The following is a 72,089-nucleotide window of genomic DNA, read 5'->3' on the forward strand; positions in this document are numbered from 1 at the left end:
CCTGCTGATAGCTTGTAAATCATCCTGTAAGCTTGCTGACAGCTATGATCATGCTAACATCCTGAAATGCTGTTAGTTCACATAAACACCCTTTGATAGTATGCTAACACATATCAGTTTCATGTTATTAGCTTGCTGTTAGTGTCATCATCAAAACCTTGAGAGTATCAATCTCCCCCTTTTTGATGATTACACTATATTAGGAAAAGTAATAAACTCCCCCTAAATATAGCAATCTAATATCACTAAACTTTCACAATTATCACAGAGAATAAAATCTAACAAATATATCACAATTATCACAGATATGCAAAATTTAACACAGAAACAATTTAATCAAAGCAAATTGCATAGATATTTCAAATAATCCTAACCAGGATAAACCACCTGGTATCCAAAATATTATCCAAACAACTCAAACAAATTAACTCAGGATAAACCACCTGAGATCACCAAATTCAAATCCAACCAGCACAGAACAACTTAGTCTTAAAGCAAATAAAAACTTAGAAAAGTAAACTTAGAAAAGTAAAAGTCTTATTTTCCTAATTTCCTCCCCCTTAATCATTAAAAAGATGAGAAAATCAAGATCCAGCCTTGTCCTGTTCATTCTTCTCCAGTCCAAACTTCTTGACAAGCTCTGCAGCAATAATATTCCCAGCCAGCACTGCGTTCCCAGCTTCAGCATACTTCGAGTCAGTTCCAGCAGCCTCCTTCAGCGCATCCATAGCTGTTCTAGGCCTTGGACTGTCTGTAGCATCATCTTCTGAAGTAAAAGCAGCTTTCACATCTGATGAACCTCCAGAGCCATACATACGCTTGCAAAGTTCATAGGCAAAACTCCCAGAACTGCATTTTTCAGAAGCAGTGGAAGTCCTTGCCCCAAACATCATATCCTTCCAGAAGGCAAACTGAGAATTCAACTCACCCATTTTCTCAGATAACTGCTTCTGGCCATCAACCAGCTGCCTGTGATGTGAACGAAGCTCTTCCATATAGTCATGAATCTCTTGAGCAGAGATTCCCAAATCAACAACATTTACAGATTGTGCAGAAGGTGGAGGTGGAGGAACTTCCACAACAACCAAATGCCCATCTGTGTCCAGTTTCAAGTTGGACTGAGCCAAAAACTTCACATCAAGAAACTCTTTAGCAGACACACTTTCTTCACCAGCAAATGAAACCCCAAACCATTCAAAAACTCTTGTCAACAACAAACCATAAGGCAAGCCACCAGAAGACTTACCTTCCACAGAATCCATCATATTTTTAAGAATCAAATCAGGCAGATCAAATTTTCGCCCAGCAAGAATCATGGAAACAACAACAATATCCTGTGACGACAGATTTGACCGAGTACCTAGCCTAGGACTCACATTTTCAATAGACAATTTGAACAGTGCTTGTGCCAGTGGAACTAACTGTGTAGTAGATGGAAAAACACCCTCAGAAACCGTCTCAAGACCAGTGATGAGTTTCAACTGATCCTGATGAGAAAATCCCTCAACACTCTTTGGACCCCGTTTAGTGTGAATTGATACAGTGGATGGAGGAATTTTGAGAATAGCCCCCAAAAACATCGATGATAAACAGATCTTAACATCCGAAACAAACGACACATACTGATCCGACCCAGTCAATTGTAAATTCGCATAAAACTCTCTAACTAACGCAGGGTAACAAGTTTTAGGCAAATCCACTAAGAAAGACTGAAACCCTAAATCCTCAAAAAGCTTAACAACACCACAAGAATAAAAAGCTTTTCCAGAGAGAGGCTTACCCAAGATGACCTTTCGGCCAGCAAGCCCTCGAACAGCCAACATCTCAGATTTGGGCTTCTTCTGAGTAGATTCAGTCCCAACCTCATCTCGATTAACCCCAGAAATCTCATCACCGCTTTCAACTGTCACAAACTCGTCATCGTCCTCGTCGATTAACTTGCGCTTCTGAGAGATAGAAGATGGCTGAGGAGTGTGAGCCTTCACGTTCGCCCTTGTCTTCTTCCTCATCGCGAGCCGTAAGCCGATAGATGCTATTGTGAATACAAAGAGCTTTCGGAGTAGGTGAGATAAAACCCTACTGTCTCGAGGTGGAGTGTATATGTAGCCGAAGAGTCGTGGTGATAGGATTTGTTTCAAAATCCTTTTAATAATTATCAGGGGAGTGGTTTTAGGAATAAAATTAAACGAAGTGATATTCCTAAAATAATTCATGTTTATCGACTAGATACCGAATAACGTAAAATTGTTAGACGCACTTATCACGTATCACATATATATTTCGCTAGAAACTGAGATTTGAATTTTAAACTTATCATTAATTACACTGATAATCACATAATCACGTATCAAAATTCAACATAAAAATTTATCAGTCTAAGCACACAACGGTAATGTCATTTAAGTTCACATATTTCAAATAAACACTTAAACTGACCGGCATGCAAAATAAACAAAAATTATGTAGAATGCTAGGAGTAAGCTGATAGTACCCGGACCATGCTTAAGAGCCTGCTGACTGCACATCACACATACCCAATTCCCTTCTCAGCACGACATAACGTTCTTCAGGAAGAGGTTTTGTGAAGATGTCAGCTAGCTGATCTGCTGTCGCCACAAATATTAACTTGACAGCACCCTTTGCAACATTGTCTCTCAGAAAATGATGTCGAACATCAATATGCTTTGTCCTTGAATGATTGACTGGATTTTCTGAAATGTTGATTGTACTTGTGTTGTCACAAAAGATAGGAGTTTGCTTGCATTTGATCCCAAAGTCCTTCAATTGTTGTCTCATCCATAGCATTTGAGAGCAACAGCTACCAGCTGCTAAATACTCCCCCTCAGCCGTAGATAGAGCAACTGAAGTTTGCTTCTTGCTTAGCCAAGAAACTAAGCTTTGACCCAAAAATGCACAAACACCACTTGTACTTTTTCTATCAGTTTGACTACCTGCATAATCTGCATCACTATACCCAACAAGATCAAAAGCATTTGTGATAGGATAGAATAAGCCCAAAGTAATAGTTCCACTTAAATATTTAAATATTCTTTTAACAGCTTGTAAGTGAGAATCCTTTGGTTTTGCTTGAAATCTAGCACAAACACAAACACTATACATAATATCAGGTCTAGAGGCTGTAAGATAAAGTAAACTACCAATCATACCTCTATACATTCGAATATCAACATCTTTACCATTTTCATCTGCTGTCAGCTTGCTGACAACGCTCATCGGTGTTGATTTCGCCTTGATATTCTCATATCCAAATCTTTTGAGTAGATTCTTGATATACTTGGATTGATGCACATAAATTCCTTCTGGAGTTTGCTTAATTTGGAGCCCCAAGAAATAGTTGAGCTCTCCCATCATGCTCATGTCAAACTCACTATGCATGCACTTTGAAAACCACTTACACAAAGAATCATTAGTAGATCCAAATATAATATCATCTACATATATTTGAACAACTAATATATCTTGACCTTTAAAGATAGTAAACAAAGTAGGATCAATTTTACCTCTAATGAAACCATTTTTGATCAAAAACTCACTTAACCTTTCATACCATGATCGAGGTGCTTGCCTTAATCCATATAGTGCCTTCTTGAGCTTGTAGACATGGTTGGGATATTTTTCATCCTCGAATCCTGGTGGTTGCTTGACATAGACTTCTTCCTTTAGATATCCATTTAAGAATGCACTTTTGACGTCCATTTGATGTAGCTTGAACTTCTTGTAGCATGCAAATGATAAGAGCATCCTAATAGATTCCAATCTTGCAACCGGAGCATATGTTTGATCAAAATCAATCCCTTCTTGTTGATTGTATCCTTGTGCAACAAGTCTAGCTTTGTTCCGAGTGATTGTACCAAATTCATCAACTTTATTCTTGAATACCCATTTGGTTCCAACAATTGAAGCATCCTCTGGTGGATCTACAAGTTCCCAAACATCACATCTTTCGAATTGGTTGAGTTCTTCTTGCATTGCCATGATCCAATTTTCATCTTGTAAAGCTTCTTGAACATTCTTTGGTTCCTCTTGAGCTATGAAGGCAGCATAAGCACAAATGTTGGCTTGAGCTTTCCTTGTCTTGATTCCAGCTGATTTATCTCCAATGATCAACTGAGGTGGATGATTCTTCACTGTTCTAGTTGATTTTGGTAGATTATGTTGAGCTATGACTTCTTCATTCCTTGTAGTCTGCCTAGGAGGAGTCTGATCAACAACATTTTGGCTTGCTGATGAAGTTTGACCTCTGGATTCATCCAATGTGAGCTTAGACATCTTATCCAAAGTTTCTTCAAGAGATGGAGTGGATTCAGTAGCTTTGTTGCTTTCTGAAGTTGTGGCAGTTGACTTGTCAGCTTGCTGATTTCCAGTTTCCTGCACTGTCAGCTTGCTGCCAGTACCTGTACCTGCACATTCTTCCTCATCCCTTGCAAGATCATCAGTAGACTCTTGAAATGAAACATCAATAGACTCTTCAACAGTATGTTTAGCAAGATTATATACTCTATAAGCACGACTTGTTAAAGAATAACCCAAAAATATAGCTTCATAAGATTTAGAGTCGAATTTACCATCCCTATCAATGGTTTTGAGTACGAAGCACTTAGATCCAAAGACTTTGAAGTAGCTGATATTAGGCTTCTTTTTCCTTAGCAATTCATAAGGAGTCTTGTTGAGAATTGGCCTGATAAGCACTCTGTTAAGAACATAGCATGCTGTGTTGACAGCTTCTGCCCAAAAACTTCTTGGCAGCTTGCTCTCCTGCAGCAATGTCCTAGCTGTTTCTTGTAAGGACCTGTTCTTACGCTCTACAACTCCATTTTGCTGAGGTGTACGAGGTGCTGAGAACCCATGTGAGATTCCTCTTTCTTCACAATAAGTAATGAAGTCTTTTTGGAATTCCCCACCATGATCACTTCGAATACCTACAAGTCTTGTATCTAGTTTGTTCTCAAGCAACTTGATTAGCTTCTCAAATTCACTAAAAGCACAATCTTTAGTACGCAAGAATAATACCCAAGTGAATCTAGAATAATCATCAACAATAACAAAGGCATATTGTTTACCTCCAATACTCTTATAAGCTTCGGGACCAAAAATATCCAAGTGAAGAAGCTCTAAAGGTTTAGAAGTAGATACCATTTTCTTTGCCTTATGTGGAGTCCTTGTTTGCTTTCCCAATTGACAAGCAGAACATGTCTCCATTTTGACATACTTAAGCTTTGGTAGTCCTCGAACAAGCTTCTTTGCTGACAGCTTGCTGAGATGATCCATATGAGCATGTCCAAGCCTTCTATGCCAAATTTCTGGATTATTATCCACAGCTGCTAAACAAACACCTGCCTCCTGTTCTTCAAAGTTCAAAACATATATATTTCCTTCTCGTTTTGCAACTAGAGGAGTTTTGTTAGCACCAACAAGTATAGTACATTCATCCTTACCAAAGTTAACAATATGACCATCATCAAATAACTGACTTATACTAAGCAAGTTATAAGTAAGACCTTTAACATATTGTACCTTGTTAATAGAAATGATACTATTACCTATAGTTCCTTTGCCAAGAATAGGAAGAGTTTTGCTATCACCAATTGTGACACGACCACCCTTCTTCATCTTCAAGCTTAGAAACTGAGATTTGTCTCCACTCATGTGCCTAGTGCATCCACTATCCAATATCCATTGATTTGGCTTTACTTTAGACACGAGACAAACCTACAAAACAAACACAAACAACTCAACGTTTTGGTACCCAAATTTTGTTGGGTCCAGCAGTGTTAGTTGATAAAACATATAGAACATTAAGATCAGATTTCTTGATCCACATTTGGACCACTTTAGAACTCTTCTTCCATGTTCTGCTGGTCTTATCAGCATACTGTCCCGGAGCTGTCTTCTGTCTGTTTCTGTTGTCAGCATACTGCCAGTGAGCTGACTTCCTTCCCCAGCTTGCTGATTGAGAATTCTTCATTGGACAATTATTAGCAAGATGGCCCTTCTTTCCACACTTGTGACAAGTCACCCAAGGCATGGCATAATTATATGGAATGCCATTTTTCCCTTCATATCTCATTGAAGATGTGGATGTAGAAGCTGCACCAATGCCTCCTTTGTCATGAGAACCTTTAGCTTGTTTCATTATAGATTTGAGACTTTCTTCTCCTTGAACAAACTTTCCCATGGCTTTCTGAAGATCTTTGACTTCTTGCTCCAATGACTTGATCTTTTCAGCTTGAATAGAGATTTCGGCTAAGCTTTGGGATTTGCTTAACTCGAATGCCTCCAAGCTAGCATCCTTAGCTTTAAGATCTGCTCTCAGCGAGCTGAGTTCCTTCATGAGTGTATCATTCCTTCTTTGGATTTGCATGTTGTTCCCTTCAAGTTGTGAGATCTGTTCCTTGAGAGTAGCAATGATTCCACTACTAGCTTTGGCACTCTTTTCATTTAAGAAATCACCTATGACTTTCTTTAAATGAACATTTTCTTTCTCGAGCTCATAGTTCTCATTCTTTAGATCAATGAGTTCCATAATTGATAGACAACTCTTATCCTGCATGGTTAGTTCACAAGATGTTGTATCAATAGAATGTAATTCAGAATTAATAGAATGTACCTCACTATTAGTCTCTGAATCCGAATCGGTTGTCTCTATTGAGCCATCGAGACCAACAAGAGCCAAGTTAACCATCTCATCACTTGAAACATCAGAAGCTGACTCATCTTCATCATCACTCCAAGTTAGAAGTGCCTTGGATTTCTTTTTGTTCTTAAAATCAGCTTGCTGTCTAGGCGGCTTTGACTTGTTCTTTAGCTTGTAGCAATCCCTTTTGAAATGCCCTTTCTTGCCACATTCAAAACATGCATCATCCTTTGGATCTTTCTTTGCACCAAAAGCTTTGCCCTTTTCACGCTTCATTTTGTTTTTCTTTTCAATCATTCTCTTGATTTTCCTGGACATAAGAGCTAGATCCTCATCTGATTCTGTTTCCTCATCTGATTCCAGCCTGCTGGCAGTAGAGTGAAGTGCAAGATTCTTCATTTTCTCTGTTGGCAGCTTGCTGCTTTCTGAGCTGTTAGCTTCAATCTTAGCTTCAAACTGTTCCAACTCAGCAAATATAGCCAGGTGATCCATAGTATCAATGTTGAGAGCTGATTCTAACGCAGTGACCTTGGCACCATATTCGAACGGAACTGCATTTAGAATATTCATGTTGATTTCCGATTGAGGAATCTTTTTGCCAAGTCTTTCAAGGCTGTTAAGAGTGACTTGGAATCTAGCTTGGCTTTCACGAATGGATTCTCCCTTCTTGATAGCGAAGCTTCCAAATTCTTTCATAAGCTTTCCAAGCTTGACCTTCTTTAACGCCTGTGAGCCTTCGTGATATGTCTCCAATGCATCCCAAATTTCCTTTGCTGTTTTGAGAGATGAGACCTTGTCATATTCAGCTTGATTCAACCCATTGATCAATGTACTCCTTGCTTTTCCATTGGCAGCAACCTTTGATAGCTCGTCCGCTGTGAGAACATCAACGTCCTTGACTTTGTCATCTTTATCAAGATATTCATAAGGACCTCTTTGCACAACTCTTTGCATTAGGGGATCTCTGGATAGATGAGCCTCCATTTGGCCTTTCCACCAATTGTAGTTGTCAGAACCCGTGAGGAGAGGAGCTCTAAAATCGGACTTTCCCTGAAAGTTATCAGCCATATCGATCGATACTATTCCTGTTACAGAAGTATTAGTACAAACACAGCTCTGATACCAATTGAAATTACACACCTAGAGGGGGGGTGAATAGGTGTTATGGCTAATATACCCGATTTTTATAAGTTACCGAATAATTAATCTGTCAATGACAGCCTGCTGTTAATTTTCAGAGTAAACTGTTAGCCTGCTAATAAGATAAATGCAATGCAGATAATGTAAAGCAGTATGCTAGCAACACCAAGAATTTTAGCCAGGTTCGACCCCTAACCCTAATGGTCTACGTCCTGGTCCCCTACCAACTGGTAAGAGATTATATTATTAATCAATAATGTCAACGATTACAAGATTCAATAATATAACTCCCTTTCTCCCTTGTTCCTGTTATCAGCCTGCTGAAACCCCTGAACCACGAACCAAAAGCCTACCAAGACCTATACTTCCCAAGTATATTCTCCAAGCTAACTAGTTCCCTTGTTCCCTTGTTTCACAAGCTGGATACACAGCAACAAAACATTACACCTTGAACAATACAATGAATAAGTGTAATACAACCGAAACTATGAACTCTCAATATAGATATATATGCAAATATAAGTACTAGAGCTCAATAAAAGATTTAGCAATGTAAAGAGTTGTATTTCAGAAAGCTTGGTGTGTTCTCCTTGTTCTCTACTGAAAATGAAAGCACACACAAATTTATATACATCATACCAACGGTCATACTCCAACAAATTTCCCAACGATCTTGGTAACAACCTCACGTTTAAATTTGAATTGAATGATGAACGTTTGAATGAAGTAAGATTACTGAGTAAAGGATAAAATCGTTTGAAATCATCTCAGTAATACATTTAAATAAAATCCGTTTGAAACTAAATAGGAGTTTGTTAAAAGATAAGATTCTTTGAGATAAAATCTCCTATTTGTTAGGAAAACGTTTTTGAATGAAAACTCTTTATAAAACCGAGCTCTAATATTTATATAAGATATATACAAATATTAGAATCCTTACAAAGTCGTTTCCTATTAAATCTCCTTGAAAATAGACTTTGATCTTTATCCGATTGTTTCTCTGTTCACGCTGTAAGCCTGCTGATAGCTTGTAAATCATCCTGTAAGCTTGCTGACAGCTATGATCATGCTAACATCCTGAAATGCTGTTAGTTCACATAAACACCCTTTGATAGTATGCTAACACATATCAGTTTCATGTTATTAGCTTGCTGTTAGTGTCATCATCAAAACCTTGAGAGTATCAATTTTTATTAAAAAAAAAGTTCAAAAAAATTAAGTCACTGGAAAGAGTACCCCAAACTAACTTCTGACTTTAAGTCAACTTCGGGATTATTTCTGACTTTAAGCCGGCTTTTGACAACAAGACATTATTCATCTTAAAGTTGGAAAAGCGGGGGCTTAAAGGGGCAGGCTCTAATACATTTTTTCTTCCAATATAGCAATCTTAAACGAACGTTCTTTGTTCTTTGAATCCTCCATACCAGTAATTACTTATGTGGCTCTATTAGAATACACAGAATTATAAGCCGCAATAGTTTTCTTTCACCTTATCAAAACTGGCAACAAAAAATTAAACCATATGAAAAGAAGATAAAGAGATAGAGAAAAAATTGATGTGAAAATAGAAGTAAGAATGCGATCCATCTATGAATTTTAATTACCGTTCTACTAGATTTTGATTGGATGCCATTTTTAATTTTTGCCTTAGCTTTTTGAATTTTGATTTTTGGTAGATTTTTCAATTTTTTGTGAGTTTTATTTCCTATCAATTTTGACAAGTTTTGATTCACCCTAATTTGAAATTCATTTATAGTCATTTCAAATCTTTTATTTTGGGCGGATTTTTAATATTGGTAGGTTTTGATCCGGCCACATATTTAATTTTTTCATAAATTTTTTAGGAGTTTGTAAAAAAATTAATCAACAAAGTCAACCAAAAAATATGATGAAATTTTTTTATTTCTTATATTTTATTAGTATCGGTTAGAAATGCCTACATGATATGTGGATTAATAATATATATATATATATATATATATATATATATATATATATATATATATATATATATATATATATATATATATATATATATATATATATATATATATATATATATATATATATATATATATATATATATATATATATATATATATATATATATATATGCCAATGATCAAATAGAAACCTTTTTTAAAATAAAAACTAGAAACCAATCTTGTCCATCTATTTAATATAAGGTAGTTTCAATCACAGCCGTTAAAACAATAAAATTAAAAAATATATAAAAAAGCAAAGATTATGTTTTATTAGTTACCATAATTGCTTTTGGTTTCTCTCTCCTCCCTTCATAATTTCAGCACCTCTACGGAGGACTTTCTCTCTCTAAAACATCACTTACGCCATGCTCTGTGTTTATACTCGATTTCTCTCTGAATATACTCGATTTCCCTTTATTCCTCTGTAGCTTTCTCTCGATTTCTCTTCGCCATAATCCGTGTTTAGTTCGACGCTGTGCTTTCTTCGAACAATCTAGATTAAAAGTTAATTCAGCTCGAGGAAGTGTTATTGAAGCTCAAGGACGCTATGTTGAAGATGATAATATCCGATTTAACGAAGATTAGTCATAATCAAGGTAAAAATTTAGATTTTCCTAGGTTCGTTTTTGTTGTTGATATAATTTGATGATTATATCAGATTACAATTATGTTATGCTCATATTATTTTTGTAGATTAGGTATTTTTGTTGTTAATTGTATAATGTTGATGATTTGTGTGATTTATGTTATTTTTTTGATATTTATTGTTTTTATAGTTGTATATTGTTGTATTGGTGCGGTAATTAGTAGTTCATAAATCATAAGTTTGTTATGATTCAATTTATGATTTAATGTATGATTGATTTTATGCAGAAATGAGTAGAGTTTTTGTTTTTGTTAGAGTTTAGATCCACGCCTTGTGCGATACTTGTAAAGATCTGGAGGAGCTGCGATGATGTTAATAGTACATCTTGAAACAAGGAGAAAACTTGTGGATATGTTTGGAGTTTAGCAGTAGCTGACAGGCTAATAATATTAGCTGTTGGGTGATGATGTTGTTTGTTTAGGCTAATTGTAAGTGTCATCAAAGCCATTTACCAATATAAACTCAGTTTATATTAGTGATACTTTCAATATATATTAGTGATGTCTACAGTATATTATAGTAGCATATGTTAGTTATTATGGTTTTTAATCTGTTTTATGTTTGTTCAGGTATAATATGATTTTTACACCTTTCACTGGTGTTGAAAAACATCTATGATAGATGTGTTACATTTGTTGCTTGTTTGTTATCGAAAGAAAATGTTGCTCATTATAACTAGGCTTTTAAACATTTTGTCAAGGACATGGGATGCAATCCAGTTGTCTTTATAACTGATCAGTGCCCTGCAATGAAGGTATCTGTGCCAGCTTCATTTTGTGGTGAGAATGATTTGGTTGCTAGCAAGCATCGCCTTTGTATGTGGCATATCATGCAGAAATTCCAGATGCTGTTGATTTTACTAAGAAGGTTCATATGGCAGCTATGGTAGGTGAACAGCCGGTTGAAGAGGTCACCATTCTTGCACCAAATGTTTCCAGGAACAAGGGAAACTATTTCAAGCGGCTTGTCAGTGATAGACATAAATCAATGGCAAAAACAAATAAAAGAGTTCGAAGATGTAAATAATGCTCGGCAACCACTCATGACTCGAGAACTTGTCCAAAGAAAAAGAAGGGAGGAGAAACTATAGTTTCGAATATCTTGTATATATGATTTTAATTTTCATTTTCAAAAGACCATGTGTAGTTGTCTTTATAAAATGTTTAATACATTTCAATTTTATATTTTCTGAGGTGTAGATCAAAGCATATTAGAACTGATACATTGTGAGTGACTGCTATTTGTGTTTTTATATTGAATATGTAAACAGGATTTTTTAAATTTAGCACAAAAAATGAGTTGATTTTTAGTGATATAGCTAGTATAACTTTGTGGTGTTAGAAGTGTAATTTAGTAGTATACATTGCAGCTTTTAGCGATATGTGTGGTTTTAGTGGTATTCTACTTTACTGTGTTATGAAAACAATGAAAAATGATAAAAGTTAAATGAATCAATTATAAAACATAAGTAACCAAGCCAAATATTAATATTGCATTTGGAATATTATCATTTTTAATTGCTCAAAATACTTGTCCAAAATAAGCATATCCATACTAAAATAATGCAGTAAATCACTTTCTAGTGTATCATAACAATGTTGCCATCTAATATACTTTGTAGGCTATTAAATCACTTTCTAGTGTAATACAATCCATACTCTATGTAGCATAGTAAAGTAGTTCATGACAAATAGTTCATTGCTCATTTGGTTGATTATTTTTCGATGGTCCTTCTTGAGAATTGGCTCTTAATACTTCAAGGAATGAACTTATGAGGTTCACTGCAAATCTCACCCACTTTCCAGATTTCTTTTTGTCACGTTTCAAAAACTTCTCTGCAGCTTTTCCAGATAGGACGATGTTGATTATATTGTGATTTTCTGCTGTATTGTACAAAGCTGTAGCTTCTGCGATGATAGCTCTCTGAATTCGTTTAGTTGTGAAGAGAGAATTGTTGTGTTGTATTTGAACCTGAGCCTACTAATTTGTTTATCCTGTGTTGCCTGCATAATATGTTAAATTAGTCGGATAGAAAATATAAGTATACATAATAGATGGGGAAGTATTATAATATAGTAATAACAAGAATGTATCTAAATGCTTAATATGTATCAGTGAGATGGTAATATAAGTAGGGTAGCACTCCATAGCATACCCTCTTATATGGAGTTACGTAGCACACCATTATAAATATATACATAATATATATTAATATATATTTTAATGAAATATAATTGCAAATTTTGATTATTAAACCAAAAACGAAGTTATACAATTTTTTTTTATTCCAAAGATCATCTGAAATTATGCAATATCTCAACATGATTCTATAGCAGAATAATAATCATCCAGAATTATTCTGTACCCTCTTATATGGAGTTACGTAGCACACCATTATAAATATATACATAATATATATTAATATATATTTTAATGAAATATAATTGCAAATTTTGATTATTAAACCAAAAACGAAGTTATACAATTTTTTTTTATTCCAAAGATCATCTGAAATTATGCAATATCTCAACATGATTCTATAGCAGAATAATAATCATCCAGAATTATTCTGTTGTAGAATCAGTTTCGAAAATATACTTTTTTTCATCAAATTTTAAGTGTTAAATTACTTAAAATAGACATATTTTATAGTATTCTATATTAGAATCACGTTTTATATGTATTCTATAACAGAATTTATAATAAAATTGATGATTTATAGTGGCGCGCTATGTAACTCCATATAAGGAGTTCCTCTTTGGAATGTTAGCCAATATAAGTATGCATGATATGATTAGTGAAACTAGTCTCACCCCTTCTCCTACTAACTCAGTATTCCAATTTTTGGTATCTCCTTTGAAAGTTTTCATATGGCGCATGAGGAAAATACCACAATCAGTAGAATATTTAGTAGTTTGCCATGGCATACTCAAATAACTAGGCTTCAATCTCCGCACTCTCTTTGCCAAACCAGGATTTCCTTTATCACTTATATAATGGCAAAAGTGAGAATGCTGTAAAAAAAATGCAATTTATTAGTATAGTGGAATGAAAATAGTGCTTGATTAATTATATTTAAAATGAATGACAAAATTACATATTACCAAGACATCTGGTACCCTGCCATATTATAAAAATTTTATAATGGCAAAATTTTTATATTTCTTCCAACAGTAGATTTGGTTTTGTTATTTGGACGTAGATAGACTTTTACAAGTGGACTTTTCTCTGGTATGCTATTGGTAGTCATGTTTTCTTCAGCATTGAACTATGTAACCTGCAAAATCATAAAACTAGCAAATCCATGTAAAATATACTATTTAACAAGAAGTATAGTCACAATTCTATACCATAGCAGTTGTATTTATAAAACTTTAATGGGTGATATAGCTAATATACTTTAGTGATACACCTTGTATATTCTAGTGATAGGGGAAACATATTTTAGTGATATTGAAGAACAGGACTACTATCTTGACTACTTCTAGAGATATATTAATATAGTACATTCATATTAAGAAACATATTAAGTTTTATCTCAACAATCACTAATTAAGAAACATATTAAATTAAACAATATCACTAATTAGCTATATATCTTGGAAAAGATGTTGTTATGATCAACTAATAGTTTGATGCATAAATTACACTATTCATGTGAAATTTTTCCTAGTGCCTCCTTTTTGGGAAGCTACTCTGTTTTCACTCTCACTACAACGTTTTGTACGGACAATTCACTAGCAACATTACTAGTTATTTTATATAGTACATGAAGGTTGCAGATTATCCTATTTCTAGCTTTAACTTGTTTAGGTATGAACAGTTCACTCATTCAATTAGTTCACTACTTCACTCATTTAAACCAAGAGAAATCACCTATCCTATCAACTAGAGAGTATCTATAGAGCACATCTATTCATCTGTAGGCGTATCAACATTTGGCTCATACACCTTAAATTGCATCTCAAATTCAACTATGCTATCAACATTTATATCATACACTAGATATTTATCGTCAATATGCATATTAAACAATATCACTAACTAAACAGCAATATGACTACTCTCAACATACATCCAGAACATCTCAAAAACTTAAAAATAACCAAACTATATTCATGGAACTACCGATATCAACAATCAAACAAGTCATCAACATTTTATTCCACAAAATCAACAGATGAACACAACTAAAAACACTACAAGAAAAACCGGGTATTTTTGACCGGCTTATTTTTGACCGCTAGCAGTCAAATTTAAGGTCAACTTCATATGATATCAAGTCAAGGTTAAAATTGACCGACTATTTTTGACCGCTTTCATATGTGACCAAAACCGGTCAAATTTAGCACCGGTCAAATTTATCCGGTCAAATTTAGTATGCGGGTCCCCAAAAAAATAGGAGGGAAAATTCCCTCCAAAAAAAATTAGGGCTGACGTCATTAATTTTGACCGCCTTCGGTCAAAAATGAAGTCGGTCAAATTTAACTTTGGGCGGCAAAATTTCCCGCTTGAAGTGGTGGAAATTTTTTAAATAATAATTGACTAGTTTCGGTCAAATTTATAAATTTGACCGCTGGCGGTCAAATTTATCCTTCCCAGATCTAATTACTTTCATTACATGTTAAAATTTAATTAGTTTAAATTTTAAATATATGTAAATTTTTAAATATGAATAAAAATATATTTATTTTAGGCGTGTGAAATAATTTAAAAAATTTAAAATTTAATTTGCATGACTTTGTAAGAAATATTCAATAAGAAGTACTACTCCTTAAAATGCGATTCATTCCTAATTAATATAATAATTTTTTGAAATAATTTAATCAACGATCCAACCGTACGGATTTTTACATATGTTGATTTTATTCATGTGAAAAAATAATTAAAAGATTTGAAATTTGACTTGCATGACCTTAGAAGAAAAATCCAGTAAGAAGTCATACTCCTTAAAATGAGATTGATTCCGGATTAACAAAATAAATTATTAAAATGATTTTTTGAACGATCCAACCGTACGGATATTGAGATATATTGATTTCAGTTATGTGAAAAAATAATTAAAAGATTTGAAATTTGAATTGGATGACTTTATAAGAAAAATCCAGTATGAAGTAATACCCCTTAAAATGAGATTTATTCCTGATTAATAAAAGAAAAATTCTTTCAACGATCCAACCATAGGGATGTTAAAGATACATTTATTATTGTCATGTAAAAAAATAATTAATATATTTGAAATTTAACTTGCATGACTTTATAAGAAAATCTTGTAAGAAGTGCTACTTCTTGAAATAAGATTCATTCCCGTTTAACAAAATTAATTATTAAAATGTTTTTTTCAACGATCCAACCGTACGGATGTTCAGATATATTAATTATAGTCATGTGAAAAAATAATTAAAAGATTTGAAATTTGACTTGCATGACTTTATAAGAAAAATCCAGTAAGAAGTACTATTCCTTATAATGAGATTCGTTCCTGATTAACGAAATAAATTATTAAAATTACTTTTTCAATGATCCAACTATACGGATGTTATGATATATTAATTTTAGTCATGTGAAAAACAATTTAAAAGATTTGAATTTGACTTGCATGACTTTGTAAGAAAAATATATTAAGAGAAGTAGTAATCCTAATATAACATTCATTCCCGATTAACAAAATAAATTATTAAAATTATTTTTTGAACGATCCAACCGTACGGATGTTCAAATATATTGATTTTAATCACGTGAAAAAATAATTAAAAGATTTGAAATTTGACTTGCATGACTTTATAAGAAAAATATATTAAGAAGTACTACTCCTTAAAATGAGATTCATTTCTGATTAACAAAATAAATTTTTTAAATGATATTTTCAACAGTCCAAACATATAGATGTTAAGATAATACTATTTGAATTTAGCACCTTTTTTTTAGTAATTTAATTAAATGATTATATATTTATTTTGCTTTTTTTGAAATTAATCTATGAAATTTTTTTGACCGAAATCGGTCAAATTTACATTTTCGACCAGCGATGGTCAAATTTGCATTCAAATAATTCGAATTATTTTGTGAGGGAAATTTGCCGCCCAAAGTTAAATTTGACCGCCAGCGGTCAAATTTATTGCCATGTCAGCAATCCGCGTGAAACACATCTAATGGTCCTTATTTAACATACCAACACAACAATCCAACGGTCTAAAATCATCACAACATATCCTTATCCTATATATACATACAAACACACATTATAACCTAAATACACTCTCCATTCTCCAAATCTCTCTCTCTCTCCCCCCTCCCCATCTTCATCTCCATGACTCCATCTCCCCCTCCCCATCTCCATGACTCCATGACTCCATCTTCCCCTCTTCCCCTCTTTTACATACACATTCATAACCATATATATTTATACATACACAATCTCTATCTACAATAACATTATTTGTACAAGAATATCACCAAGAAAATTAACTCGTGGAATGGTAATTTGGGAGGAATTCCGGCAACTCAAGCAACTCCGGCGTCCGAGAAACAACTCCGTCGACCAAAAATCTCAAGTCACAATTTCCGTCCAAATTGATAAGGAACAAAGTGGAACTACAAAATCCAATTAGGAACTTATATTAAATTTGTAACATTTCTTTTGTAAATAGAAAAATTCTTAATGTACATGAATTTCATTACGATTTTTTTTGTTAATAAGGTATATAATTTTAAGAATTATGTGATATATATGTTGATTAGTAAGATAATATTATGTGAATTTACTAAATAAAGTATTAAAATTCGCACACAAGAATATACCACAAAGTAGCAAAATACATTCTGTCCAGGTTTAAATTTATAAATTTGACCGAATGCGGTCAAATTTAATAAATTGTAGGCGGCAAATTGAAAAAAATTCAAATTTCAAATTTTCAAGCGGTAAATTGAAAAAAATTCAAATTTTAAAATTTTCAAAATTTCGGTCAAATTTAAGCGGTCAAATTTAGTCGGTCAAAAATATTCGGTCAAATTTAGCTAATTTTGACCGATTTTGCTAAATTCGACGACGTTATGACTGACCGACATGAATCGGTCAAATTTAGCTAAATTTGACCGCGGGCGGTCAAATTTAACTAAATTTGACCGATTTTTTCGGTCAAATTTACCCGTTTTTCTTGTAGTGAAACTATAAATCAAAAATCATTAAAAAAATAATGATAAAACCCTTATTTAACATACCTCTTCTAGTTCTAGCCAGATTTAGGTAATTTTGACAGTGAATAAAGGTAATTAATAGCTGCTACGGAAGAACATTAGTAGTTCAATGTCAGTTTTCACAATATTATATATACAATCAAACCCTTGAAATTCAAAAAAATGAACATACACTACAAAAACGAGATGATTAACATGATTAACTAACTAGAAATACTACTAAACTACATTAAAGTACCTATTAAACGAATTTCCGAGTGATTTAGCTCTATGCTTGAAGTTGCGTTTACGAGATGCGATTTTCGCCTCTAACTTCTTCCGAAAAGCTGTAAAATCGTTGATTAGTGCCGTAATGTTACTTAAAATCTGAAGAAACTGCCATTGAAGAGAGCTCGGCAAAGTGGTGGAGAGGAACAGTAAAATGGTGGGGAGAGACGTTACTGGCTTCGTGTGTATCGTGTGTATATTTTTAATTTTTGAAAACCCGTGTTATTGTTGTATTATTCTGGGCTGGGCTTCTAAATTACTGTACCCGATGGGCTGGGCTCTTAGTTTCTAGTTTTTATTTTAATTTGGTTTCTTACTACTCTCTCTATATATATATATATACAATAAAAAAGGTAGGTGGGTCTTTGAAAACATTAGTCCTAATCATCTCTATATATTGATCATCGGAAGTAATTTTTATTTAATTCAAAATATGTAATTCCAAAATGAATAATAAATTTGATTAGCAAATCAATATCGTTTTAACATCTATATTTAAATCATATAAAAGTCCTCCTATCATAAAATCTTAAAACTTGCATGAATCTTTAATAATGTAAAACGATGAATATTGACATAAATTTTAATTAATTATTAAGATACCAATTTAATATTGTGTAATTTCAGAATATTTCGAAAAAATTCTAACAAAATATCTTTTATTGTTAGAATTAAAAAAAAATCAATATGAATTATTTCTTCATATCTAATTCAACGAATCTAACTAAGAGATCATTTGTTTTAGTCAATGAGTAAAATTTTGATCTAGTGATAAATTTAAATGTCCAACAGATGATTTTGTTTGTTAAAATAATTTTTTTAAATGACACAATTTATTGTTTTTCAAGATTAATTATTATTAGTTCAAAATATTGGAGAAAAATATCATTACTTATTTTAACATGACACATTATTTGATTAGTTCATATGTCTTTTAGAATATCGGCGCATAATTTTTAGTTATATTAGTTCATTTATTAATAGTAATCTCATGTTATTTTGATGTAAAATTAATAATCATTTTAATAACCATGTGTAATTTATGAAAAATGATATAGATATTATTAATAAAAAATTATTTAGTTAGTTTTAAATATAGATAATTCTCATAATGTAGATATTCACATAAGTAAAAATGAGTATAAAAGTATGATCGTTACTACTTGTAATTCTATTACTATTCAATTCAATAATAGTAGTGTGGACAAAAAGAAGTTACCAAACACTTTTTATTCACTTCTGTGGGCTTGTTCATTATTCAACAAATGGGCCCTAAAACAATAAAAAAAATTATATGAAAATCTCTCTTCCAACTTATTCACTCCACTCGTTTACCCATAAACAAATGGGCCTAAATAAAAATCAAACTATATATAAGTCCATCTTCCTGCTGTATAAATTGTCTAGTTTCTAGGGTTACACATATGGTTTTTATCACAGGTTGCGGCGCACCAATTGTTGATGAGTCTCTAGACAAGGAGTTAAAAGAGTCTGATGATAAAGAACCGGAAGACCGGAAATGTGATATCTATAGATCTATATTCTATATACATCTCTATAAAATTTTTAAAATTTTGTTGTTGCTTTTAAATTTTTTTTGGGTTAATCTTTTTTTTTTGTTCCTAGAAGGCCTAGCTAAATCGCTATTATGTTTAGGATTTTCTTATCCAAATTTTTAATTAATTTTTTTAGAAAAGTCGGTATCACATTTTTTCAGTATATTTATGTTTGTAACTACATGGAAAATGTAACTGTAATATGATCGTTAAGTTCCATTTTTTGTTTGAAAACAATTCAACATAAATGATAGTTTTTGATTTTTGATTATAATTTATTTTACGATGAGTATTGAATTGATAATTTTCTGTTTGTGGACATTATTTCAGATTTTTGGCATGTGGGTTGTTTAGGGTGCATCAAATGGAGGCTGATTCCATCAAATGAAAGTTACGAGGATATAAATGAATACATACCGGAGCAACATATGAAATATTGTGTGTTGTGTTGTTTTTGTAAGTATAATTTAGTCTTAGTAATCTTTTTTCTAAAAAATCAATTTAATGTATTTCTAATCAATGATAAAACTTAATATCGCTACCAATTACATATTAATATAGTTGCTTGCATGGTATGATTGGTTTTTGTAGTCATATATACCCCTCATTCTTGTAAATATGAAATTTTTTGTAGTATTATTTTGAAAGTGAATAATTTAGTAGTTGTGCACCTTCATAAATGGATAGTCGATTTTGATTTCATAAATCTTCTTATTAGTCCCAATTATAGTAGATGCCATGAATTTTAAGGACAAATACCCTTTGATTGTAACTAGGTCACATTTCATGTACTCTTGCTCAGTTTTATTTTTTTATTTGTGGCTTGTGACCGATCTTTTCTATTTGTGTTCGTAGGGTGGCTAGCAAGCTGGACGGAAGACGAGGATTTCGAAAAGAAAGAGGAAATCAAAATTTTTGTAATGGTAAAATCTTGAATCTACTTATTGTCATTTTATACATACATAAAATCTAGGAAACTTTTCTTCAATGATCAGCTCACAATTTATTGTGGCACACATTGAATTTTCTCTCTAAAATTCCCACATCAAGTATATCTAATATCTTCAAATAAATTTATGATGGATATTTTTAGCATAACTCACCTATCATATTCTTTTGTGTTCAGGTAACATCTATAAATGAAATACTTGAAACAAATACTGAAGTTAATCAATCCATTGTTAATCAATCCATTGTTGTTTGAGAAATCATGTTGTTCTGAAAGGAACCGAAAACTTCAGTTATATATCTGTTACTGACATCAAGGTTGGGGATCTTCATATGATATATCTAGTTTTAGTGTTTTAACAAAAACAAAGAAGCTTGGACTAACTATTAGTGCATTTCACATTTCACAGTAACCATATTGTAAAATCAATTTAATTTTGAAAAACAAAAAAGTTAAATCAACCATTAGTGCATTTCACATTTCACATTAACCATATCGTATTATGTTACTGAAATTAATGAACACAACTAATTAATTCTGTACTGTAACCAATATATTAATTGTCCAGTTAAATGCAGAGTATTACAGTAGTATTTAAGCTCAATATGACAAAGTAAACTTGCATATCTGAATACTCATCAAAGTAATTGACTACTTGAGAACAACTCTCCAGTCATGGCCAACTCTTCCTTGTATTTTCTAGGTTTCCTCGCGTGCCTCTTTCTTTGCTCTTCCTGTCAGGCCTCCGTTTCCAATGGGCGAAAACTACAGGCAAGTTCATTAATCCTTGATTTCATCCGGGTGTTTAAGTTAATTCGTTATAATGCTGTAATCTTTTTTGTATTGAGCTAGCAAATACACAATGTTTTACACACATAGTTTATGCATGATGCAGGGGAAGACATGGTGCGTGGCTCAGACAGCAGCCCCGGATGATAAACTTCAAGCATTTTTGATAGCGACTTGTGAAAGGTACAATTGTAAGGCTATAATGCCAGGAGGCCCCTGCTATCAACCCGCGAATATACATAACCATGCTTCTTATGCTCTTGACATCGCTTATAGAGGCACTGGGGTTTGCAATCCTGATGTTGGCACCCCAACCATCACCGATCCTTCTTTCGGTAGCTGCCATTACCCATGACCACTTATTCATGTATAGATCACAGCTAATTGGCCTTATCTATAAATGACTGGAAGAGTGAATGCTTATTCCTTAATAATATATTTCATTTCTTAACATTTACTACTTTGCATTTATAATGAAAAAGTGTGTTCCAATCTAGAGCTCACAACAGAACCTAATACTACTTTAATAGCCTCCCAGACACCTCTACTAAGAATGCCGACTTCTTTCTCGGAGAGACTAATGGGTCAGAGAACACATTAAGGAGAAACAATATTAGACTGAAAAGAGAATTTTACGCATCAAGTTATAGGATGATGTAAATATAAAACATGGGTTCATATTAAAAATTAGCATCCAAAAAATTAAATAATGCAATTTGACGCCACCAGTTTTAAACATCTGAAGTGTCTCTGAGAATCTTTCTCTTTGGTTTTGTGCAATTACGCCTTCTAGAGAAATTCAATGGCAATGGTTGATGGTTCCTGTAGGAAAACAGAGGCGCTGTTTTTCAACACTTGGTATCAGAGCTGATTATGTGGATGCCCATGTTTACAGCAAAGATACTGGATACAACCAAGACAAAGGATTGAGCAAGTGCTCCAACCTTTCCCTTGTATCCATTATCTTTGTTGTAAAATCCGCTCAGGTACCAAGGGTAGAAAAACAACACCTCTGTTTATGTGTTTATATATCTAATGCTGAACACTATCTGTGAGCAAAGCTAATTTTATATATTGAAACAAAGAGAAAAATGACGTTTAGAGTACTGTTAATCTAAAACGTCTTAAGATAATTTATATACTACTAGAACAATGAAGGAGATAACTAAAAACTAGGATCGTCTCCTACTTTACAGGAAACTAATTACCCAACAATCATGTACATAGAGAGATTGTAGGCAATTCTACGCTAATCAATAACTAATCATTTACAAAATATATTCTATATCTAACACTCCCCGCAGTCAAAGCAGGAGGTTTGCCGACGCTGAGACTGTTCCAAAATTCTTCAAACAAGACCCGTGGCAACCTCTTAGTAAAGATATCGGCTACTTGATACCGGGATGGAACATGTAGAACCCGAACTTGCCCACGTGCAACCTTTTCACGAACAAAGTGAATATCCATCTCTATATGCTTTGTACGTTGGTGTTGAACAGGATTACCCGACAAATAAACAGCACTTACATTGTCACAATATACCAATGTTGCCTTCTGTACTGGACAATGCAACTCGAGAAGAAGATTACGTCGCCAACATGATTCTGAAACTAGATAAAGACAGCGTGGGCTGTCGCTTTGAGGACCAAGATAATAAGTTGTCCCCGAGAAAAACACAGTAACCAGATGTAGATCTCCTTGTATCAGGACACCCACCCCAATCCGCATCAGTGTAAGAGACCAGAGATGAGACAGATGATGGGTATAAATGCAAGCCCTGGTCTAAAGTACCTTGGACATAGCGAATGATACGTTTGAGACCAGACATATGATCCGTCCTTGGATCATGCATGTGAAGACAAATTTGTTGGACGGCGTAAGAAATGTCCGGCCGTGTAATGGTAAGGTACTGTAACGCCCCTGCAAGTCGCCGATAGCGAGCAGGATCATCAACTGGAGTACCAGAAGTGGCACTAATTTTTGATTTTGTGTCAACTGGAGTAGCTGATGGTTTACAAGATGCCATGCCAGCACGCTCAACAATTTTCTCAGCATATTTGCGTTGAGAGAGAAACAAACCACCCTTGTGGCGAGTGACTGCAATGCCCAAAAAATGATTTAAAGGACCAAGATCCTTCATAGCAAACTCAGAACTGAGACTAGCCATAATATAATGCCGGAGAGCATGAGAAGAAGCAGTAAGTATAATGTCATCAACATATACCAAAATGTATGCCATATCTGTCCCCTGTTTGTAGATGAATAAGGAGGTGTCACATCGACTATTAGTGAAGCCGAGAGATAAGACATAGTCAATCGTAAACAATCTCAACACGGCCGAAAATTTCAGAATGGTCGTGGTGGTGGCCGAAATACCAAGGGAGGTAATGGCAGGGGCAACAAGGCTAGCCCACCAGGACAACAACAACAGATGCCATTTTGGGGTTGGGATCCGTATGCAAATTATGGATGGTCTCAATGGGCTACTCCACCATGCCCTATGCCTACCCAAGGATGGGCTCGACCTCCCCCTTCTAATAACAAACCTGGTGTAGAGATGACAAACAACTACAAAATTCAAAATATTTACCATTATATCTATAATAGATAAAAAGTACAGTGGTGGTAGTATACTAGTGCTTTATATTCACCCATGATTAATATGCAGTGGGAAAAGGAGACATATAAAAGAGTTCTAATAAAGATACCTTAGTTTTTGAAGCATATGCCGTGAAGTAATTAATATACTTTACCCATGCATGTTAGCCCTGAAAACCAACAAAATCAGAAAGTTTATCAGCTTCCAATCATTTATAAAACTAAGTCTTCTTTATTTACAGCTTAACAATAATAAAAGGCTATCCATATATAACAACTAAATCCTACTTATAATAAATTTTAATATTATACCAATAGATTATGTTGGGTGCACATCAAGGATATACTACAAGAAAACTGAACATGCTAAAAAATTACATTTTGTTCAGCAGTTTTTAAAATCCTAAATTATATCCTATATATGAAGAAGCAGCAGTTTTTAAAATCCTAAATTATGTCCCAGAGCTTATGAATCTATCAGATTAATATATGCGCGTCCAGGATGTGATTAGTTTAATATTGTGGAAATTAATTTGCTGTCCTGTAATCCTGTGAGTAGTTGAAATGAGAAAGAAACTTATGCATTAATGAAATTTAAGCTGAGTTGCATTTTTTGAGAGAACAATCTGTCCTTTGCGACTCTATATGGGTGATTTTTCATCCATTGTTAATCAATTCATAACAGCAAAGCTCTGTTTCTATTTTGTAGAAGCAGTATACACTGAGGGAGTTGTACTATAATAAATAACAAAGGATAATCAATCCTGTGGGCTTTGTTATCTGGACTCAGCTTGTAGCCTTAACCAACCAACTGCAAACACAGTTTGTTATTAAAAAATGGCACAACTTAGATGTGTTGTTGAAGAGAATGGCATCATGCCATTATCAGTGAGAGCCAAGACGTATTGAGAAAAGATTAGAATCAGTGAGATGCCTCGGGACATAGAGGAAACTGTCCAAGGTTTTTTTGCCAATTCGAGATGTTGTGTGAATTAGTGTCTTGTGTTAAAGGAACTAGAGACGTTGTTGGACTATGACACATCGATTTGCAGTGAGCAACAGGATCTTGTCAGTAGACTGGAGCCTCTGCCAGACAATGGTTCCAAATCTGATCTGTAATTCTCAGTTTCTTGGTTGATAAGGGACTAAATTAACTCAGTATTATGACCTAAGAAAGTGAAAGCGCATAAATTAGTTAGTGTGATAAATAAATCTCTGTTACTTCACGATGGTCCAATCCCCCAAACTTTTCTAATGTTTCCTCCAGACTATTATGATGCTGAAGTAGAGCACATTGCTGCTCTACAGAACTCTAGTTTCGATGAAATCAGCTATTGGAGGATTTACTTCTGATTCTAACAAACCACATGGTGCTTGACAATGAAAGAACATACAGGAGTAGAAAGAGACATGTACTAGTTCATGCTGCTATAGCCTATAAGATTGTTTACTTATTTGTATATACTCCCTCCGTCCCCCCTGAGTAGTATACATTGGGGAACGGGGACGCGGCACGGACTTTAATGCTCCTGTAAAGTGTAGTTGCGTAATTTATTTTTGAATTTTTTTTTTTTTGAATTAAAGTTTGGATGTTATATTTTTATTCAGAAAAAGAAAATCTCAAAAATAAATTACGGAACTATATTTTATAAGAGCATTGAAATGCGTGTCGAGCAGTTGAAAAGAAACATATACAATCAAATGGGACAGAGGGAGTAACATATAAGTAGCATAGTGCAGTACATAGAATCTAAACCGACAAGGCCAAAACCTAAATCAAAACAAGTATAGAATGAGCTTCATATGTGAAACAAATCCAATTAAGATAGAACCCAAATCAAAACCTAAATTTAAAAACCTAGAAAGTTAGGAGAATTCAATTGACAACCTAAATTATAAAATCCCAAACTAAGAGATACAAAGAATTAAGAGATACAAAGATACATACTAATTGAACTGAAGCTTCTGACGACAGCCTCCAATAGCTTCCGATTTGTACCCTGAGATGAATCTTTTAACCTTTGGTTGATTTATCCTATGGTATATTGAATTGATTAATTTCTATGCATGTGCAGACATTATTTGGGATTTTTGCCTGGGGTTGTTCTTGATACATTATAACGACTGGTATGTGTCCTTGATCTCAGCAGCTACATTAATATCAGCTTCTAGTTTGTTATGTAATTATTCCCTTTTATGGTTCAGTGTGCAAAATGTTTCAAATGGAGACTGATGCCGTCATAGGAAAAAATACATCCTAACTAACCATCATAAAAACTTTTCACTAAATATCATAAAAACTGGTATGTTTTATGATCGAAGGTGTACTACTACAAGTTACTGAACTTTTAACTAAATATTATTTTCTTACTTTTTTCATTTCACATTATACTAGAAATCTAGTATAAAGTTGTTAAGAAATTGAGATTGACCTTTTGGTGCCCACTTTCCAGAATATTAATTGTCCCAGCCTTGAGTGCAACAGCCAAGGTAAAAAAGTATCAAACAAGATTGTAATCAGGACTTCTCCACTAACTAACCATCGTTTCCATAAGCAAGAGTCCTTGATCCAGGGCTGATGATCTGTAGTGCTCTGTGAAATCCATCCCCAGGTTCTGCAGAAACTGAACTCACTTCTGTTAGATGTCAAACTCTCTGGAAGGTAAATAATATCAGCAAATCTTGAAAACAGATGTAGTAGCATGAAAGGCAGAAAAATAAAAGACGCAGCAGTGAAGTCGAAGCCGGTGGACAACTCTGAAGGATTTTTATTTAGTCCATGTTATTAACTATAACAGCTTGCTTTGTGTAAACTCAAAATCAAGACTACCTGCATGCATGAACCAGCTTGGATTCCTTAAAACAAGGTAGGCTACACACGGCTTGAATAAATGGAAGGTTGAAAAATAAAGATAAGGAGAGCAGCTGCATAAATGTGTATTCAATATATATCCTAAAATTATGGTGGGCTGTAGAAATATGAAGCAGGTTTATTAATTGTAAACATACATAAGTGAATAGGTGTGCAGGTGTTAGACAGGCTTATTATGGTACTGCATGCATGCATAGTAAGATATACAAGTTTGTAAAACACAGAAGTGATGAGAAGAGCTGAAGCTCTTTGCATGCTGTAGCGTGAATTTGTTATAAAGAATAAGCCGTAGCTTTATCTACTAAGAAAAAGTGTGATGTTGAGTTTATTTTCTTGTTAAATCATTACTATACTATTTATATATTTAGTGTGTGAAGCTTATCACGTTTCCAACAACACCTAGCTCATGTAGCAGATTGTATTTTTCCTTGATTTTCAGGACCCAGGAATCACCTTGAATAATTGTGAGATTCTACTTAGTTTCTCATCAAACTAACAAATAAAATATCCCATTAATTTAAGGATATTAGACAACAGGTATCTCAAAATATTCTATAATTTGTGAGAATTGATGCCTAATGGTCCAGAGAATAACTTATGCATGTGAAAGACAAGATAGGGACATATTTAGACTTCATATAGCCATCTCTTGTTTTTCATTTATTCCAACTAACACATTTTTTCTTTCAGTATAGCAATCTTCAATGACTGTTCTTTGTTCTTTGAAGCAATATTTTTCTTTCACCTTATCAAACGGGAAACCAAAAACTGAACCCTATGAAAAGAAGATAAAGATATAGAGAAAAAATAATGTCAAAATAGAAGTAAGAATGTGACCCATTTATAAATTTTAATTACCGTCCTATTCCTAGGGCATGAGTAGGTTTTGATTGGACGCCAATTTTAATTTTCAGTGTAGCAGTCATTTTTGAATTTTGAATTTTTGGTGGATTTTTCAATTTTTTATGAGTTTTATTTCCTAACAATTTCGGAAAGATTTGATTCACCCTAATATTGGACTAATTTATAATCATTTCAAATCTTTTACTTTGGACGGATATTTGATATTGGTAAGTTTTGATCGGGCCACATATTTAATTTTTTCATATAATTTTAAGGAATATGTAAACAAAATATAGTCAACATAGTCAACCAAAAAATATAATGAAATTATTTGATTTCTTATATTTTATTAATATCTAATTTAATGAATTTCACTATGCAAAAGCAGACCCTGTGTTGGGCCATCTGGAGGGCTCGCAAGGATCTAGTTTGGAATCAGAAATTCTCATCTGTTAACAAGATAGTGGCAGCAGCGAAACACAGGCTTACACAATTTACAATCGCCCTGAGCAGGTCTTCTAGCATTCTTCTTGAACCACATGCTAATAGAGATGGAGTTACTAGCTTCCTGGGTAAATCCCCAACCAAACACAGTTAAGGTGTCCGTTGATGCAACTATTTTTGAAGAGAGGTCTGAAGTTGGTTTCGGAATGGTCGCTAGAGATTCAGATGGAAGATTGATAGAAACAAAAGTCTTAACGAAGTCGGAGTGCATTAGCCCAGTTCTTGCGGAGGCCATAGCTGTGAAGGAAGCCTTAAGCTGGATTGATTAGAAGAAATGGTTAGGAGTTACCCTCGAGTCTGATTGCTTGGTTGTGGTTCAAGCCATCAGGTCAGCAACTCCAATGCGGTCTCATTTTGGAGTGATTAATTAGGAATGTCGAAGTTTTATGCAGTGTCATGTTCAATTGTTATTTGTCAAGTGTTCTACAAAATATGGTTGCTCATCAGCTTGCTTAGGGAATTTCTTTATACCTAGTCGTATTTTTGATAGGTCGTCTGTTACTATCAATATTCAAGCTTGTATTGAGATGGAGTTGAGTTAATAAAATCTCTAGCTTTTCGTCAAAAAAAAAAAAACTAAGAAGTCGTTTGTTTTGGTGAGTAAAATTTTGATGGAGTGATAAATCTAAATATTCAACCGATGATTTTGTTTGTTAAAATAATTTTTTTAATGACACAATTTATTGTTTTTCAAGATTAATTATTATAAATTCAAAATTTTGGAAAAAAATATCATTACTTATTCTAATAACACACATTATTTGATTAGTTTATATGTCTTTTGCATAATTTTTTGTTATATTAGTTCATTTTTAAATAATAATCTCATGTTATTTTGATGTAAAATTCACAATCATTTTAATTTTAATAACATGTAAATTATGAAAAATGATATAGATATTATTAACAAAAATTATCTAGTTAATCATAAATATAAATAATTCTCATAATGAGGATATTCATTTATGTAAAAAAGTGTATAAAAGTATGATTGTTGCTGCTTGTAATTCTATTACCATTCACTTCAATAAAAGTAGCGTGGACAAAAAAAATGTTACCAAACACTTTTTTATTCACTTCGCTGGGCTTGTTCACTCTTAAACATATGGGCCCGAAAAATATAAAAATCAAACTATCTCTCTTCCAACTTATTCTTCAATGGGCTCATTTACCCTTGAACAAATGGGCCTAAATAAAAAGCAAACTGTATATAAATCCCTCTTCCTGTTGTCTAGGGTTATATACTTATGGTTTTTATAAGAGGTTTCGGCTGCGGCGCCTCCATTATTGATGAATCTGTGGACAACGAGTTGGGAGAGTCTCAAAATAAAGAACCAGAGGACCGCAAAGGTGATACCTATATACATTTCTATAAAGTTTTCTCATTGCTTTTGATTATTATTTTTTTGGTGAATCTTTTTTTCGGCTGGAAGACCTGGATTTAGTGTTACTGTTATGTTTAGGATTTCTTATGTTGATTCCAAACATTTAATTAATTTTTTAGCAAAGTTTATATTCCATCTTTCTGTATATGTTTGTATTTGAAAATGTAATTGTAATATGATTGTTAAGTTGCATTTGTGATTTGTAAATATTCACCATGAAGGATAGTAGTTTTTTGATTTTTAAGTAATTTACTTTATGATGAGTATTGAATTGATAATTTTCTCTTTGTAGACGTTATTTCAGATTTTTGGGGCGGGGGTTGTTCTTCGTGTATCAAATAGAGGCTGATTCTATCAAATAAAAATTACAAGGATATAAGTGAAAACATACCATAGCAATATATGAAATATTGTGTGTTGTGTTAGTGTTGTAAGTATAATTTAGTCTTATTCATCTTTTTCAAAAAAAGTTAGATTTATATTTTGCTAATTCAGAACTAAAAGCTTAATATGGCCTACTAACTATATGTTAATATATATAGTTGCTTACATGATATGATTGATTTTTGTTGCCATGTCTACTCTCCTTTTGTAAAATATAAATTTTGTGTGCAGTTTTATTTTGCGAGTATAATTAATTGTCTTTTTGTTTATGTACCCTTCAAAGCATAAATAGATAGTCGATTATTTAATAAGTTCGATTTCATAGACTTTCTTATTAGTCCCAATTATAATAGATACTATATATTTTACGGGCAAGTACTATTATTTGCTTTGGATTGTAACTAGGTCACATTATATGTACTTGCTCAGCTTTATTTTATTTTATTTGTGACTTGTGAATGATTTTTTCTATTTATGTTGGCTAGGGTGGATAACAAGTGGCAAGGAAGACGAGGATTTCACAAAGAAAGAGGAAATGAAAATGTTGCTAATGGTAAAATCTTGAATCTACGTAGAATCTTGGAAACATATCTCCAATGATGAGCTTACAATTTTATTGTGACAAACATTGAATTTTCTCTCTATAATTCCCATATTGAATATATCTAATATCTTCAAAATGATTTATGATAGATTTTTTTAATATAACTCCCCTATCATATTCTTTCATGTTCAGCTAACACCTATCAATGAAGTACTTCAAGCAAATAATGAAGAAAATGCTCCAAAAAAGATTGAGAATCAGATGTCCGCGATATATATTTTAAGGTAGTATTATTTTACTTTTATATAATGAAATTATTTCATGTTAATTGATTATTGAATTTATGTTAAGGGTTGATATGGTTATGTCCTTAAAAATTTGTTGGCTTGTACCTATTGCAAGGTACAGAACTTGCAAATCATGTAATAAATTTTTTGATTATATCTTTTTTTCCTCGCTTACATTTGATGGGATCAGGGAGTATATATTAAAAAGAAAGAAGAAAATTTAATGTATGAGTAAGGCGAAAACCTTGAAGCTAGACATCATCATATTCTGGTGTTATTTGATTGTTTGTGGTGTCAAATCCAAGTATCAAAACTAAATAATATAATAAATAGTCAATAAACTCCATTAGGCCTTCTAGGTGGCGTAAATATAAGTTCTGGCTGTTGACAACTCATGAACATGAAGTATTACTATTGATAGTTGGGTAGGAATTAATGTATGTTAAAAGGAATTAGCAGTGTTGTGAAAAGCGCGCCTAGGCGAGCGCCTAGGCGCAAAGCGAAGCAAAGCGCACCCTTAGCGCCTCATATATATCGAGGCGAAGCAACTTCAATGAAGCGCACGCTTTTAGCCTTGAAGCATAAAGCACGCTTAAGCACGAAGCGGTAGAAAAGCGCGCTTCAGCGAAGCTAAGCGCATAGTAAGATATTTAATGTTATTGGGCCACTTTTAAGGCCCAAAAGTACTAACCCATAACAAAAAAAAGAAATTTGGGTCACTTTCAAGGCCCAAAAGTACTGACCCATAACAAAAAAAAGAATTTTAGGCCCAAATAAAAAGGCTATGTCAGGCTCTTAGCTTTCAACAACTTTAAAAGGGGAAAAGCCTAGCCGTTCAAAATAACCCCAATCCTTCAAGTTCAAAACAGAGCAGAGGTAAGAGGCCTCGACGTTTAATAGATGAGGACGAAGAAGAACAAGAGTTTGAATTTGAAAAGATCACTTTAATACATGAAGAAGAGTCAGGTCAGGATTTTGAAGATGAAGACTTCGATGAAGATGACTTTGGTGAAGATGATTGATAAAATATCTACATGTTGAGAGCTGGAAGCCTGAAATTCTGCCTATGAAACATAAATTTTGAATTTTAATATTTAATTTTAGGATTGTTTTTCCCTCTAAAAGTATTATTTAATATATTATAAAGGATAAATTAAGTTATTTTTGGCTTAAGTGTGATTTAATATATTATGAAGTATAAATTATGTTATAAACCTATATACATATATCCTAAATAATAAATTAAAAAAATTTGTAAAACATGCGCCTAGCTTTAAAGAAGCGCGCGCCTCGCTTTTGCGCTTTGCGCCTAGGCTCCAGAGAGTTTTGCGCCTCGGTGCGCTTAATGCTTTCGATAACACTGGGAATTAGTAATACCAACGAAAATTTAAATTTGAACATTCGAGCAATAATGCAAATTAAAACCTCCTGTAGTTTACATTAATTTGGATTGCACTTAAGTTGAGTTATAATGCATGCGCGACCTATAGTTTCTCTTTCTTTGTTTGTCTATAATCAACACATGGATAGTTGGGTAGTTTCTTGTAGTTTACTATAGATACTTGGGTAAAAGTGCATGTCTTCTTTCTTTGTTTTCTCCTGTAGTTTTTGCAACATGTTCATTCACTATATGCTGCAATTGACCGCCCTTCTCTGTGCAGGCCAGGGTCTTTGGTAGTCTACAATCCTCCTCCTCCGCCACCGCCTCCACCATTCAGATCTGGTCGTTTCAAACTACCGGAAGGTTGGGAGGTTGAGGAGGTGCCTCGCGCTGACGCTTCTCGTATTGACAAGGTCCTCTTTCCATTTCCCTACTCATTTAACTTCTCTAATCATGTTTTCAATATTCCGGCTCAATCGAAGTTCAGTCTGAGTTAGGCTCTTATTGGTTCGGCCACTTGTGTTTATGTGCACCTGCGTTACAATTTAGCTTACTATCTCTTATGATTGGTTTGATTTGGATTGTGAGTGGGGTTATATCTGTGTGTGTATGTTTTAACTAGAAAACTTCATGCGAAAAATGATAAGAAGGCCTTTGAGATTCAAAAGTTTATTCCTAATAAAATTAGGTACATGGTCCTGGAGCTGACTTAGACACCTTGTGTGTTGGGCCTTATAATGTGAGACTAGAGGTACGTGAAATATAAATTTCTTTAAGTAGTGTATAAATATGGCAAGTACCAGAACATCGTGTTAAATTAATTTGGTTGTTTGCGTTCTTTTCTCTACAGGAATGTTTTTCCTCCTTGCATAAATTTTTAGCTAAAATGGATGAAGTTACCAATCTGCAAACTATTATGGATTCTTATGTCCCAGTAATGAAATTGAAGTTCCAAGGAATATTGATTGATCTCGTTTATGCTCCTATATATCTTCGGGTTGTTCCAAATGTAAGTGTCAGGACAACCTTTTAATCTAAACTTATTTTCGAAGTTTATTGGTATATCTAGTGACAAAAAATAATATAATCTATCATTTAAATCGTTAACTCTTATTCTAATGAAGACTATGTGATTTGCCCTTCATTTGGTGTCTCAAGAGTAGCACTGAACAATGAGCCTTGTAATAAGTCAAGTCGATCTATCTTTAGTACTCATGCAAAAGGCCTTCTTAATTACACTTTAGTGCTAGAAAAGAGTTTGCATTTTTGTAAGCAAGTGATCCCAATTAATGTCATATATATATACTGTTGATTCACCTAACATGTTTGTATAGATGACGAATAGATAATCAAATTGTTATGCCACATATGATTAGCTTACTCACTCCATCTTCTAAAGGATGTTGTCAGTGAAATTGCGCAATTATCACAAAAATTCTTGTAATTAAACAATAGAAATAGATAAGAGTTGAAATATACTCTTAATTTACTATGTTGCACCATATTTGTGTATGCCATTGTATGCCTTTTCTCACAATCAATGAAATCTTATTAGGAATATGCTTAATTTTAACTAGAATATATATGGTGGCCATTGATGTCCAGGAAACTTTTACCCTCCCTTACCAGCTAAAAAGTATAGCTAGATATAGAAGTGCCTTTCAGCCAAAAATTATAGGTGGAAGTGGAAGCACCTTCAGGCTATAATTTTGTGCCAACCAGGAAATGATGGCTGGTTAAATGGTCCTGGACATTGATGGACAGGGACCGAGAACCTTAAAATATTAGTCCAAGCCGCTACTGCTTCTCCAAATAGAACCCTTGGTTTGTTTAGTAGCCCTTTAATTGAAATCAAGTGATAAACATGATGTAAATTAGAGTTGCCTGAAAAACTCAAGTGTTAGATTGTACATAGCCTCAAATAAGATATATTGAAAGCTGTCGACCTAACTAAATCTGTATATATATTGACTGTCGCTGGCTTGTTGCCAGATGCTGAAACTTGTAGATGAGAAGGCCCAAATAAGTACAAAATGGCGATTGTTCCCGCTAGAAAGACCCCATTTAGCTCCCCTTACAAGCTACCTGAAGGTTGGGTTGTGGAGGAGGTACCTCGTAACACCCATGAGGGCTATGTTGATAAGGTATGTTCTTTCCCCAAAATATTGCCACTTCATTTTAGCCTTATAAAGCTGGTGTTTCTTCGAACTATAGTTCTTGTAGTTACAATTTTCATCTCTGTTGCCATCAATTTAGAGGATTTTGCAATTTTCTCAAGATAACTATTTGGATGAGTACAACTCAGCATGCTAAATCCAATTAATTAGGTCTTGAGTATTTTAGGGTGCACTAAGAAAAGGTGTGGTATCAAGTATTTAGGTGTATGCCTTTTTTTCCTTTAAACTTCATTACATTCCAAATTTTCATCAATATTAGCTTTTTCAAAGTGTTTGTTATTTGGGTTCTGGTTCCATTGTTGATTTGTTGCTTTTTAAGTTTCTATTATAGCCTTGCTAGTTCATTAGATTATTCTTTCTATCATTTTCTGAATTTGATGGTGTAGTTCATATGCGAATGCTGTTAGGAAAGGAACGGCATATGCTTTAACCACTTTTTTGTCTTTTTTTGATACACTCCTTAAAACTTTTTATCGAGTAATTGTGTTCATTTCTGTAACTTGCATCTAATTTTAGAGAGTAGCTCCTACATTTATATAATGCACATGTTTGCATAATATGTGTTAGTATGAGAGTTTTTACTTAAGTTTTCATTCTGAATTTTGAAACTTCTTACCACGTGAACAGTATAAGGAATTGATATTCTTTCGCTTTGCAGGCCAAGGTCTTATTTCCCTAGTTGAGTGTGGAAACAACAAAGAAACACTGTAGAGTGCGCTAAAAAAGGAATGATATTGAGTATTTGAGTGGCTTTGCCTCATGAGGCGGAATGAATGGCCTTGCCTCAATTTTTTTGACTCGAAGGCCTTTTCAAGAAAACTACGTGAAAAGCCGAACACCTCATATTGCTTTTCCCGATGGGGGTACTATGAGGACTCCCAGATCTTCTGATCAAGAGAGGCCCTTTTCATGGGCACATCCAGAAGCAACTACAGACTTGTAGCTCGGAATGCTAGACTATAGTTCTCTCTATCAGACCCTGAACCTGTAGAACCAAGTTGACAGATGTACAATGTTGGTTACACATATGAACCTGCCGCGAAGACGAAAGGAGAAGAATCTAGGCATACGGGAAAATGGTTCATCATACGGATTTAGTTGGTTTGTTGACACGTGTAGAGAAGATGATGTTTAAGAAAATATTCTATTTACCATGTTTGTGTGTTCATAAAAAAAAAAGTTGTCTAATTTTTTTTTGTTTGTACTTGTATTACTGGTTAGCTGTTTTTTATTTTAAATATGGTTATAGTAAAAGATATACAATTAATATAGAAATGCTAGTGACTAGATATACTTGTCTTCATGAATGGTACATGAATTTTATATAGTGCATTTTAGCTGCGACATGTTATGATAATCGCCATGAGAAGCCTCGTGCTTTTAATTATCACCAAGCTTTTACTTCCTCATCAACAAGACTGTTATCTGCTCCTTGCTTTTGATTTCATCTAGGAGCTCTCCCCTCAGTCATCCTAAAACCCTTGATTAGCATCAGTTTCTGTTGTTATCATCCTCAAACTCTTAATCAGCATCAGTTCTTGTTATCCCACAACGCTTGTCACCTTGTAGATGATCATCATGGTAACAACTGCTTAGGTGTCTGAGTGTGACAATATTAAAAAATAGTTGTATTAAGTCAAAATACTTGTCCTTTGATTAGATGAAAATTTTTCGTATATAAAAGAAGTTCTCTGATACTTTCAGTATTTCGGTACAATTCACGGCTAGGGGTCATTTGGTTCGTGGGTATCTCTCAATTATGGGGATTGCCCATTCCAAACTCATACCTACTGTTTGGTTAAAAAAAAGAAAATACCAAACTCATATCTTAAACCCTCAACGTATGAGTTTTTGATACCCAAGTGGGGAGGTGGTTATGAGATGGAGGTATGAGATGCATCATTTTTTATTTTTTTGGTCTCTATTTAAGTATGAAATATTAATATTTTATACAAAATTAAATCAATGATGCAAAATATATAATATTGTATATACTGATTCCAGCACTCAACCAAAACATATGATATAGATATGATACTCAAACTCATACTAGTTTAACCGATTCTTTGTTCCAACTCCGTACCACTCCTCAAATCAAACGACCCGAAAAGACAATTAGAAACCGATACTTGACCTGTAAGGATATTCTTTTATTTACATATAATTAATTGCCCCAATATTTGAAGTAATTGGTATGTGTAAAACAAACTTAAAAATAGATATAATAATTCATCACAATAAGAAATTCATGAAATGGGCTATGTCAAAATTTAAATTTAAAAAAAAACATCTTTCCAAATTTACTTTACATAAAATAAGGGACTAGGTGTTATTTACTCTTTATGTTATGCTCCCTTCGTCCCGTGGTTGTTTACGTTCACTGTTTTCACGCATTTTTGAGGTTCCTATAAAGTATAATTTTATAACTTTTTTAAAAAAAATTCTTTTTTTGAATAAAAGTTTAGACATCAAACTTTTATTCAGAGAAAAAAAATTAAAAAAATATATTGTGAAACTATACTTTAAATGAGTGTGAAAAAACGTGCCAAAAATTAACGTAAAGAAATGAGAGGAACGGGAGCAAAGTTTTTGAGAGGCTTAGTATTAAAAACTTAGTTGACATGTTCACTACTCACTAGCCGGATAGGAACTGAAACACTTTTATTTCTTAATCAATACTCGCTCTGTCTCATGATAAGAGTCGCTTTGACTTTTTACATGTAATTTGAGATGAAAAAAAAAACATACTTTTATATATTATTTTTAAAATTTTTTTTGAATAAAAATATAAATGTTAAACTTTTATTTGAAAAAAGAATTTTCAAAAAATAATATGAAAAGGTATGTTTTTTGTACACCTCAAATTACGTGTAAAAAATCAAAGCGATTCTTGTTATGGGTCAGAGGGAGTATTGATTAAGAAATACTTCATATGACCCTCTCATTTCTTTACTTACTTTTGGGCACGTTTTTCCACACTCATTTAAAGTATAGTTACATAATTTTTTTTAAACAGTTTTTCTGAATAAAATTTTGATGTTTAAACTTTTATTCAAAAAGAAATTAGAAAAAAATTATAAAACTATACTTTATATGAGACTCAAAATGGGTGCAAACAGTGATCGTAAACAACCACGGGGACGGAGGTAGTATATATTACTCCCAAATAAATATATTTTCGAAATTAAATTATATGTTTTTAAACACATAAAAAATGAATATTGCATGTTCGGATTTCTCACTTGAAAGAGAATCATTATATATTTATTTTAGTTTTGAGGATGGTGGATATAAACAAGGTAGCCCACTTCCTATACATACATGTATTATTTCATTCCGCTCTAAATCAACCAAAAAATTAGGATGAAGAGTCACGCTGTATCCGATAATAATACTCTTTGGTTTCAGGTTGAAATTAACCAAGCCAAAGACCTTTATTTCTCTGTCACGAAATAAAGGTCTTTCGACCCTGAAGGTGGGACTCTCAACTCCTTCACTAAAGCTTGGTTTTTCTGCTTATAAAAACAGGAATCAGTTAGATCCGGGAACATGATACTAGACCCCCTTAATCCACAACTCACACTAATTAAATTCTTGGCTTGGTCACTTCTAGCATCCATATATGTAGCAAGATTGTATTTTTCTTTGATTTTCAGGACCCCGGGAATCACCTTGAATAAATTGTGCGATTCCACTTAGTTTCTCATTAAGATATATAAGAAATAAAATATCCCATTGATTTATGTTGGGATTCTCATTCTTTGTGTATTGTTGCATTTATATATATATATATATCAAGTATATCGATAGTTTTATTTACAACAATTTATAGCATATCAAACAACAGGTATCTCAAAATATTCTATAATTTTTTGAATTACTGCCTAATGGTCGAGAGAATATCACCTATGCATGTGAAAGGCAAGATAGGGACATATTTAGACTTCACATAGCCATCTCCTGTTTTTCATTTATTATAACTAAGAGGCCGTTTGGCTGAGTTTATGACTTATGGCTTAACGTCATTTATGAACTTATTTGATAAGTTAGAAGTTTAAAATGTCTGTTTGGTAATTTTGACTTATTAACGGCTTATGGGTTATTAAAAATATAATAATAAAAATACCTAAAAATAAAAGTGTTTTAGGAGTAACTTATGACTTATGGGTAATTTTTATACCCCTCATTCTTGTAAATATGAAATTTTTTGTGCAGTATTATTTTGAAAGTGAATAATTTAGTAGTTGTGCACCTTCATAAATGGGTAGTCGATTTTGATTTCATAAATCTTCTTATTAGTCCCAATTATAGTAGATGCCATGTATTTTAAGGACAAATACCCTTTGATTGTAAGTAGGTCACATTTCATGTACTCTTGCTCAGCTTTATTTTTTTATTTGTGGCTTGTGACCGATCTTTTCTATTTGTGTTCGTAGGGTGGCTAGCAAGCTGGACGGAAGACAGAGGATTTCGAAAAGAAAGAGGAAATCAAAATTTTTGTAATGGTAAAATCTTGAATCTACTTATTGTCATTTTCTACATACATAAAATCTAGGAAACTTTTCTTCAATGATCAGCTCACAATTTATTGTGGCACACATTGAATTTTCTCTCTAAAATTCCCACATCAAGTATATCTAATATCTTCAAATAAATTTATGATGGATATTTTTAGCATAACTCACCTATCATATTCTTTTGTGTTCAGGTAACATCTATAAATGAAATATTTGAAACAAATAATGAAGAAAATGCTCCAAAAAGGATTATTTTAAGGTAATGTTATCTTACTTTTATATAATGAAATTATTCCATGTTAATTGATATACATCGTTAGGTAAAGAACTTGAAAAATCATATAAAAAGAATTTTTTGAATATATTTTTTTACTTGCTTACATTTGATGGGGTTAGTGAGTATTAAAAAGCAAGAGGAAAATTTTATGTATGAGTAAGGCGAAAAGCTTGAAGCTAGATACCATCATATTCAGGTATTATTTGATGGTTGTTAGTGTCAAACCCAAGTACAACTAGCTAATATGATAAGTAGTCAATAAACTCTAGGAACCAATCTGAAAGATTAAAATCTCCGCCTAGACACTCTTATGACCCCAGTTTACCGAGAAAACACTCTCGAGAAGCAGAGCTGCCAAGGAAACAATCCCAAGATCCAGGGCCACCAAGGTCACCTTGCAGACCAGAGTCTGACCATGAACATCAAAAAGAACAACCCCACCATGAACCCCCCCACCATCAAGAAGACCGTGACGCCCACAAATCGGAGTCATTATCCACCACACCCCGATGCGTCAAGCTGAACCACTACTAAAACTCAGCTGTACCAGTGTCAAAGACGAGAAGAGTTGCCCTGAGCATGAGGTAGCACGCAAGAAGCTAAAAACCATGACCTCCTCTTCTGCAGCTCTCTCAGATGATCACGAAGAAGATCATCATAAAAACCGGGCAGCAAAGGCGGCACCAAAGAATATCATTAGCAGCACCAGTGGTGATCATGTAGAAAAATGCTACCAGTACAATGCTGAGGATGATGAGTCAAGTGAAGATGAAGAAGATGATCGCCACTTCAAGACGTGGCCATCAAGGTATGTCGCGGTAGAGGAGGAAAGGCATTTTAGCAGACGATCAAAACGAAGAGAAAAGGGCAGTCATGGCAGCCATAGTCACAAGAGAAGAGTTTTTATTCTGAAGTTTGAAACTCCTTGCCACGTGAAGAGTTATTACTTGCTAGAATTGATATCTTTCACTATGCGCAGGCCAAGGCCTTATTTCTAGTTGAGTGTGGAAACAACAAAGAAACACCGTAGAGTGCGCTAAAAAATGATGTGATATTGAGTATTTGAGTGTTACCTTTTCTTTTACCTTTATTACATTGCAAATTTCATCTATATTAGATTTTTAAAAAGTAGACCAAACGTAGGAGTGTTGTGGACCATGTTGTACGTTACGGGAGAATATCATATGCACAGGTACTAAGAGATTGTAATACTTCAGAATATTTTTTTCGTTTCTTTTTTTAATTGTCGGATTGGATCCTTTTTGGTATTTAATTTCAGAATGAACTATTCAAATTATTTCATTTTTGATGATGAGTAATGTTCATTTCTCTAACTTGCATCTTATTTTAGGAAATAGCTCCTACATTTATATAATTCACAGATTATATAATGTAGTGTACATTTACATAATGTAGGAGCTATTCCCTACATTTACACAGATATGAGGCGATATCAGAAGAGCACGAGAGGCTCAAAAAATATGTGTCAATATGAGAGTTTGAAACTCCTTGCCACATGAAGAGTTATTATTTGCAGGAATTAATATACTATGCAGGCCAAGGCCTTATTTCCCTAGTTGAGTGTGGAAACAACAAAGAAACACTGTAGAGTGCGCTAAAAAAAAGGTGTGATATTGAGTACTTGAGTCTTACCTTTTCTTTTACCTTTATTACATTGCAAATTTCATCTATATTAGAGTTATGTTTCTATTGTAGCCTTACTGGTTTATTTCTTGTTGAGTCAGGAACAATGATTGGCACCGGTTACTTTGCTTGTGCGTGGACTCCAAGATGGCACCAAATTGTTTTGGATGTCATACCATTAGGCAAGGGACTTTGGTCCACATTTGAAGTTCAAAGGTACTTCTTTGAACATCCATGCGAGGAATGGGAAGGAGTCGCAGAAACCAATTAGACAATTGTACAATGGTGGTTACTCATATATATGGACTTCGAGCAAGACCAAGGGAATGGTGGTTACACGTGTATGAACTTCTAGCAAGACCAAGGGAGAAGGACCTAGGCAAGGTTTAAAACTGGTTTATGCTTTATACCATTTGTTAGTAGTCAAATGTGTTAGTACAACAGTTCTATCAGGCCTCGCGTTGAAAAACTAAGCTAAATTTTCAGATTTGGGAACTTAAAGAATCTCATGGTTTTATCAAGAAGAGAAATTAGGGAGAATGGTGCATTCTACAATTGTAGTTGGTTTGTTGACCAGGGTAAAGAAGCTGTTGTTACTTTGGAAAAACATATTACTCAAAATGCATGTGGATAAGTTGAATTCTAATTAAAGTATTTGTTGTTGAATAAAAAAATGTCTAATTATTTATCTTTTTTAGCCGGTGATATTCAGTTTGCAAGTTTTTTTCCAAATATTTTTTTACAGGTATATTCTCTTTCGGGTGCATGGTTACAAAGTCCATCTAGATTTTTACCTTTTAACTTGAAAAGGAAAACTTAGTTAGAAGATTTCATGTAATAAAACTTATAAGTTATAAAAAAAACGTTGTTATATAAATTAAAGCATAACAAGACAACGGAATTAGTCGTCTTTTTATTAATGATTAAAATCATTTACCCACTTTTGTTTTTTCTAAATTCTTCTCGAGTTCATTTGTATTTATTAAAGATCATGATATTCTTGTCCATATGACACACAAAAATAAAGAAACACACCATTTGACAAGATTATTGCTTGACAATAGAGGTAGCCAAATAAAAAAAAATAATTGACTGATTATTTACTTATTTAGAAGCTAAACAGTCAAAAAGTTATATGTTAAGTTATTTGTGCTATTTGTTTTGTGACACTGGAGCTTACATGTGTAAAGAAAGTAAATCAAAGTGAGAGTGTGTGGAGCAGTGTAGTAAAGTAGGAACACTCCAAGGATGGTAGCAGAAGGGTTATTGTGAGAGACGATGAAATGAAAGCAGTCGTTAGAGGCCATTCTTTAAAACATTTTGAATTTGGTTGGGCGCAGAAGTTATTAAAAATTTCACTATTCCTTATTGTTGTTGTTGAGCTATTTTTGCTTTTTTAAATATCAGTTATTCTTTCATGTTCAGCTAACATCTATTAGTGAAGTACTTGAAGCAAATAATGAAGAAAATGCTCCAAAAATAGACACAATATATATATTTCAAGGTAATATTATTTTAATTTTATATAATGAAATTATTCTATATTAATTGATTATGGAATTTGTGTTAAGGGTTGATACGGTTATGTTCTTAGAAATTTGTTGGCTTATACACATTGTTAGGTACAGAACTCTCGAGAAGCAGAGCTGCCAAGGAAACAATCCCAAGATCCAGGCCACGAAGGCCACCTTGCAGACCAGAGAGTCTGACCGCTACCATAAAAAAGAACAACCCCGCCATGAAGCCCACCACCATCAAAAAGACCGTGACGCCCACAAATCGGAGTCACTATCATTAGCAGCACCAGTGGTCCATAGTCACAAGTAGAGACGAGAGAGGAGGGTGGCGCGTGCCAAACGTAGGAGTGTCGTGGACCATGTTGTACATTACAGGAGAATATCATATGCACGGGTGCTAAGAGATCGTAATACTTCGGAATATTTTTTTTCGTTTCTTTTTCTAATTGTCGGATTGGATCCTTTTCGGCATTTAACTTCAGAATGAACTATTCAAATTATTTCATTTTTGATGATGAGTAATGTTCATTTCTCTAACTTGCATCTTATTTTATGGAATAGCTCCTACATTTATATAATTCACAAATTATATAATGTAGTGTACATTTACGAAATGTAGGAGCTATTCCCTACATTTACACAGATTTGAGACCATATAAGAAGAGTACGAGAGGCTCAAAAAATGTGTTAATATGAGAGTTTGAAACTCCTTGCCAGGTGAAGAGTTATTATTTGCGGGAATTGATATTTTTCCCTATGCAGGCCAAGGCCTTATTTCCTTAGTTGAGTGTGGAAACAACAAAGAAACACTGTAGAGTGCGCTAAAAAAAGGTGTGAATATTGAGTATTTGAGTGTTACCTTTTCTTTTACCTTTATTGCATTGCAAATTTCATCTATATTAGATTTTTAAAAATGTTTGTTATTAGAGTTATGTTTAGCCTTACTGGTTTATTTCTTGTTGAGTCGGGAACAATGATTGGCACCGGTTACTTTGCTTGTGCGTGGACTCCAAGATGGCACCAAATTGACTTATTGTGTTAAAGGAGAGGTTGTGTCTGATTTCAGTTACATTTTATATATGATGCTTGGATGGTTAATCATTAAATTTTGTAACTGAGTTTAGGTTGCAGGATATACTTAATGGCTACAAGCAGGGGAATGGTGTAGACTGTAGCAGCTCGCGAGTGGCGTCCTAAGCTGTCAGGTGATGTTGACCCTGATATTCGGCTGGATGGCAGCAGGTTATGGGCAATTGAAAGGCCTATCATTGCTCAAGCCCCTTTTAGGTGGGAGCCGTTTCTAAGAATTATGGGTTTTGAATGTCTGTACCATTAGGCAAGAGACTTTGGTCCATATTTGAAGTTCAAAGGTACTTCTTTGAATTAACATCCATACCAGGAGTGGGAAGGAGTGGCAGCAACCAAGTGGACAATTGTACAATGGTGGTTACTCATATATATGGACTTCTAGCAAGACAAAGGGAGGAGGAGCCAAGGTTTAAAACTAGTTTATGCTTTATACCATCTGTTAATAGTCAAGTGTGTTAGTACAACAGTTCTATCAGGCCTCGTGTTGAAAAACCAAGCTAATTTTTCAGATTTGGGAACTAAAAGAATCTCATGGTTTTACCAAGAAGAAAATTTAAGGAGAATAGTGCATTTTACAATTGTAGTTGGTTTGTTGACGAGGGTACAACTGTTGTTACTTTGGAAATATATATCACTCAAAATGTAGGTGGATAAGTTCAATTCTAATTGCAGTATTTGTTGTTGAATAAGAAAAATGTCTAATTATTTATCTTTTTAGGTGGTGATATTCACTTTGCAAGTTTTTTTTCAAATATTTTTTTTACTTGTATATTCTCTTTTAGATATGTATGGTTACAAAGTCCATCTAGATTTTTACTTTTTGACTTGAAAATGAAAACTTAGTTGGAAAATTTCATGTAAGAAAACTTATAAGTTATAAAAAAATATTGTTATATAAAATAAAGCATCTAAAAACAATGGAATTAGATGTCTTTTTATTAATGATAAAAATCATTAACCCACTTTTATTTATTCTAAATTCTTCTCGTTTAATTGAGATCATTTGTATTTATTAAAAATCATGATCTTGTGGGTATGGCACATAAAAATAGAGAAACACCCCATTTGACAAGATTATTGTATGATAATAGAGGTAGCCAAATAAAGATAAAAAATAATTGACTGATTATTTACCTACTTAGAAGCTAAACAGTCAAAAAGTTATATGTTAAGTTGATTGTGCTATTGTTTTTGTGACACTGGTGCTTACCATGTGTAAAGAAAGTAAATCAAGTGAGACAGTGTGGAGCAGTGGAGTAGAGTGAAAACACTTCAAGGATGGTAGCAGAAGGGTTATTGTGAGAGACGATGAAGTAGTCGCTAGAGGCCATTCTTTAAAACATTTTGAATTTTGTTGGGCAGAAGTTATTAAAAATTTCACTATTCCTGGTTGTTGTTGTTAGCTATTTTTTATTTTTTAAATATCATGCCAGTGGTTGAATACTTCTCTTCATGAATAATACATAAAATTCAGTGCATTTTATTGCCATTCATGTCCACATTTAGTATTAAACAATCAATCTTTTCTACTTGAAATCTTGTTCTTTTTTATAAGATAGTTTTACTGAGGCGGGTAATTGGATTCCAAGAAAAGCAAAGAAAACGACGACTTCCATGATTTGAGGTGCATGGCTTCCATTTATTATAATCATTATATTGAATTGTGAAACACGACTAAAGCGTAACTGTGATACCACCTTCAAGGCTTACTGTGACCTACTGTAAATCAAGTAGAAGGTCTTGGTATTAGCTGAAAATTTTAAAGCTCGAACTGTCAAGGGCTTGGAAACCCTTGGACAGTCAATGCTCTCAGGGAGTGGGTGCTGGAGGGGAAGGCCAGATATAACTTCTTTGTCGAGACAATGACTAATGTATATAGATTGGAACATGTACAAATATTTGTAGTTTTGTTAAAGGGTTTGTTTAAGTAGTGCAATTTTAGTGTATTGAGATCGCATACTCTTTTTAACAACTAGTAATGTTTCAAATCCAAATCGATGATTTTTGATTTTTGATTTTGTGTCAACTGGAGTAGCTGATGGTCAACCAGAAGTGGCACTAATTTTTGATTTTGTGTCAACTGGAGTAGCTGATGGTTTACAAGATGCCATGCCAGCACGCTCAACAATTTTCTCAGCATATTTACGTTGAGAGAGAAACAAACCACCCTTGTGGCGAGTGACTGCAATGCCCAAAAAATGATTTAAAGGACCAAGATCCTTCATAGCAAAATCAGAACTGAGACTAGCCATAATAGAATGCCGGAGAGCATGAGAAGAAGCAGTAAGTATAATGTCATCAACATATACCAAAATGTATGCCATATCTGTCCCCTGTTTGTAGATGAATAAGGAGGTGTCACATCGACTATTAGTGAAGCCGGGAGATAAGACATAGTCAATCGTAAACAATCTCAACACGGCCGAAAATTTCAGAATGGTCGTGGTGGTGGCCGAAATACCGAGGGAGGTAATGGCAGGGGCAACAAGGCTAGCCCGCCAGGACAACAACAACAGATGCCATTTTTATGCATGTGCAGACATTATTTGGGATTTTTGCCTGGGGTTGTTCTTGATACATTATAACTTTTGGTTGATTTATCCTATGGTATATTGAATTGATTAATTTCTATGCATGTGCAGACATTATTTGGGATTTTTGCCTGGGGTTGTTCTTGATACATTATAACCACTGGCATGTGTCCCTAATCTCAGCAGCTACATTAATATCAGCTTCTAGTTTGTTATGTAATTATTCCCTTTTACGGTTCAGTGTGCAAAATGTTTCAAATGGAGACTGATGCCGTCATAGGAAAAAATACATCCTACCTAACCATCATAAAAACTTTTCACTAAATATCATAAAAACTGGTATGTTTTATGATCGAAGGTGTACTACTACAAGTTACTGAAATATTAACTAAATATTATTTTCTTACTTTTTTCATTTCACATTATACTAGAAATCTAGTATAAAGTTCGTTAAGAAATTGAGATTGACCTTTTGGTGCCCACTTTCCAGAATATTAATTGTCCCAGCCTTGAGTGCAACAGCCAAGGTAAAAAAGTATCAAACAAGATTGTAATCAGGACTTCTCCACTAACTAACCCTCGTTTCCATAAGCAAGAGTACTTGAACTGTCCCATGTCGGCTGAGAATACTCTGTCACGAAATAAAGGTCTTTCGCCCCTGAAGGTGGGACTCTCAACTCCTTCACTAAAGCCTGGTTTTTCTGCTTATAAAAACTGGTATCAGTTAGACCGGGAACATGATACTGGACCCCCTCAATTCAAAACTCACACTAATTAAATTCTTGGATTACTGATCCAGGGCTGATGATCTGTAGTGCTCTGTGAAATCCATCCCCAGGTTCTGCAGAAACTGAACTCACTTCTGTTAGATGTCAAACTCTCTGGAAGGTAAATAATATCAGCAAATCTTGAAAACAGATGTAGTAGCATGAAAGGCAGAAAAATAAAAGACGCAGCAGTGAAGTCGAAGCCGGTGGACAACTCTGAAGGATTTTTATTTAGTCCATGTTATTAACTATAACAGCTTGCTTTGTGTAAACTCAAAATCAAGACTACGTGCATGCATGAACCAGCTTGGATTCCTTAAAACAAGGTAGGCTACACACGGCTTGAATAAATGGAAGGTTGAAAAATAAAGATAAGGAGAGCAGCTGCATAAATGGGTATTCAATATATATCCTAAAATTATGGTGGGCTGTAGAAATATGAAGCAGGTTTATAATTAATTGTAAACATACATAAGCGAATAGGTGTGCAGGTGTTAGACAGGCTTATTATGGTACTGCATGCATGCATAGTAAGATATACAAGTTTGTAAAACACAGAAGTGATGAGAAGAGCTGAAGCTCTTTGCATGCTGTAGCGTGAATTTGTTATAAAGAATAAGCCGTAGCTTTATCGACTAAGAAAAAGTGTGATGTTGAGTTTTTTTTCTTGTTAAATCATTACTATACTATTTATATATTTAGTGTGCACAACTTCTAGCTCATGTAGCAGATTGTATTTTTCCTTGATTTTCAGGATCCAGGAATCACCTTGAATAAATTGTGAGATTCTACTTAGTTTCTCATCAAACTAACAAATAAAATATCCCATTAATTTAAAGCATATTAGACAACAGGTATCTCAAAATATTCTATAATTTGTGAGAATTGATGCCTAATGGTCCAGAGAATAACTTATGCATGTGAAAGGCAAGATAGGGACATAGTTAGACTTCATATAGCCATCTCTTGTTTTTCATTTATTCCAACTAACACATTTTTTCTTTCAGTATAACAATCTTCAATGACTGTTCTTTGTTCTTTGAAGCAATATTTTTCTTTCACCTTATCAAACCGGAAACCAAAAACTGAACCCTATGAAAAGAAGATAAAGATATAGAGAAAAAATAATGTGAAAATAGAAGTAAGAATGTGACCCATTTATAAATTTTAATTACGGTCCTATTCCTAGGGCATGAGTAGGTTTTGATTGGACGCCAATTTTAATTTTCAGTGTAGCAGTCATTTTTGAATTTTGAATTTTTGGTGGATTTTTCAATTTTTTATGAGTTTTATTTCCTAACAATTTGGGCAAGATTTGATTCACCCTAATATTGGACTAATTTATAATCATTTCAAATCTTTTACTTTCGACGGATATTTGATATTGGTAAGTTTTGATCGGGCCACATATTTAATTTTTTCATATAATTTTAAGGAATATGTAAACAAAATATAGTCAACATAGTCAACCAAAAAATATAATGAAATTATTTGATTTCTTATATTTTATTAATATCGGTAAATTAACAATAAAAAAAGTAGGTGGGTCTATAGAAACATTAGTCCTAATCACCTCTATATATGCTTAGATCATGAGAAGTAATTTTTTTAATTCAAAATATGTAAACTCAAAATGATAATAAATTTGAGTAGCAAATCAATATGAATTTAACACTTATATTTAAAATCATATAAAAGTTCTGGTATCGTAAAATCTTAACTTGCAAGAATTTTTAATAATGTAAAATGATGAATATTGACATAAATTTTTATTAATTATTAAGATACTAATCTGATATTGTATAATTTCAGAATATTTCATAAAAATCCCAATAAAATATCTTTTTTTTTTAGAATTTTAAAAAATTCAATATGATTTATATGCTTCATATCTAATTTAATGAATTTCACTATGCAGAAGCAGACCCTGTGTTGGGCCATCTGGAGGGCTCGCAAGGATCTAGTTTGGAATCAGAAATTCTCATCTGTTAACAAGATAGTAGCAGCAGCGAAACACAGGCTTACACAATTTACAATCGCCCTGAGCAGGTCTTCTAGCATTCTTCTTGAACCACAGGCTAATAGAGATGGAGTTACTAGCTTCCTGGGTAAAGCCCCAACCAAACACAGTTAAGGTGTCCGTTGATGCAACTATTTTTGAAGATAGGTCTGAAGTTGGTTTCAGAATGGTCGCTAGAGATTCAGATGGAAGATTGATAGAAACAAAAGTCTTAACGAAGTCGGAGTGCATTAGCCCAGTTCTTGCGGAGGCCATAGCTGTGAAGGAAGCCTTAAGCTGGATTGATTAGAAGAAATGGTTAGGAGTTACCCTCCTAATCATTCATCATGAAAGAATTTGTCCATCCCCTTTCTCATTCATCAGAGTAACTTTATATACAACATACATTAGCTCTATCATCTCCTACTTTACAGGAAACTAATTACCTAACAATCATGCATATAGAGAGATTGTAGGCAATTCTACGCTAATCAATAACAAATATATTCTATATCTAACATCAACAAAATTAACCAATACATTGCTCAATGACATGAAAATCATTCCAAAAACTGCAGAAGCGGAAGTCAGAACTGATAGAATACAAAGTAAAATTGGGATCATTTCTCCCACCTAGATGGCATATAGAGCTCTTCTAAAGTTCAGAAATAAAGAAAGGATACTAATTGTACAATTAGTATCCCACCTAGCGGAAGTCAGAACTGATAGAATACAAAGTAAAATTGGGATCATTGGTCATGTTCAATTGTTATTTGTCAAGTGTTCTACAAAATATGGTTGCTCATCAGCTTGCTTAGGGAATTGTATTTATACCTAGTCCTAGGTCGTCTGTTACTATCAATATTCAAGCTTGTATTGAGATGGAGTTGAGTTAATAAAATCTCTAGCTTTTCGTCAAAAAAAAAAAAAAACTAAGAAGTCGTTTGTTTTGGTGAGTAAAATTTTGATGGAGTGATAAATCTAAATATTCAACCGATGATTTTGTTTGTTAAAAATAATTTTTTTAATGACACAATTTATTGTTTTTCAAGATTAATTATTATAAATTCAAAATTTTGGGAAAAAATATCATTACTTATTCTAATAACACACATTATTTGATTAGTTTATATGTCTTTTGCATAATTTTTTGTTATATTAGTTCATTTTTAAATAATAATCTCATGTTATTTTGATGTAAAATTCACAATCATTTTAATTTTAATAACATGTAAATTATGAAAAATGATATAGATATTATTAACAAAAATTATCTAGTTAATCATAAATATAAATAATTCTCATAATGAGGATATTCATTTATGTAAAAAAGTGTATAAAAGTATGATTGTTACGGCTTGTAATTCTATTACCATTCACCTCAATAAAAGTAGCGTGGACAAAAAAAATGTTACCAAACACTTTTTATTCACTTCGCTGGGCTTGTTCACTCTTAAACATATGGGCCTGAAAAATATAAAAATCAAACTATCTCTCTTCCAACTTATTCTTCAATGGGCTCATTTACCCTTGAACAAATGGGCCTAAATAAAAAGCAAACTATATATAAATCCCTCTTCCTGTTGTCTAGGGTTATATACTGATGGTTTTTATAAGAGGTTTCGGCTGCGTCGCCTACATTATTGATGAATGTCTGGACAACGAGTTGGGAGAGTCTCAAAATAAAGAAACAGAGGACCGCAAAGGTGATACCTATATACATTTCTATAAAATTTTCTCATTGCTTTTGATTATTATTTTTTTGGTGAATCTTTTTTTTGGCTGGAAGACCTGGATTTAGTGTTACTGTTATGTTTAGGATTTCTTATGTTGATTCCAAACATTTAATTAATTTTTTTAGCAAAGTTTATATTCCATCTTTCTATATATGTTTGTATCTGAAAATGTAATTGTAATATGATTGTTAAGTTGCATTTGTGATTTGTAAATATTCACCATGAAGGACAGTAGTTTTTTGATTTTTAAGTAATTTACTTTATGATGAGTATTGAATTGATAATTTTCTCTTTGTAGACGTTATTTCAGATTTTTGGGGCGGCGGTTGTTCTTCGTGTATCAAATAGAGGCTGATTCTATCAAATAAAAATTACAAGGATATAAGTGAAAACATACCATAACAATATATGAAATATTGTGTGTTGTGTTAGTGTTGTAAGTATAATTTAGTCTTCTTCATCTTTTTCAAAAAAAGTTAGATTTATATTTTGCTAATTCAGAACTAAAAGCTTAATATGGCCTACTAACTATATGTTAATATATATAGTTGCTTACATGATATGATTGATTTTTGTTGCCATGTCTACTCTCCTTTTGTAAAATATAAATTTTGTGTGCAGTTTTATTTTGCGAGTATAATTAATTGTCTTTTTGTTTATGTACCCTTCAAAGCATAAATGGATAGTCGATTATTTAATAAGTTCGATTTCATAGACTTTCTTATTAGTCCCAATTATAATAGATACTATATATTTTACGGGCAAGTACTATTATTTGCTTTGGATTGTAACTAGGTCACATTTCATGTACTTGCTCAGCTTTATTTTATTTTATTTGTGACTTGTGAATGATTTTTTCTATTTATGTTGGCTAGGGTGGATAACAAGTGGCAAGGAAGACGAGGATTTCACAAAGAAAGAGGAAATGAAAATGTTGCTAATGGTAAAATCTTGAATCTACGTAGAATCTTGGAAACATATCTCCAATGATGAGCTTACAATTTTATTGTGACAAACATTGAATTTTCTCTCTATAATTCCCATATTGAATATATCTAATATCTTCAAAATGATTTATGATAGATTTTTTTAATATAACTCCCCTATCATATTCTTTCATGTTCAGCTAACACCTATCAATGAAGTACTTCAAGCAAATAATGAAGAAAATGCTCCAAAAAAGATTGAGAATCAGATGTCCGCGATATATATTTTAAGGTAATATTATTTTACTTTTATATAATGAAATATTTCATGTTAATTGATTATTGAATTTATGTTAAGGGTTGATATGTCATGTAATAAAATTTTTGATTATAACTTTTTTTCCTCGCTTACATTTGATAGGATCAGGGAGTATATATTAAAAAGAAAGAAGAAAATTTAATGTATGAGTAAGGCGAAAACCTTGAAGCTAGACATCATCATATTCTGGTGTTATTTGATTGTTTGTGGTGTCAAATCCAAGTATCAAAACTAAATAATATAATAAATAGTCAATAAACTCCATTAGGCCTTCTAGGTGGCGTAAATATAAGTTCTAGCTGTTGACAACTCATGAACATGAAGTATTACTATTGATAGTTGGGTAGGAATTAATGTATGTTAAAAGGAATTAGTAATACCAACGAAAATTTAAATTTGAACATTCGAGCAATAATGCAAATTAAAACCTCCTGTAGTTTACATTAATTTGGATTGCACTTGAGTTATAATGCATGCGCGACGTATACTTTCTCTTTCTTTGTTCGTCTATAATCAACACATGGATAGTTGGGTAGTTTCTTGTAGTTTACTATAGATACTTGGGTAAAAGTGCATGTCTTCTTTCTTTGTTTTCTCCTGTAGTTTTTGCAACATGTTCATTCACTATATGCTGCAATTGACCGCCCTTCTCTGTGCAGGCCAGGGTCTTTGGTAGTCTACAATCCTCCTCCTCCGCCACCGCCTCCACCATTCAGATCTGGTCGTTTCAAACTACCGGAAGGTTGGGAGGTTGAGGAGGTGCCTCGCGCTGACGCTTCTCGTATTGACAAGGTCCTCTTTCCATTTCCCTACTCATTTAACTTCTCTAATCATGTTTTCAATATTCCGGCTCAATCGAAGTTCAGTCTGAGTTAGGCTCTTATTGGTTCGGCCACTTGTGTTTATGTGCACCTGCGTCACAATTTAGCTTACTATCTCCTATGATTGGTTTGATTTGGATTGTGAGTGGGGTTATATCTGTGTGTGTATGTTTTAACTAGAAAACTTCATGCGAAAAATGATAAGAAGGCCTTTTGAGATTCAAAAGTTTATTCCTAATAAAATTAGGTACGTGGTCCTGGAGCTGACTTAGACCCTTGTGTGTTGGGCCTTATAATGTGAGACTAGAGGTATGTGAAATATAAATTTCTTTAAGTAGTGTATAAATATGGCAAGTACCAGAACATCGTGTTAAATTAATTTGGTTGTTTGATTCTTTTCTCTACAGGAATGTTTTTCCTCCTTGCATAAAATTTTGGCTAAAATGGATGAAGTTACCAATCTGCAAACTATTATGGATTCTTATGTCCCAGTAATGAAATTCAAGTTCCAAGGAATATTGATTGATCTCGTTTATGCTCCTATATATCTTCGGGTTGTTCCAAATGTAAGTGTCAGGACAACCTTTTAATCTAAACTTATTTTCGTAGTTTATTGGTATATCTAGTGACAAAAAATAATATAATCTATCATTTAAATCGTTAACTCTTATCTTAATGAAGACTATGTGATTTGCCCTTCATTTGGTGTCTCAAGAGTAGCACTGAACAATGAGCCTTGTAATAAGTCAAGTCGATCTATCTTTAGTACTCATGCAAAAGGCCTTCTTAATTACACTTTAGTGCTAGAAAAGAGTTTGCATCTTTGTAAGCAAGTGATCCCAATTAATGTCATATATATATATACTGTTGATTCATGTTTGTATAGATGACGAATAGATAATCAAATTGTTATGCCACATATGATTAGCTTACTCACTCCATCTTCTAAAGGATGTTGTCAGTGAAAATGCGCAATTATCACAGAAATTATTGTAATTAAACAATAGAAATAGATAAGAGTTGAAATATACTCTTAATTTACTATGTTGCACCATATTTTGTGTATGCCATTGTATGCCTTTTCTCACAATTAATGAAATCTTATTAGGAATATGCTTAATCCTAACTAGAATATATATGGTGGCCATTGATGTCCAGGAAACTTTTACCCTCCCTTACCAGCAAAAAAGTATAGCTAGATATAGAAGTGCCTTTCAGCCAAAAATTATAGGTGGAAGTGGAAGTACCTTCAGGCTATAATTTTGTGCCAACCAGGAAATGATGGCCGGTTAAATGGTCCTGGACATTGATGGACAGGGACCGAGAACCTTAAAATATTAGTCCAAGCCGCTACTGCTTCTCCAAATAGAACCCTTGGTTTGTTTAGTAGCCCTTTAATTTAAAATAAAGTGATAAACATGATGTAAACTAGAGTTGCCTGAAAAACTCAAGTGTTAGATTGTACATAGCCTCAAATAAGATATATTGAAAGCTGTCGACCTAACTAAATCTGTATATATATTGACTGTCGCTGGCTTGTTGCCAGATGCTGAAACTTGCAGATGAGAAGGCCCAAATAAGTACAAAATGGCGATTGTTCCCGCTAGAAAGACCCCATTTAGCTCCCCTTACAAGCTACCTGAAGGTTGGGTTGTGGAGGAGGTACCTCGTAACACCCATGAGGGCTATGTTGATAAGGTATGTTCTTTTCCCAAAATATTGCCACTTCATTTTAGCCTTATAAAGCTGGTGTTTCTTCAGAACTATAGTTCTTGTAGTTACAATTTTCATCTCTGTTGCCAGCAATTTAGAGGATTTTGCAATTTTCTCAAGATAACTATTTGGATGAGTACAACTTAGCATGCTAAATCCAATTAATTAGGTCTTGAGTATTTTAGGGTGCACTAAGAAAAGGTGTGGTATCAAGTATTTAGGCGTATGCCTTTTTTTCCTTTAAACTTCATTACATTCAAAATTTTCATCAATATTAGCTTTTTCAAAGTGTTTGTTATTTGGGTTCTGGTTCCATTGTTGATTTGTTGCTTTTTAAGTTTCTATTATAGCCTTGCTAGTTCATTAGATTATTCTTTCTATCATTTTCTGAATTTGATGGTGTAGTTCATATGCGTATGCTGTTAGGAAAAGGAACTGCATATGCTTTAACCACTTTTTTTGTCTTTTTTTGATACACTCCTTAAAACTTTTTATCGAGTAATTGTGTTCATTTCTGTAACTTGCATCTAATTTTAGAGAGTAGCTCCTACATTTATATAATGCACATGTTTGCATAATATGTGTTAGTATGAGAGTTTTTACTGAAGTTTTCATTCTGAATTTTGAAACTTCTTACCACGTGAACAGTATAAGGAATTGATATTCTTTCGCATTGCAGGCCAATGTCTTATTTCCCTAGTTGAGTGTGGAAACAACAAAGAAACACTGTAGAGTGCGCTAAAAAAGGAACGATATTGAGTATTTGAGTGGCTTTGCCTCATGAGGCGGAATGAGTGGCCTTGCCTCAATTTTTTTGACTCGAAGGCCTTTTCAAGAAAACTACGTGAAAAGCCGAACACCTCATATTGCTTTTCCCGATGGGGGTACTATGAGGACTCCCAGATCTTCTAATCAAGAGAGGCCCTTTTCATGGGCACATCCAGAAGCAACTACAGACTTGTAGCTCGGAATGCTAGACTATAGTTCTCTCTATCAGACCCTGAACCTGTAGAACCAAGTTGACAGATGTACAATGTTGGTTACACATATGAACCTCCAGCAAGACGAAAGGAGAAGAATCTAGGCATACGGGAAAATGGTTCATCATACGGATTTAGTTGGTTTGTTGACACGTGTAGAGAAGATGATGTTTAAGAAAATATTCTATTTACCATGTTTGTGTGTTCATAAAAAAAAAAGTTGTCTAATTTTTTTTGTTTGTACTTGTATTACTGGTTAGCTCTTTTTTATTTTAAATATGGTTATTGTAAAAGATATACAATTAATATAGAAATGCTAGTGACTAGATATACTTGTCTTCATGAATGGTACATGAATTTTATATAGTGCATTTTAGCTGCGACTTGTGATGATAATCTCCATGAGAAGCCTCGTGCTTTTAATTATCACCAAGCTTTTACTTCCTCATCAACAAGACTGTTATCTGCTTCTTGCTTTTGATTTCATCTAGGAGCTCTCCCCTCAGTCATCCTAAAACTCTTGATCAGCATCAGTTTCTGTTGTTATCATCCTCAAACTCTTACTCAGCATCAGTTCTTGTTATCCCACAACGCTTGTCACCTTGTAGATGATCATCATGGTAACAACTGCTTAGGTGTCTGAGTGTGACAATATTAAAAAATAGTTGTATTAAGTCAAAATACTTGTCCTTTGATTAGATGAAAATTTTTCATATATAAAAGAACTTCTCTGATACTTTCAGTATTTCGGTACAATTCACAGCTAGGGGTCGTTTCGTTCGTGGGTATCTCTCAATTATGGGGATTGACCATTCCAAACTCATACCTACTGTTTGGTTAAAAAAAACAAAATACCAAACTCATACAATTCACAGCTAGGGGTTGTTTGGTTCGTGGGTATCTCTCAATTATAGGGATTGACCATTCCAAACTCATACCTACTGTTTGGTTAAAAAAAACAAAATACCAAACTCATATCTTAAACCCTCAACGTATGGGTTTTTGATACCCAAGTGGGAGGTGGTTATGAGATGGAGGTATGAGATGCATTCATTTTTTATTTTTTTGGTCTCTATTTAAGTATGAAATATTAATATTTTATACAAAATTAAATCAATGATGCAAAATATATAATATTGTATATACTGATTCCAGCACTCAACCAAAACATATGATATAGATGTGATACTCAAACTCATACTAGTTTAACCGATTCTTCGTTCCAACTCCTTACCACTCCTCAAATCAAACGACCCGGAAAGACAATTAGAAACCGATACAGTATTTGACCTGTAAGGATATTCTTTTATTTACATATAATTAATTGCCCCAATATTTGAAGTAATTGGTATGTGTAAAACAAACTTAAAAATAGAGATAATAATTCATCACAATAAGAAATTCATGAAATGGGCTATGTCAAAATTTAAATTTTAAAAAAAAACATCTTTCCAAATTTACTTTACATAAAATAAGGGACTAGCTGTTATTTACTCTTTATGTTATACTCCCTCCGTCCCTGTGGTTGTTTACGTTCACTGTTTGCACGCATTTTTGAGGGTCCTATAAAGTATAGTTTTATAACTTTTTTTAAAAAAATTCTTTTTTTGAATAAAAGTTTAGACATCAAACTTTTATTCAGAGAAAAAAAATTAAAAAAATATATTGTGAAACTATACTTTAAATGAGTGTGAAAAAACGTGCCAAAAATTAACGTAAAGAAATGAGAGGAACGGGAGCAAAGTTTTTGAGAGGCTTAGTATTAAAAACTTATTTGACATGTCTACTCACTAGGGGGATAGGAACTGAAACACTTTTATTTCCTAATCAATACTCGCTCTGTCTCATGATAAGAGTCTCTTTGACTTTTTACATGGACAGAGGGAGTATTGATTAAGAAATACTTCATATGACCCTCTCATTTCTTTACTTACTTTTGGGCACGTTTTTCCACACTCATTTAAGGTATAGTTACATAATTTTTTTTAAAAAGTTTTTCTGAATAAAATTTTGATGTTTAAACTTTTATTCAAAAAGAAATTAGAAAAAAATTATAAAACTATACTTTATATGAGACTCAAAATGGGTGCAAACAGTGATCGTAAACAACCACCGGGACAGAGGTAGTATATATTACTCCCACATAAATTTATTTTCGAAATTAAATTATATGTTTTTAAACACATAAAAAATGAATATTGCATGTTCGGATTTCTCACTTGAAAGAGAATCATTATATATTTATTTTAGTTTTGAGGATGGTGGATATAAACAAGGGAGCCCACTTCCTATACATACATGTATTATTTCATTCCGCTCTAAATCAACCAAAAAATTAGGATGAAGAGTCACGCTGTATCCGATAATACTCTTTGGTTTCAGGTTGAAATTAACCAAGCGAAAGACCTTTATTTCTTTGTCACGAAATAAAGGTCTTTCGACCCTGAAGGTGGGACTCTCAACTCCTTCACTAAAGCCTGGTTTTTCTGCTTATAAAAACAGGAATTATTTAGATCCGGGAACATGATACTAGACCCCCTTAATCCACAACTCACACTAATTAAATTCTTGGCTTGGTCACTTCTAGCATCCATATATGTAGCAAGATTGTATTTTTCTTTGATTTTCAGGACCCCGGGAATCACCTTGAATAAATTGTGCGATTCCACTTAGTTTCTCATTAAGATATATAAGAAATAAAATATCACATTGATTTATGTTGGGATTCTCATTCTTTGTGTATTGTTGCATTTATATATATATATATCAAGTATATCGATAGTTTTATTTACAACAATTTATAGCATATCAAACAACAGGTATCTCAAAATATTCTATAATTTTTTGAATTACTGCCTAATGGTCGAGAGAATATCACTTATGCATGTGAAAGGCAAGATAGGGACATATTTAGACTTCACATAGCCATCTCCTGTTTTTCATTTATTATAACTAAGAGGCCGTTTGGCTGAGTTTATGACTTATGGCTTAACGTCATTTATGAACTTATTTGATAAGTTAGAAGTTTAAAATGTCTGTTTGGTAATTTTGACTTATTAACGGATTATGGGTTATTAAAAATATAATAATAAAAATACCTAAAAATAAAAGTGTTTTAGGAGTAACTTATGACTTATGGGTAATTTTTATTAAAAAAAAAAGTTCAAAAAAATTAAGTCACTGGAAAGAGTACCCCAAACTAACTTCTGGCTTTAAGTCAACTTCGGGATTATTTCTGACTTTAAGCCGGCTTTTGACTTATTACACAACAAGACATTTTTCATCTTAAAGTTGGAAAAGCGGGGGCTTAAAGGGGCAGGCTCTAACACATTTTTTCTTCCAATATAGCAATCTCAAACGACCATTCTTTGTTCTTTGAATCCTCCATACCAATAATTACTTATGTGGCTCTATTAGAATACACAGAATCATAAGCCGCAATAGTTTTCTTTCACCTTATCAAAACTGGCAACCAAAAATTAAACCATATGAAAAGAAGATAAAGAGATAGAGAAAAAATTGATGTGAAAATAGAAGTAATAATGTGATCCATCTATGAATTTTAATTACCGTTCTACTTCCTAGGGCAAGAGTAGATTTTGATTGGATGCCATTTTTAATTTTTGCCTTAGCTTTTTGAATTTTGATTTTTGGTAGATTTTTCAATTTTTTGTGAGTTTTATTTCCTATCAATTTTGACAAGTTTTGATTCACCCTAATTTTAAATTTATTTATAGTCATTTCAAATCTTTTACTTTGGGCGGATTTTTGATATTGGTAGGTTTTGATCCGGCCACATATTTAATTTTTTCATAAATTTTTTGGAATTTGTAAAAAAATTAATCAACAAAGTCAACCAAAAAATATAATGAAACTTTTTTATTTCTTATATTTTATTAGTATCGGTTAGAAATACCTACATGATATGTGGATTAATAATATATATATATATATATATATATATATATATATATATATATATATATATATATATATTAACAATAAAAAAGGTAGGTGGGTCTTTGAAAACATTAGTCCTAATCATCTCTATATATTGATCATCGAAAGTAATTTTTTTTTTAATTCAAAATATGTAATTCCAAAATGAATAATAAATTTGATTAGCAAATCAATATCGTTTTAACATCTATATTTAAATCATATAAAAGTCCTCCCATCATAAAATCTTTAAAGTTGCATGAATCTTTAATAATGTAAAATAATGAATATTGACATAAATTTTAATTAATTATTGAGATACTAATTTAATATTGTGTAATTTCAGAATATTTCACAAAACTTCTAACAAAATATCTTTTATTGTTAGAATTAAAAAAAAATCAATATGAATTATTTCTTCATATCTAATTCAACGAATCTAACTAAGAGATCATTTGTTTTGGTAAAATTTTGATCTAGTGATAAATTTAAATGTCCAACAGATGATTTTGTTTGTTAAAATAATTTTTTTAAATGACACAGTTTATTGTTTTTCAAGATTAATTATTATTAGTTCAAAATATTGGAAAAAAATATCATTACTTATTTTAACATGACACATTATTTGATTAGTTCATATGTCTTTTAGAATATCGGCACATAATTTTTAGTTATATTAGTTCATTTATAAATAGTAATCTCATGTTATTTTGATGTAAAATTAATAATCATTTTAATAACCATGTGTAATTTATGAAAAATGATATAGATATTATTAATAAAAAATTATTTAGTTAGTTTTAAATATAGATAATTCTCATAATGAGGATATTCACATAAGTAAAAATGAGTATAAAAGTATTATCGTTACTACTTCTAATTCTATTACTATTCAATTCAATAATAGTAGTGTGGACAAAAAGAAGTTACCAAACACTTTTTATTCACTTCTGTGGGCTTGTTCACCATTCAACAAATGGGCCCTAAAACAATAAAAATAAAATTATATGAAAATCTCTCTTCCAACTTATTCACTCCACTGGACTCGTTTACCCATAAACAAATGGGCCTAAATAAAAATCAAACTATATATAAATCCATCTTCCTGCTGTATAAATTGTCTAGTTTCTAGGGTTACACATATGGCTTTTATCACAGGTTGCGGCGCACCCATTGTTGATGAGTCTCTAGACAAGGAGTTAGAAGAGTCTGATGATAAAGAACCGGAAGACCGGAAAGGTGATATCTATAGATCTATATTCTATATACATCTCTATAAAATTTTTAAAATTTTGTTGTTGCTTTTAAATTTTTTTTGGGTTAATCTTTTTTTTTTTGTTCCTAGAAGGCCTAGTTAAATGGCTATTATGTTTAGGATTTTCTTATCCAAATTTTTAATTAATTTTTTTAGCAAAGTCGGTATCACATTTTTTCTGTAAATTTATGTTTGTAACTACATGGAAAATGTAACTGTAATATGATCGTTAAGTTCCATTTTTTGTTTGAAAACAATTCAACATAAATGATAGTTTTTGATTTTTGATTATAATTTATTTTACGATGAGTATTGAATTGATAATTTTCTCTTTGTGGACATTATTTCAGATTTTTGGCATGTGGGTTGTTTAGGGTGCATCAAATGGAGGCTGATTCCATCAAATGAAAGTTACGAGGATATAAATGAATACATACCGGAGCAACATATGAAATATTGTGTGTTGTGTTGTTTTTGTAAGTATAATTTAGTCTTAGTAATCTTTTTTCTAAAAAATCAATTTAATGTATTTCTAATCAATGATAAAACTTAATATTGCTACCAATTACATATTAATATAGTTGCTTGAATGATATGATTGGTTTTTGTAGTCATATATACCCCTCATTCTTGTAAATATGAAATTTTTTGTGCAGTATTATTTTGAAATTGAATAATTTAGTAGTTGTGCACCTTCATAAATGGATAGTCGATTTTGATTTCATAAATCTTCTTATTAGTCCCAATTATAGTAGATGCCATGTATTTTAAGGACAAATACCATTTGATTGTAAGTAGGTCACATTTCATGTACTCTTGCTCAGCTTTATTTTTTTATTTGTGGCTTGTGACCGATCTTTTCTATTTGTGTTCGTAGGGTGGCTAGCAAGCTGGACGGAAGACGAGGATTTCGAAAAGAAAGAGGAAATCAAAATTTTTGTAATGGTAAAATCTTGAATCTACTTATTGTCATTTTCTACATACATAAAATCTAGGAAACTTTTCTTCAATGATCAGCTCACAATTTATTGTGGCACACATTGAATTTTCTCTCTAAAATTCCCACATCAAGTATATCTAATATCTTTAAATAAATTTATGATGGATATTTTTAGCATAACTCACCTATCATATTCTTTTGTGTTCAGGTAACATGTATAAATGAAATACTTGAAACAAATAATGAAGAAAATGCTCCAAAAAGGATTATTTTAAGGTAATGTTATCTTACTTTTATATAATGAAATTATTCCATGTTAATTGATATACATTGTTAGGTAAAGAACTTGAAAAATCATATAAAGAGAATTTTTTGAATATATTTTTTTACTTGCTTACATTTGATGGGGTTAGTGAGTATTAAAAAGCAAGAGGAAAATTTTATGTATGAGTAAGGGAAAAGCTTGAAGCTAGATACCATCATATTCAGGTATTATTTGATGGTTGTTAGTGTCAAACCCAAGTACAACTAGCTAATATGATAAGTAGTCAATAAACTCTAGGAACCAATCTGAAAGATTAAAATCTCCGCCTAGACACTCTTATGACCCCAGTTTACCGAGAAAACACTCTCGAGAAGCAGAGCTGCCAAGGAAACAATCCCAAGATCCAGGGCCACCAAGGTCACCTTGCAGACCAGAGTCTGACCATGACCATCAAAAAGAACAACCCCACCATGAACCCCCCCACTATCAAGAAGACCGTGACGCCTACAAATCGGAGTCATTATCCACCACACCCCGATGCGTCAAGCTGAACCACTACTAAAACTCAGCTGTACCAGTGTCAAAGACGAGAAGAGTTACCCTGAGCATGAGGTAGCACGCAAGAAGCTAAAAACCGTGACCTCCTCTTCTGCAGCTCTCTCAGATGATCACGAAGAAGATCATCATAAAAACCGGGCAGCAAAGGCGGCACCAAAGAATATCATTAGCAGCACCAGTGGTGATCATGTAGAAAAATGCTACCAGTACAATGCTGAGGATGATGAGTCAAGTGAAGATGAAGAAGATGATCGCCACTTCAAGACGTGGCCATCAAGGTATGTCGCGGTAGAGGAGGAAAGGCATTTTAGCAGACGATCAAAACGAAGAGAAAAGGGCAGTCATGGCAGCCATAGTCACAAGAGAAGAGTTTTTATTCTGAAGTTTGAAACTCCTTGCCACGTGAAGAGTTATTACTTGCTAGAATTGATATCTTTCACTATGCGCAGGCCAAGGCCTTATTTCTAGTTGAGTGTGGAAACAACAAAGAAACACCGTAGAGTGCGCTAAAAAATGATGTGATATTGAGTATTTGAGTGTTACCTTTTCTTTTACCTTTATTACATTGCAAATTTCATCTATATTAGATTTTTAAAAAGTAGACCAAACGTAGGAGTGTTGTGGACCATGTTGTACGTTACGGGAGAATATCATATGCACAGGTACTAAGAGATTGTAATACTTCAGAATATTTTTTTCGTTTCTTTTTTTAATTGTCGGATTGGATCCTTTTTGGTATTTAATTTCAGAATGAACTATTCAAATTATTTCATTTTTGATGATGAGTAATGTTCATTTCTCTAACTTGCATCTTATTTTAGGAAGTAGCTCCTACATTTATATAATTCACAGATTATATAATGTAGTGTACATTTACATAATGTAGGAGCTATTCCCTACATTTACACAGATATGAGGCGATATTAGAAGAGCACGAGAGGCTCAAAAAATATGTGTCAATATGAGAGTTTGAAACTCCTTGCCACATGAAGAGTTATTATTCGCGGGAATTAATATACTATGCAGGCCAAGGCCTTATTTCCCTAGTTGAGTGTGGAAGCAACAAAGAAACACTGTAGAGTGCGCTAAAAAAAAGGTGTGATATTGAGTACTTGAGTTTTACCTTTTCTTTTACCTTTATTACATTGCAAATTTCATCTATATTAGAGTTATGTTTCTATTGTAGCCTTACTGGTTTATTTCTTGTTGAGTCAGGAACAATGATTGGCACCGGTTACTTTGCTTGTGCGTGGACTCCAAGATGGCACCAAATTGTTTTGGATGTCATACCATTAGGCAAGGGACTTTGGTCCACATTTGAAGTTCAAAGGTACTTCTTTGAACATCCATGCGAGGAATGGGAAGGAGTCGCAGAAACCAATTAGACAATTGTACAATGCTGGTTACTCATATATATGGACTTCGAGCAAGACCAAGGGAATGGTGGTTACACGTGTATGAACTTCTAGCAAGACCAAGGGAGAAGGACCTAGGCAAGGTTTAAAACTAGTTTATGCTTTATACCATTTGTTAGTAGTTAAGTGTGTTAGTACAACAGTTCTATCAGGCCTCGCGTTGAAAAACTAAGCTAAATTTTCAGATTTGGGAACTTAAAGAATCTCATGGTTTTATCAAGAAGAGAAATTAGGGAGAATGGTGCATTCTACAATTGTAGTTGGTTTGTAGACCAGGGTAAAGAAGCTGTTGTTACTTTGGAAAAACATGTTACTCAAAATATAGGTGGATAAGTTCAATTCTAATTTAAGTATTTGTTGTTGAATAAAAAAAATGTCTAATTATTTATCTTTTTTAGCCGGTGATATTCAGTTTGCAAGTTTTTTTCCAAATATTTTTTTACAGGTATATTCTCTTTGGGGTGCATGGTTACAAAGTCCATCTAGATTTTTACCTTTTAACTTGAAAAGGAAAACTTAGTTAGAAGATTTCATGTAATAAAACTTATAAGTTATAAAAAAAACGTTGTTATATAAACTAAAGCATAACAAGACAACGGAATTAGTCGTCTTTTTATTAATGATAAAAATCATTTACCCACTTTTGTTTTTTCTAAATTCTTCTCGAGTTCATTTGTATTTATTAAAGATCATGATATTCTTGTCCATATGACACACAAAAATAAAGAAACACACCATTTGACAAGATTATTGCATGACACTAGAGGTAGCCAAATAAAAAAAATAATTGATTGATTATTTACTTATTTAGAAGCTAAACAGTCAAAAAGTTATTTGTTAAGTTAGTTGTGCTATTTGTTTTGTGACACTGGAGCTTACATGTGTAAAGAAAGTAAATCAAAGTGAAAGTGTGTGGAGCAGTGTAGTAAAGTAGGAACACTCCAAGGATGGTAGCAGAAGGGTTATTGTGAGAGACGATGAAATGAAAGCAGTCGTTAGAGGCCATTCTTTAAAACATTTTGAATTTGGTTGGGCGCAGAAGTTATTAAAAATTTCACTATTCCTTATTGTTGTTGTTGAGCTATTTTTGCTTTTTTAAATATCAGTTATTCTTTAATGTTCAGCTAACATCTATTAGTGAAGTACTTGAAGCAAATAATGAAGAAAATGCTCCAAAAATAGACACAATATATATATTTCAAGGTAATATTATTTTACTTTTATATAATGAAATTATTATATATTAATTGATTATGGAATTTGTGTTAAGGGTTGATACGGTTATGTTCTTAAAAATTTGTTGGCTTATACACATTGTTAGGTACAGAACTCTCGAGAAGCAGAGCTGCCAAGGAAACAATCCCAAGATCTAGGCCACGAAGGCCACCTTGCAGACCAGAGAGTCTGACCACGACCATAAAAAAGAACAACCCCGCCATGAAGCCCACCACCATCAAAAAGACCGTGACGCCCACAAATCGGAGTCACTATCATTAGCAGCACCAGTGGTCCATAGTCACAAGTAGAGACGAGAGAGGAGGGCGGCGCGTGCCAAACGTAGGAGTGTCGTGGACCATGTTGTACATTACAGGAGAATATCATATGCACGGGTGCCAAGAGATCGTAATACTTCGGAATATTTTTTTTCGTTTCTTTTTCTAATTGTCGGATTGGATCCTTTTCGGCATTTAACTTCAGAATGAACTATTCAAATTATTTCATTTTTGATGATGAGTAATGTTCATTTCTCTAACTTGCATCTTATTTTATGGAATAGCTCCTAACATTTATATAATTCACAAATTATATAATGTAGTGTACATTTACGAAATGTAGGAGCTATTCCCTACATTTACACAGATTTGAGGCCATATAAGAAGAGTACGAGAGGCTCAAAAAATATGTGTTAATATGAGAGGTTTGAAACTCCTTGCCAGGTGAAGAGTTATTATTTGCGGGAATTGATATTTTTCCCTATGCAGGCCAAGGCCTTATTTCCTTAGTTGAGTGTGGAAACAACAAAGAAACACTGTAGAGTGCGCTAAAAAAAGGTGTGAATATTGAGTATTTGAGTGTTATCTTTTCTTTTACCTTTATTGCATTGCAAATTTCATCTATATTAGATTTTTAAAAATGTTTTTTATTAGAGTTATGTTTAGCCTTACTGGTTTATTTCTTGTTGAGTCGGGAACAATGATTGGCACCGGTTACTTTGCTTGTGCGTGGACTCCAAGATGGCACAAAATTGACTTATTGTGTTAAAGGAGAGGTTGTGTCTGATTTCAGTTACATTTTATATATGATGCGTGGATGGTTAATCATTATATTTTTGTAACTGAGTTTAGGTTGCAGGATATACTTAATGGCTACAAGCAGGGGAATGGTGTAGACTGTAGCAGCTCGCGAGTTGCATCCTAAGCTGTCAGGTGATGTTGAACCTGATATTCGGCTGGATGGCAGCAGGTTATGGGCAATTGAAAGGCCTATCATTGCTCAAGCCCCTTTTAGGTGGGAGCCGCTTCTAAGAATTATGGGTTTTGAATGTCTGTACCATTAGGCAAGAGACTTTGGTCCATATTTGAAGTTCAAAGGTACTTCTTTAAATTAACATTCATACGAGGAGTGGGAAGGAGTGGCAGCAACCAAGTGGACAATTGTACAATGGTGGTTACTCATATATATGGACTTCTAGCAAGACAAAGGGAGAAGGACGAGCCAAGGTTTAAAACTAGTTTATGCTTTATACCATCTGTTAATGGTGATTTCATAGACTTTCTTATTAGTCCCAATTATAATAGATACTATATATTTTACGGGCAAGTACTATTATTTGCTTTGGATTGTAACTAGGTCACATTTCATGTACTTGCTCAGCTTTATTTTATTTTATTTGTGACTTGTGAATGATTTTTTCTATTTATGTTGGCTAGGGTGGATAACAAGTGGCAAGGAAGACGAGGATTTCACAAAGAAAGAGGAAATGAAAATGTTGCTAATGGTAAAATCTTGAATCTACGTAGAATCTTGGAAACATATCTCCAATGATGAGCTTACAATTTTATTGTGACAAACATTGAATTTTCTCTCTATAATTCCCATATTGAATATATCTAATATCTTCAAAATGATTTATGATAGATTTTTTTTAATATAACTCCCCTATCATATTCTTTCATGTTCAGCTAACACCTATCAATGAAGTACTTCAAGCAAATAATGAAGAAAATGCTCCAAAAAAGATTGAGAATCAGATGTCGGCGATATATATTTTAAGGTAATATTATTTTACTTTTATATAATGAAATTATTTCATGTTAATTGATTATTGAATTTATGTTAAGGGTTGATATGGTTATGTCCTTAAAAATTTGTTGGCTTGTACCTATTGCAAGGTACAGAACTTGCAAATCATGTAATAAATTTTTTTATTATGACTTTTTTTCCTCGCTTACATTTGATGGGATCAGGGAGTATATATTAAAAAGAAAGAAGAAAATTTAATGTATGAGTAAGGCGAAAACCTTGAAGCTAGACATCATCATATTCTGGTGTTATTTGATTGTTTGTGGTGTCAAATCCAAGTATCAAAACTAAATAATATAATAAATAGTCAATAAACTCCATTAGGCCTTTTAGGTGGCATAAATATAAGTTCTGGCTGTTGACAACTCATGAACATGAAGTATTACTATCGATAGTTGGGTAGGAATTAATGTATGTTAAAAGGAATTAGTAATACCAACGAAAATTTAAATTTGAACATTCGTGCAATAATGCAAATTAAAACCTCCTGTAGTTTACATTAATTTGGATTGCACTTAAGTTGAGTTATAATGCATGCGCGACCTATAGTTTCTCTTTCTTTGTTTGTCTATAATCAACACATGGATAGTTGGGTAGTTTCTTGTAGTTTACTATAGATACTTGGGTAAAAGTGCATGTCTTCTTTCTTTGTTTTCTCCTGTAGTTTTTGCAACATGTTCATTCACTATATGCTGCAATTTACCGCCCTTCTCTGTGCAGGCCAGGGTTTTTGGTAGTCTACAATCCTCCTCCTCCACCACCGCCTCCACCATTCAGATCTGGTCGTTTCAAACTACCGGAAGGTTGGGAGGTTGAGGAGGTGCCTCGCGCTGACGCTTCTCGTATTGACAAGGTCCTCTTTCCATTTCCCTACTCATTTAACTTCTCTAATCATGTTTTCAATATTCTGGCTCAATCGAAGTTCAGTCTGAGTTAGGCTCTTATTGGTTCGGCCACTTGTGTTTATGTGCACCTGCGTCACAATTTAGCTTACTATCTCTTATGATTGGTTTGATTTGGATTGTGAGTGGGGTTATATCTGTGTGTATGTTTTAACTAGAAAACTTTATGCGAAAAATGATAAGAAGGCCTTTTGAGATTCAAAAGTTTATTCCTAATAAAATTAGGTACATGGTCCTGGAGCTGACTTAGACACCTTGTGTGTTGGGCCTTATAATGTGAGACTAGAGGTACGTGAAATATAAATTTCTTTAAGTAGTGTATAAATATGGCAAGTACCAGAACATCGTGTTAAATTTTGGCTAAAATGGATGAAGTTACCAATCTGCAAACTATTATGGATTCTTATGTCCCAGTAATGAAATTCAAGTTCCAAGGAATATTGATTGATCTCGTTTATGCTCCTATATATCTTCGGGGTGTTCCAAATGTAAGTGTCAGGACAACCTTTTAATCTAAACTTATTTTCGTAGTTTATTGGTATATCTAGTGACAAAAAATAATATAATCTATCATTTAAATCGTTAACTCTTATTCTAATGAAGACTATGTGATTTGCCCTTCATTTGGTGTCTCAAGAGTAGCACTGAACAATGAGCCTTGTAATAAGTCAAGTCGATCTATCTTTAGTACTCATGCAAAAGGCCTTCTTAATTACACTTTAGTGCTAGAAAAGAGTTTGCATCTTTGTAAGCAAGTGATCCCAATTAATGTCATATATATATATACTGTTGATTCAGCTAACATGTTTGTATAGATGACGAATAGATAATCAAATTGTTATGCCACATATGATTAGCTTACTCACTCCATCTTCTAAAGGATGTTGTCAGTGAAAATGCGCAATTATCACAAAAATTATTGTAATTAAACAATAGAAATAGATAAGAGTTGAAATATACTCTTAATTTACTATGTTGCACCATATTTGTGTATGCCATTGTATGCCTTTTCTCACAATCAATGAAATCTTATTAGGAATATGCTTAATCCTAACTAGAATATATATGGTGGCCATTGATGTCCAGGAAACTTTTACCCTCCCTTACCAGCAAAAAAGTATAGCTAGATATAGAAGTGCCTTTCAGCCAAAAATTATAGGTGGAAGTGGAAGTACCTTCAGGCTATAATTTTGTGCCAACCAGGAAATGATGGCCGGTTAAATGGTCCTGGACATTGATGGACAGGGACCGAGAACCTTAAAATATTAGTCCAAGCCGCTACTGCTTCTCCAAATAGAACCCTTGGTTTGTTTAGTAGCCCTTTAATTTGAAATAAAGTGATAAACATGATGTAAATTAGAGTTGCCTGAAAAACTCAAGTGTTAGATTGTACATAGCCTCAAATAAGATATATTGAAAGCTAATCTGTATATATATTGACTGTCGCTGGCTTGTTGCCAGATGCTGAAACTTGCAGATGAGAAGGCCCAAATAAGTACAAAATGGCGATTGTTCCCGCTAGAAAGACCCCATTTAGCTCCCCTTACAAGCTACCTGAAGGTTGGGTTGTGGAGGAGGTACCTGGTAACACCCATGAGGGCTATGTTGATAAGGTATGTTCTTTCCCCAAAATATTGCCACTTCATTTTAGCCTTATAAAGCTGGTGTTTCTTCAGAACTATAGTTCTTGTAGTTACAATTTTCATCTCTGTTGCCAGCAATTTAGAGGATTTTGCAATTTTCTCAAGATAACTATTTGGATGAGTACAACTCAGCATGCTAAATCCAATTAATTAGGTCTTGAGTATTTTAGGGTGCACTAAGAAAAGGTGTGGTATCAAGTATTTAGGTGTATGCCTTTTTTTCCTTTGAACTTCATTACATTCCAAATTTTCATCAATATTAGTTTTTTCAAAGTGTTTGTTATTTTGGTTCTGGTTCCATTGTTGATTTGTTGCTTTTTAAGTTTCTATTATAGCCTTGCTAGTTCATTAGATTATTCTTTCTATCATTTTTTGAATTTGATGGTGTAGTTCATATGCGAATGCTGTTAGGAAAAGGAACTGCATATGCTTTAACCACTTTTTTGTCTTTTTTTGATACACTCCTTAAAACTTTTTATCGAGTAATTGTGTTCATTTCTGTAACTTGCATCTTATTTTAGAGAGTAGCTCCTACATTTATATAATGCACATGTTTGCATAATATGTGTTAGTATGAGAGTTTTTACTTAAGTTTTCATTCTGAATTTTGAAACTTCTTACCACGTGAACAGTATAAGGAATTGATATTCTTTCGCATTGCAGGCCAAGGTCTTATTTCCCTAGTTGAGTGTGGAAAGAAACACTGTAGAGTGCGCTAAAAAAGGAATGATATTGACTATTTGAGTGGCTTTGCCTCATGAGGCGGAATGAGTGGCCTCGCCTCAATTTTTTTGACTCGAAGGCCTTTTCAAGAAAACTACGTGAAAAGCCGAACACCTCATATTGCTTTTCCCGATGGGGGTACTATGAGGACTCCCAGATCTTCTGATCAAGAGAGGCCCTTTTCATGGGCACATCCAGAAGCAACTACAGACTTGTAGCTCGGAATGCTAGACTATAGTTCTCTCTATCAGACCCTGAACCTGTAGAACCAAGTTGACAGATGTACAATGTTGGTTACACATATGAACCTCCAGCAAGACGAAAGGAGAAGAATCTAGGCATACGGGAAAATGGTTCATCATACGGATTTAGTTGGTTTGTTGACACGTGTAGAGAAGATGATGTTTAAGAAAATATTCTATTTACCATGTTTGTGTGTTCATAAAAAAAAAGTTGTCTAATTTTTTTTGTTTGTACTTGTATTACTGGTTAGCTGTTTTTTATTTTAAATATGGTTATTGTAAAAGATATACAATTAAAATAGAAATGCTAGTGACTAGATATACTTGTCTTCATGAATGGTACATGAATTTTATATAGTGCATTTTAGCTGCGACATGTTATGATAATCGCCATGAGAAGCCTCGTGCTTTTAATTATCACCAAGCTTTTACTTCCTCATCAACAAGACTGTTATCTGCTTCTTGCTTTTGATTTCATCTAGGAGCTCTCCCCTCAGTCATCCTAAAACTCTTGATCAGCATCAGTTTCTGTTGTTATCATCCTCAAACTCTTAATCAGCATCAGTTCTTGTTATCCCACAACGCTTGTCACCTTGTAGATGATCATCATGGTAACAACTGCTTAGGTGTCTGAGTGTGACAATATTAAAAAATAGTTGTATTAAGTCAAAATACTTGTCCTTTGATTAGATGAAAATTTTTCATATATAAAAGAAGTTCTCTGATACTTTCAGTATTTCGGTACAATTCACAGCTAGGGGTCGTTAAAAAAAACAAAATACCAAACTCATATCTTAAACCCTCAACGTATGGGTTTTTGATACCAAGTGGGGAGGTGGTTATGAGATGGAGGTATGAGATGCATTCATTTTTTATTTTTTTGTCTCTATTTAAGTATTAAATATTAATATTTTATACAAAATTAAATCAATGATGCAAAATATATAATATTGTATATACTGATTACAGCACTCAACCAAAACATATGATATAGATATGATACTCAAACTCATACTAGTTTAACCGATTCTTCGTTCCAACTCCGTACCACTCCTCAAATCAAACGACCCGAAAAGACAATTAGAAACCGATATAGTATTTGACCTGTAAGGTTATTCTTTTATTTACATATAATTAATTGCCCCAATATTTGAAGTAATTGGTATGTGTAAAACAAACTTAAAAATAGATATAATAATTCATCACAATAAGAAATTCATGAAATGGGCTATGTCAAAATTTAAATTTAAAAAAATATATCTTTCCAAATTTACTTTACATAAAATAAGGGACTAGGTGTTATTTACTCTTTATGTTATACTCCCTCCGTCCCCATGGTTGTTTACGTTCACTGTTTGCACGCATTTTCGAGGGTCCTATAAAGTATAGTTTTATAACTTTTTTTAAAAAAATTCTTTTTTTGAATAAAAGTTTAGACAAAAAGTTTAGACATCAAACTTTTATTCAAAGAAAAAAAATTAAAAAAATATATTGTGAAACTATACTTTAAATGAGTGTGAAAAAACGTGCCAAAAAGTAACGTAAAGAAGGACGGAGCAAAGTTTTTGAGAGGCTTAGTATTAAAAACTTATTTGACATGTTCACTAGCCGTATATGAACTGAAACACTTTTATTTCTTAATCAATACTCGCTCTGTCTCATGATAAGAGTCGCTTTGACTTTTTACATGTAATTTGAGATTGAAAAAAAACATACTTTTATATATTATTTTTAAAATTTTTATTTTTGAATAAAAATATAAATGTTAAACTTTTATTTGAAAAAAGAATTTTCAAAAAATATAAATGTTAAACTTCATATGACCCTCTCATTTCTTTACTTACTTTTGGGCACGTTTTTCCACACTCGTTTAAAGTATAGTTACATAATTTTTTTTAAAAAAGTTTTT

General features: G+C 33.1%; 2 protein-coding genes across 3 annotated transcripts; one reads left to right on the forward strand and one right to left on the reverse strand.

The window, feature by feature from the left end:
- Window positions 1-11,129: 11,129 nt before the first annotated feature.
- LOC108194088 (major pollen allergen Ole e 10-like) lies at window positions 11,130-21,539 on the forward strand. The gene is made up of 3 exons (XM_064082055.1): window positions 11,130-11,180; window positions 11,228-11,392; window positions 21,291-21,539. Exons 1-3 carry the CDS (start codon window positions 11,130-11,132, stop codon window positions 21,537-21,539), a joined length of 465 nt encoding a protein of 154 aa, XP_063938125.1.
- A 758-nt stretch (window positions 21,540-22,297) lies between these two features.
- LOC108194089 (uncharacterized mitochondrial protein AtMg00810-like) lies at window positions 22,298-26,873 on the reverse strand. Of its 2 annotated transcripts, none has more exons than XM_064081033.1 (3): window positions 26,215-26,873; window positions 23,893-23,952; window positions 22,298-23,730 (listed from the first exon to the last, which is right to left on the reverse strand). In XM_064081033.1, the coding sequence occupies exons 2-3, from the start codon at window positions 23,907-23,909 to the stop codon at window positions 22,770-22,772; spliced, it is 978 nt and encodes a 325-aa protein (XP_063937103.1). In that variant the 5' UTR covers window positions 23,910-23,952; window positions 26,215-26,873; the 3' UTR covers window positions 22,298-22,769. The 2 variants fall into 2 exon arrangements, with proteins under 2 accessions (XP_063937103.1, XP_063937102.1); XM_064081032.1 differs by lacking the exon at window positions 26,215-26,873 and adding an exon at window positions 25,731-26,202.
- Window positions 26,874-72,089: the final 45,216 nt, after the last annotated feature.

The sequence above is a fragment of the Daucus carota genome, chromosome 7, assembly GCF_001625215.2.
Source record: "Daucus carota subsp. sativus chromosome 7, DH1 v3.0, whole genome shotgun sequence".
Lineage (NCBI taxonomy): Eukaryota > Viridiplantae > Streptophyta > Magnoliopsida > Apiales > Apiaceae > Daucus > Daucus carota.

Excerpts from the sequence above, each read along its gene's own strand:
- LOC108194088 (XM_064082055.1), top strand. The coding sequence starts at position 11,130 with ATGGGATGCAATCCAGTTGTCTTTATAACTGATCAGTGCCCTGCAATG. Across the intron at positions 11,181-11,227 it reads ATCAGTGCCCTGCAATGAAG|CAAGCATCGCCTTTGTATGT; the intron begins GTATCTGTGCCA and ends TTTGGTTGCTAG. Across the intron at positions 11,393-21,290 it reads GAAACTATTTCAAGCGGCTT|GGGAAGACATGGTGCGTGGC; the intron begins GTCAGTGATAGA and ends TGCATGATGCAG.